This window comes from Ovis canadensis, chromosome 24 (assembly GCF_042477335.2).
Source record: "Ovis canadensis isolate MfBH-ARS-UI-01 breed Bighorn chromosome 24, ARS-UI_OviCan_v2, whole genome shotgun sequence".
Classification (NCBI taxonomy): Eukaryota; Metazoa; Chordata; class Mammalia; order Artiodactyla; family Bovidae; genus Ovis; species Ovis canadensis.
In genome coordinates, this window is record NC_091268.1 from 16127861 (window position 1) to 16196397 (window position 68537).

Here is a 68537-nt window from a genome sequence, read left to right on the forward strand (position 1 = left end):
CCCATCAAACGGGTATCAAATGAGTATGCCCAATACCCAGGTGACTGGGCACCAGCTGGCCCCCGTGCAGGATGGTGGTCCCCCTGCGGAAGGGGCCACTGCCTGGCCATTGACCAGTGGACTCAGGCCCTCAGGCAGGTCCCCGAGGAGTGGGGAGAGGTGCGCCCCCTCCCCTGTTCTGTCCGGGCCACCACACAGCCCTGAGGCCTCTGACACTAATCCCTGAGAGAAGGGCACCCCATGGAGGGCTGTCCCCAGGGAGAAGAGCTCGGGGAAACACTGGGGAGGGGTCACCCAACCGAGGGGCCCCAAGGACCCCAGTCCAGGCTCAGGGAAGGGGCAGGGCTCTCCTGGAAACTTCCAGAGGAGGGGACCAGAGGCGCAGTAATTATGATCCCGGGTTTTTGAGGAGGATGCTGAGGCTCAGAGAGGTTGGGTGACCAGCTGTGGCCACATGGTGACCTGGTAGGAACCTGGCCCGGCCATAGGTGGCACTGGGGACCGTAGGCAGACTCTGGTCACCTGTTGCTCGACTCGCTCCAGAAGCCCCGCGGCGCCTCTGCCCCGCCCGCAGTGACCGCAGCGCCCAGGCAGTGGCGCCAGAGACCGATGGATGCGCGGAGGCCCCGTCAGCTTGCGACCTTCCCCGCAGCACGTGTCTGGGTAGGGTCCCGCCGCGGAGCGACAAGGGGTCAGTGCAGCCCCTGCCTGGGGACCGCCTGGCGCACGGAGGGTCGAGTGGGGGGCTACCTCCTCCCAGGGAAGGAGACGGGGGCCCCGGCATCCGGGCGCCTTCCCTCTGCTCCTGCCTCTACAAGCTGCCTCCCACCCCGGAGAAAGGGGAGAGCTGGGTGGGCCCCGACAGGCAGAGGGAACACAGCAGGGGGCTTGGGGGGTCCCAGGGAGAGGGCAGAGCAGAGGGCAGTGGGAAGCAGTTGAGGGTTGGGGGGAGGCGAGGTGGGGGCCCTTGACCTGGGTCTGTGCTCCCCCCCACCCCCACCCCCCGCTGAGCCACTCCGGCTCAGACCAGGCCCCACCCCCGGCTATTTTCTCCCAGACCCGTTGAGAGCCTCTAATTTGCCCTAATGCTTTTTATTTGTCTTTTCAGCTGGTTATCACTGTGTTGGTTTGATGTTGAGAGAGTCCACGTGAGCACACAGGCAGGGCCAGGTCTTTGAACATTTTCTGCTTGAGGCCCAAAGCCCCTGACCAAGAGGGGGTCCCAGTCGGGGGCTCTGGCATTTGGGGGGCGCTGCTGGGCTGGGGCCTTTACGATCGCGTCTCACGCCAGAGGCACAATGTGGGCGCCGGGCAGCAGGCTCTGGGGGCCCCGGCTGTGCCTTTCCCAGCCCCCCTGTGTCAGGTCAGCGCCTTCACGCTACACGCGTGGCCCGGCCTGAATCTTCAGTGGAAAACCCAGTTTCTGCACCCCATCCCGCTGTGGGATGGGGCGGGCAGGGGGCCAGGGGGACACGGCCAGTTGCCTGGGTGATTCCTCAGGCCCACCTCCACACGCGAATTGCTGTGCAGACCCTCCAGGAGGGTTTTGCTCCTCTAACCGCACTTCTCATTCGGAAGGTTCCATCTGGTTGTTTTCCGAATCCCCTGCCTCTTTCCCTGCTGTTGGTTTTCACTTCCGCTGTTGTCAGTTGAATCACTATGCTGATTGCCTGATCTCTTCTGACTCATTTCGCTGTTTCATTTCTCGTCCTCAGAGTGCTAGTGTGCCTGCTGCCACCCCCGTGTGTGCGCTGATCCTCAACAGGAGCTGCTTCGTGCATGGGGGGCACCCCCCTGCAGTGGACACGTGCCTTTGCTGGGCCCTGGGTGGTCTCTGCAGAGGCCCACAGTCTCTTCTTCCCAGCCACCCAGAGGAGCCTTCCCAGGGCCCCGCTGCGGCCTGGCGTGGACACCTGATCACTCTCAGCCACAGGCCCAGGGCCTGGCTCTTATGGAGTGGATAGCAAAGCCAGCCCGGTGCTTGGGAGAGTGTCTCGGGCTGCCCCTTGCTCTGGGGCAGGTGGAGCTGGGTGGGCTCTGCCCACACCAGGGTCAGCTGTCCTGCCCCACTGATGCTCCAGGTGGTCCCTCACGAAGGTACCGGGGGGACCAGCCCCAAGCCCGGGGAGGCATTGCTCATAAGCAGTGCTGACCGGTGATCACCACAGCCGGAGGCCTGGGGCTGAATCCAGCACTGGTTCTAGAAGCGGGTGGTGCGGGAGGACCGTGGACCTGTGTCTCCCCAGAGGTGTGTCTAAGTCTCCCTCCCAGTAACTGCTGGCGGGACGCTATGTGGAAATAGAGGCTTGCAGTTGTGACCGAGTCGAGGCTGTGAGGGCAGCTCCTGGCCAATGACTAGTGTCCTTGTGAGCAGAGGGAACTTGGACACGCAGAGAGGCGGCCGTGGACGGAGCAGAGGCAGACAGGGGTGAGGGAGCGTCAGGAAGGAGGCGGGAGGGTCCCCAGCCTGAGGAATGGGTGCGGCCTGCCCAGACCTGCTCCCACCTCTGGCCTGCAGACCCCGGGGAGCCAGGCTCCTGTTTCAGCCCCGGCACCCTGCTCGGTCCTGCAGCTGCAGTGACCACGGCCGGGCTCTGCCCGCAGGGCCTCCCTGTGCCCCCAGCCCTTGGCCGTAGGCATGACTGAGGTCTGCGAACAGCGCTTGAAGCCGGGTCCTTCCAGGCACCTGGTGAGCCCAGCTTCAGCCCCGGGGGCCTGGCCCACCCCAGCCCCCACCCCAGTCCCCAGGTGTCATGAGAGTTGCATGCTCTGCTCCTGCCGCTGGGGCCCGGCCACCGCGCTGGCTCTGTCGGAGTTGGGTCAGATCGCACCACCATCTAAAGGGCGGTGGCCTCGGTGTGTGGAGCCCAGTGGCGGTTCAGGCCTCTGGGCACAGAGCTGGTCCCACAGCTGCCAAGATCGCAGGCCGCTGGGCAGGACCATCAGCTTGGGCGCGTCCTGTGGCCCACAGGCGGTGGGGCCAGGCGCCAGATCACCCACAGGGAATCGGGGCAGGCGTGACCGTGGTCCCTGTGGGGTCCCCGGGATCCTGGGACGTGACTCAGCGCGCAGGCAGCGTCCCCCGGGGTGTGGCCTTTGACCCCGCAGCGATCCCTTCCCGGGAGGCCCCAGTCTTGCTCCTGAGGCCTCCAGGTGGATGAGGCCCACGTGAGCGTGAGCGACGGCGTCTCCCTCAAGCCACCTGACGCAGGTATAAGCACAGGCGCCAGGCCCACACCTGCGCCCGCGGTGGCTGAGCAGCCGCGTGAGCGCGAACCTGCCCGCCACAGCCGGCACTGTGGTGGCTCGTTTTCCGTGTTTTCACTGTTTCCCTTTACAGACGAGGAGGCAGCGCTCAGAGGAGACCACTGGCCTGGGTCCGCGGCTGGCCAGGGCAGAGGCAGGGCTCCCCAGCCGCACCCCTGCCTGGGCCGCCGCGAGGAGTCTGGGCTGTGGTCTGGGGTCGGGACGGCTCTGCAGCCCGCACTGCCCCGTGGGCCAGGTGGTTTGCTTGAAGGGAAGGTGGCCAGCACCCTGGTGTTGGGGCAGCCACGGGGCCAAGACAAGGCCCTGGGTGTGCCGGGAGGCATGGTGGAAGTCGTGGGTGGAGTTTGCTGATGGCCCGTGTGGATCCGGGCAATGAGTGCAACAATTTTCCTCTTGAAAAAAAATCAGAAGTTCTGGGACTTCCCTGGTGGTCCAGTGGCTGGAACTCTGAGCTCCCAATGCAGGGGCCCAGGTTCAGTCCCTGGTCAGGGAGCTAGATCCTGCTTGCTGCAACCTGCACCCAGCACAGCCAAATAAACAACTATTTAATTTAAAAAATCAGACTTTCTGGTGATGCTGGCCCTGTGTTCTCGAGGGCGGGAGCTGGGAGGGACTGTTGCTTAGCCAGCGGATGGCAGGGCAGTGGCCGAGCCTCACCTCACCGTGACTCAGAAGCGCTGCTGCTCCTCTGCTCCCCCTAGCTGAGGACGAGGCGTCCGGGAGCCTGGCAGCGGCTCATGGCTGGGGGCTCAGATGCTGAGACAGGGTGAGGGGGCTCCATCCCGAGTCCCAGCCCTGCGACTCGCTGCTGGGATGGTGCAGTGGGGACTTCACGCTTTTGTGCCAACTTACTGATGACTTTTCGTCTGGTGGGGAATTCTGCCTCCAAACGCCATTTGACTGTCAGATGTAAATGAAATGAAGTAAACTGACGAATCACTAAATTCTAACACATTAGAAAAGAGCGCTCTTGTGGCATCTGGTGACTTTTTAATTGATGCAAACGTTGGTTGCTATGAACAAATCGAGACAAATGTGCTCCTTCTGACTTGCCTCCGAGTGGGAAATTAAGCAACTCTAATGGACTCTGAACACACCGTCACCAGAGCACAGTAAATGTGGAAATGCAACACAGAGCCCTGCGGAGCTCTCCGTCTCAGGGAAGAAAGGGGAGGCAGCCGCTCCCTGCCCCAGGGACACAGCCCGCCCTCCCCTGGGGAAGCTGGGCCACAGAGGACCCGGCAGGCTGTCTGGACATCCGGCCACAGCCAGTGGGGTGTCCAAGCAGAGACCAGAGCATTAAGCCCCGGGGTGAAGCCTCTGCACCCCACGTCCCACCCTGACGTCTGGGAAATTGCATCTTAACAAAGCACGCACTGAAGCCTGAGACCACGGCCGAAGGCAGCGCGCACAGCGGCACCTGCAGCCGCTCACTCACCAGCACTCACACCTCAGTCAGGACAGACGCTGCCAAGGGGTTGCGGTCTGGGAGCTGCTGGAAGCCGAGGGACAAACAGGCAGCGTGGAGCACTCAGGGGCCTCCTGAAGGAGGGGGCGTGGGGAGGGGGATGTGGGCCGGCCCGGGGAAAGGCTCCGTGGTGGGAAGAAGCATGGTGCGGGGAGGAGGGCCTCCTGGCCCCCAGGACCCACCCAGCTGCGGGGTGGCTCCAGGTGAACTGGAGTCAGCCTCCTATGCTTCTGAATAGTCATGGGGCGCCTCAGCCCTGGTGCCCGAGCAGGGGCGGGGGCAGGGTGGCTGGAGGGGGATGTCGTGTCCAGCAGCCACTGGCCTCAGACTCTGCAGAGGGAGACGGCAGCGCAGAGCGGAGCTCCAGTGCGGGTGGGCCCCACGAGAGGGGTCGAGATCATCTGTGGGGGGTGCCTCCGGGCACTGTCCCGTTGCCATGGCTCCTGGCTGGGGCCGGTGTGACCTCTGCAGGGTGTCCCCAGGCTTCACCTCAGCTGACCTCCTGGGGCTCAGAGGCCAGGGGACACCTGCCAGGAGCAGGGCACAGGGAAGGGACACATTGCCTCTCTGGGCGTCTCCTCCTTCTGAGAGCCCAGGTGACGCCCTCCTGGGTGTTAAGGTGTGTGGGCATCGCAGCCTGCTAGGCGTAACTGACCAAGCACCCGCCCACCCACAGTGCCCGTCCCTGCCATGTGCCGGGCCCCGCCCTCATGCACGCCCCTGCACACAGGACAGTGAGCCTCAGAGAGGCTCTCCCTGGCCTTCCTGTCCCCACTGCCCTTTCCCGTCACCCTGATCCTCTCCACTGATGACAGTCTAAACGTACCTCTATTAAGTCACTTTTGGTTTGCTGCCCGTCTCCCTGCTGGCCTTCGCGCTCAGAGTATGGTCTCGTCTGTTTCGTGCTAAGTGGCGTCCGCACCAGCCCGTGCAGCCGTGGCCCCTGGGGACGCAGGAACTCCGTGTCTCCCACCTGAACACGTCCAGAGTGGGTGTGTGAATCTGCTGAGTGTGCAACAGGCCACGTGAGAGTGCCAGCCAAGCAGGAGATGCTGTCCAGCCCTGCCTTGCCACCTGGCTCCATCCGGAAGGCCTTATGCACTAAGACACAGGGACGTTGGCGAGGGGACAGCTATGCTCTGATGCCTGGGTTCAGGTGGCTCTGACGCCTGCTAAGGGGAGACCCCGGAGTGGACCTCCCCGCCAGCCGTCCTGACACCCATCGCTGGGACGCGGCCCCACTCCATCCCTCAGAGTCAGCCTCCTGCCTGTCTCCATCCTCCTCAGACTTTCAGAAGGGCACTCTGAGCCCCGTCCGACCCTCAAGCTCCGGTCTGCGGCCCCAGCGGACCTAAGAGAACGAGGTGGAGACGCCACCGTCATCAGAGTCACCGCCACCGACGGGACTAGGGTTGTGGGAGAGCTGCAGAGACCTCAGGGAGAAAAGGGGTCAGAGGACCGGCTGGCGCGGGGCCCGCGGGGAGCCGAGTGCCCGCCCCCACCCCGCCCCAGCCCCGCCCCGGCACCCCCACCTCCCTCCAACGCTCGCCCCGCCCCGCCTCCCCGCCCGCGCCCCGAGCCCCAGAGCGCAGCTCGGAGTCTGGAGCCAGCGCAGCGGGTGCGCGTCTCCCCGAGGGCCGAGGGCTGCAGGCAGCGCAGTCCCCCGGTGAGTGCCGCGCCCCTGCCCCGCACCCCTGCCCCAGCCCCCAGAGCCCCGACACACTCTCCGCGGGTCTAACCGCCTGAGCGCAGCCTGCACCCTGGCCCTGGGTCGCTCCACGCGCACCGCCCGCAGCCGCCCTGCCCCTCCACACCCCTCCCTCCCGTGCACTCCTGGAGTTCGCCGCCCGCTGCCCGGGGTCTCTCCCCACCCCTCTCATCGGCTCCTCCCTCGGTCTTCCCGGCCCCCCACCTGCCCTCGCTGGCCACCCTCGACCTGGAGTCAGGGCCGGCGCCCTCTGCCCTGAGTGGGGACCTCCCAGCCTCCCCGCGGTGGGCGCCGCAGTGGGGCCGCCCAGGCTGGTCTGTGCAGCTGGAGGCTGTGGCTGGAGTAGGTGGTGGGGAATAGGGGTAGAAGCGAGAATGGGAGGGGGCAGCTGGGCTGGGACTTCTGCGTGGGGAGACAGAGGGGAGAGGGCGGTGGTGCTGGGCCTGGGCACAGAGGGCCTGGTCGGGGGCTCACCCTGTAGTGGGAGGGAGCGGGATGCAGCCCTGGGAGCTGGAGCTGGGGACACAACCCCAGCATCTCCAGGGCTCCGGTGCTCTGGGCCCACACACCCCCTCCTCAGAAGGGAGTACACCGCCTAGAAGTTCGCCTGTGGGCCATCTCCCCGCCCAGGGTCTAGGTGGGGCCTGGACTGCTGGCCCTGGCCTCCCGCGAGCCTGGGGCCCCAGAGAAGGCGAAGGCAGGGAGACCCTGCTGCCCAAAGTATGAGGCGATCGCTGGTGCTGCTGAGCGCCTCACCCCCCCCACCCCCCCGCCCGCGGCAGACGCAGTCGATGCGCCAGTGATGGTAAAGGCACCACTGGTTCCCAGGGACAGTGGCTGGGAGTTCTGGGGGTGGGAGGTGGCCCTGGAGACTTCCCGAAGGGTGCGGAGGCCCCACGGAGATCCTGTTGTCACCTCCTGTGTCACGCGCACCTGAGGTCCCCTCCTGGGGGAGGGTGCCCCACGCCAAGGCTGCCTTAAGGACAGATGGAGCGAGTTTAGGGGTGAGGACAGGGGTGGCCATCAGCTGCCCCCCTGAGCCAAGCCCTCCGTGGGGAGGCAGGCCTGGGTGGGGCTCTTGGGTGGTGCTGGGGACTGTCCCTGCCCCGCACAGGGGAGGACCCAGGAGCACTGAGCTGCCATCTCAGTGGGTTCCACAACTGCCCCTGGGTGGCGGGGCCGGCTCCCTCTTGCTGACCAAGCATCATCTTAGCCTGTGAGGGGCTGGGCCCAGCGCTGGTCCTCCCTGGGGCACGGAGCACCAAGGTCCCCTCCCTGTCCCCAGGTCCCCGCGGAGGCTCTGGCCCCTCTGCGGAGCCCAGGGCTGCTGGTGCTGGGCAGGAGATGTGGGCTGTTTGGGGCAGGCAGGTGGGAGCAGCTATTGAGCGCCCATTGTATGCGGGGCATCACAGTAGCAGCCTGTGCCTGGATAGTTTCCTCTGCTCAGTGGCTTTGTACAAGTCTCTGTTATGGGAGCCTGGGACCAGAGAAGTGATATGACTTACCCAAGACCCCTTGGCCAGCATGTGGGGCGGGGGGCTTGGGCAGGGGGGTGGGCTCTATTCCCTAAGCCACAACAGCAGTCCCTTCCTGGTGGGGGTCTGGGTCAGAAAGCCCCAGTGACGGCTTGTGGTCCTTCCACCACTGCCCTCCCCATCCCTTATCCAAGAGGAAGGGGCCGGAGGGATGAGTCCCCATGAGGGTGTGATTCCTGTGACCAGGATTGCTGTCCCTGAATAGTGACTCTTGCAGAATTGGGCTTCAAGTGGCAGGCACAGCAAGATCGACCTAATTTTGTTCTTTGCTGCTCTGAAGTTTAACTCAGGCCTTGGGGTGCCTGGGGGAGGGGGGCCTGGCAATTTGTTCGGGTTACCTTGGGTCCTGGGTGTCAGGAGCACCCGGCAGTCTCCTGAAGGCGCTCATCTGATTCAGAATCAGACTCACATTCAGGCGCATTGAGCTCCTGCCCCACTCAGCCTCCTGAGAGCCCTTCCTTGGGTAATTTTTGGGGGAGGGTGTAGTCCCCAGGACTCTCTCCCCAGATGCCGACACAGTCCACCCCACCATCTCCACACCAGAGTCTAGCATTCACTCCCCAGCAGCACCTCGATGGAACTTTAAACATTATTTTACATTTAATTTCTTTTTGTAATGTGAGGGAGCCTTCTGTGCCCAGCCCTGGGGCACAGAGATCAGCAGGCCGACCCCCTGCCCACCAGAGCACCACTGCCTTGGGTCCACTCTCGGGGTGTTGGAGTGGCCCTCTTGCCAGCCGGGTGCCAGTCCCGCCCACCCCTGTCCCCAACTTGGAGCGCAGCCCAAGAGACCCCCAGCTTCGTCTTGAAATGCATCGACCCCAGGAGCCTGTGTGCATGCGTGCCAAGTCCCTTCTATCGTGTCCAACTCTTTGTGACCCCATGGACCATAGCCCACCAGTCTCCTCTGTCCATGGGATTCTCCAAGTAAGAATACTGCAGTGGGTTGCCGTGCCCTCCTCCAGGGGATCTTCCCGACCCAGGGATCGAACCCGCATCTCCTGTGTTGCAGGCAGATTCTTTTCTGCTGAGCTACTGGGGAAACCCCCTCTTCACCAGGAGCCTGCCTTAGCCTTTTTTAAACAGAGGTTTTGTCATATATCTCACATCTGGTCACAATACACAGCAGGAGTGCTGGCGACCCAGACCAGCAAATCCTGCAAGACTCATAGAAAGGTCTTTTTCTGCTTCCAGCCAGCCGGGGCCCTCCTCCAGGTGGGAGCTTCAGAGGGGACAGCGTTCGTCTCTCCTTGGCTCCTGGGACCCTCGCGGGTGGGGCCTGCCATCCTAACCCCCTGCGCTGCTCCAGGGTTTCTGTCCAGCCTCCCTGCCCACATTCTCCAGAGTTCTCGCTTCCTCCTCGATGCCCTGTAGGTCACTCAGACGCTGTTTCATCTTTACTTTATCTGCTCGGGACAGAGTTCGTCCCAGGTCAGTTTCTGCAGGCGCCCCTGCGCCCCGACCTCTGCACCTGCTCTGAGGGGGTGTCCCTCAGCCCCTCTTCCAATTCTGATTCTCTCTTCATCTGTGTCCAGACTTTTCTGGATTTTTTTTTTTTTTTGGTCCAAATGTTGATGTTTTTCACATCCAAGAGTTGTAATTTTCAAAAACAGACGCTTGTTCATTTTACTTCTCAGATAGAAGCCAAATTCATTTCAGAGTATTTATATCCAGGCCTGGAGGATCCTAAACATTTCTAAACATATCTCAAGCACACTTGCTCATTTACTTTTATGTCACCTGAGCGAATCCACTGACCACCTTCGCGCTGCTGATTTTCCGGGTTGAGTTTCCCGGTGGCCGTGGGGGCAGAGAGTCTCCCTGTCCTTGCCGGTGTTGCTTATGCTACGCCCCCTTGTCCACCAGGTGTCAGTCGCCCACCCCCAACCCTGGGCCCCCGGCCCAGGCCCGTCAGCCGCTGGGGATGCCCTTGGCGCTGAGGTGGCTTCGGGGGTACCGAGGGTCAGCTGACCCCGGCTGGTCATCACGGCGCTTTCCAGGCCCCTCGAGGCCTTGTCTGGGCCCCCCGAGGGCGCCTAGACCCCCATCCCGGCTGAGGTGTCAGCCCCCATCTTCCCTTCCTCCTCTCCTTCTCGTCAGCGGAGGCGGTTCCTTCCGCGTGAGGATCACCGTTTTTATGAACCACTTCAATGTACAGAAAAGTACCAGAGGGATACGGTGGGTACACGCGTGCCCGTCACTGTGGACTTCAGGTGCCACCTCCCCAGCCCTGCCCTGGCTCTGTCTCTACAAACCCCGTCACCCCGGAAGCCTCCCCTGAATCCGCCTGCCCCACACTGTCCCCCCGACCACACACACACACACACACACACACACACACACGGACACACAGACACATACACACATAGACACACACAGACATACACACACACAGACACATAGACACAGACACACACAGACACAGACACACACAGACACATACACACAGACACACACACAGACACATACACACAGACACATACACACATAGACACACAGACACACACACAGACACACACAGGCACACACACACAGACACACACACACAGACACACACATGGACACACACACAGACACACACAGGCATACACACACACAGACACATAGACACAGACACACACAGACACAGACACACACACAGACACATACACACAGACACGCACACAGACACATACACACAGACACAGACACACATAGACACACAGACACACACAGAGACACACACAGGCACACACACACAGACACACACACAGACACACACACAGACACACACATGGACACACACAGACACACACAGGCATACACACACACAGACACATAGACAGACACACACAGAGACACACACACAGACATACACACACAGACACATAGACACACAGACACACACACATACACACACGGACACATACAGACACAGACACACAGACACAGACACATACACACAGACACATACACACATAGACACACACATACAGATAGACACAGACACATAGACACACACACACAGACATACACACACACAGACACATAGACACAGACACACACACAGACACACACACACAGACATACACACACACAGACACATAGACACACAGACACACACACACATACACACACGGACACGGACACACAGACACAGACACACAGGCATACACACACAGACAGACACACACAGACACAGACATACACAGATAGACACAGACACACACACAGAGACACACACAGACATATACACACACAGACACATAGACACCGACACACATAGACACACACACACAGACACAGACATACACACACACAGACACATACACGCATAGACACACAGACACACACACACATATACACACACGGACACACACAGATACAGACACACAGACACAGACACACAGGCATACACACACAGACAGACACAGACACACACACACACAGACAGACACAGACACACACACAGACACGTACACACACAGACACACAGACGTACACACATAGAGACACACACAGACAGACACAGACACACACAGATACACACACGCAGACAAATACACACACAGACACACAGACACACATACACAGAGACACATAGACACAGACACACACACAGAGACACACAAAGGCACACACGGACACACACAGACACACACACAGAGACACGCAGACACATACACAGACACACACACAGACACACAGACACATTCACGGACATAGACACACACAGACACACACACACGGACACACACACACACAAAGAGAGACAAAGACACACACACACACGGACACACAGACACAGACACCACCGACACACACACACAGACGTACACACACACAGACACACAGACACACACACACACACGGAACAGACACAGAGACACACACACCACCGACACACACACCACAGACAGACAGACACACACACACAGATACAAACACACAGAGACACACAGACACAGACGCACACACAGACAAACACACAGACACACACACCACAGACACAGACACAGACACAGACACACACACACTGCCAACACACACAGACACACAAACACACAGACACACACAGACACAGACACACGGACACGCACACAGACACACGGACATACACACACACAGACACACAGAGACACATGCACAGACACAAACACAGACACACACACACAGAGACACACATACCACAGACACACAGACACACACACACACACACGGACACACAGACACACACAGAGATACAAACACACAAATACATGGACACACACACAGACACACAGAGACACACACACCACCGACACACACCACAGACAAAGACACACGCACAGACATACACACACACAGACACACAGACACAGACACACACACACACACATGGAACGGACACACAGAGACACACACACCACTGGCACACAAACAGACACAGACACACAGACACACACATGGACATACACACACAGACACACAGAGACACAGAGACACACACACGGACACACACAGACACACACACACAGATACAAACACACAGACACACACAGACATAGACACACAGACATACACAGAGACACACAGACACAAACACACACACGGACACACACAGACACAAACACAGAGACACACACACCACAGACACACACAGAGACACACACACACACAGACATGCACACACAGACACATAGAGACACCTGCACAGACACACACAGACACACACGTGCGCTTCTTTCTGGCCCGCAGCTCGGGCTGGAATGTCCCTCTGCCTGTTGTGTGTTACCTGTTCACGGGGTGGGATCCTCTCCGACCCACTCCCGCTCAGGGTCCTTTGCCTGGGGCTACAGTCTGCTGTCCTGTGACTGGGGGTGCGGCCCCACCCCAGAGCACGTGCAGCCCCATCTCCGGTCATCTCCTTGGCCCAGGGATGTCCCTGCTGTGGCAGACAGCTGCTGGGGGCAGGGAAGCCAGGTCCTCTTGGCCACGCGGCCAGGCTCTGCTGGGTGACGCGGACACAGCTCACAGGTGGGTGCTGGCAGAGCCTCTGCAGCCTGAGGTCTTGCTTTTCAGCCACGTGGAAGGCTGGGAGCCTCTGGATGGTTCCAGGAGGCCACCTGGAGTCCGGCTCTGGGGTCCCCCAGCAGAGTGGGCCTGGCGGCTGTCTCCACACTCTGGCTTGCCTGGGCTGGGGGTGCCCGGCTGCTGTCCCAGCCTCCTTGTCCCTTCCCTCCCACTTGTCCTGCAGGTCCCTGGGGAGGCAATTCTGAGGGTCCTCAGTCTGTTACCTGCGAGGTGAGGTATCGGTGCCCTCCCAGGACTCCATGAGGATGGCCTGGCTGAGCCGGCAAGGGGGCCCTCTGGGCGCAGAGGGCTGAAGGGACAGTCAAGTCTCTGGGGGCCGCTGTGGCATCTCGGCTCCAGGGGCTGCCTGCCCAGTGCCCCCACAGCCACCGACCCGCTGCTCCTTCCTCTCCAGGTTTGTTTTCCAAACAATTTGCTTAATGTGATTCCCAGCCCAGTTGAACATGAGTAATCGTGTTTACCCGCCGCCCTGGGGTAATCCCGTGCGTCCTGGGCAGGTGGGGCGGGCGCAGGGGAGACGCCCTCGGCTCAGTCGCTCCGTGTCCTTCCTTCTCTTGCAGCAGACACCCGGCACTCCCGCTCAGCCTGCCCTGCCTGCAGTGGCCGCGATGGAGCCTCTGTTCCTGGCCTCCCCGCTGACCGTCTGGAACACCTCCTCGGCGGTACCCAGCGGCAGCGGCGATGAGAATGGGACGCTGGCGGGGCCGGGGCCCTCACCAGGCGCCCGGGCGGTGGTGGTACCGGTGCTCTACCTGTTGGTGTGCGCAGTGGGGCTCGGCGGCAATGCGCTGGTCATCTATGTGGTCCTGCGCCACGCCAAGATGAAGACGGTCACCAACATCTACATCCTCAACCTGGCCGTAGCTGACGTGCTGCTCATGCTGGGGCTGCCCTTCGTGGCCACGCAAAACGCCATCTCCTACTGGCCCTTCGGCCCCGTGCTGTGCCGCCTGGTCATGACGCTGGACGGCATCAACCAGTTCACCAGCATCTTCTGCCTGACAGTCATGAGCGTGGATCGCTACCTGGCCGTGGTCCACCCCATCCGCTCCGCCCGCTGGCGCCGCCCCCGGGTGGCCAAGCTGGCCAGTGCTGCAGTCTGGGCCTTCTCGCTGGTCATGTCGCTGCCGCTGGTGGTGTTTGCCGACATCCAGGAGGGCTGGAACACCTGCAACCTCAGCTGGCCGGAGCCCGTGGGGCTGTGGGGGGCCGTGTTCATCATCTACACGTCCGTGCTGGGCTTCTTCGGGCCGCTGCTGGTCATCTGCCTGTGCTACGTGCTCATCGTGGTGAAGCTGAAGGCGTCCGGCGTGCGCGTGGGCTCCACGCGGCGGCGCTCGGAGCGGAAGGTGACCCGCATGGTGGTGGTGGTGGTGCTGGTGTTTGCGGGCTGCTGGCTGCCCTTCTTCATCGTCAACATCGTCAACCTGGCCTTTGCACTGCCCGAGGAGCCCGCCTCTGCCGGCGCCTACTTCTTCGTGGTTGTGCTGTCCTATGCCAACAGCTGTGCCAACCCCCTGCTCTATGGCTTCCTCTCCGACAACTTCCGCCAGAGCTTCCGGAAGGTTCTGTGCCTCCGCAAAGGCTACGGTGCTGGCGCCGAGGATGCGGATGCCACGGAGCCACGGCCGGGCCCGAGCAGCCGGCTGCAGGAGGCCACGATGCCCATGCGCAGCTGCAAGGCCAACGGGCTCATGCAGACCAGCAAACTGTGAGTGCTGAGGCTGCAGGGGCAGAGGGGGCCCGGCAAGGCCGCGGGAACCCACAGCCACCTTTTCTGCCTTTCCTCCCCGAGTTGGGGGGCTGGAGCAGAAGAGGAGACTAGCCAGAGAGCAGCGGGCGGAGGGAGCCGCCTCCCAAGGCAACCAGCAGACTGGAGAGGCCATGGGTGCGTGCAAATGCTGGAGCCTGGAGGAATTCGGCTTTCAGTCTGGTCTGGACGGAATGGTCCTCTCCACCCCAGAAACACCAGCTCATCCCACCCCCTCCACCCCCAGCCCCAGGCCTGAAACAGGTCCTGGAGAAGGTGCCTGGCAGCCTCATGGGGGGAGGACTGGGCTCCTGGATGCCCAGGCCTCACTGTAATCACGGCTGGAAGGAGAAGAAGGACATGGGGGTCACTCGGCCACAGGTCCCGCTGAGACAGCCCTTCCCAGTGTCCCTCCCCCAGCTGGGGTCCACGGCTGGACCAGAGGAGGAAGCAGAAACCAGGGGGCGCAGGGAGCGGGCAGCGCCGTGCTGGGCAGGGGAGAGTCAGGGTCAGCGCTGCCGGGGCCTCGGCACAGACCCCAGACGGAGGCCAAGCCCTGGAAACGAGATCACGTAACAAGGGCGCTTGTGTTTGACAAGCGCTCCCTGAATAAATTAGAGAATAAATGTTTGACTCTTTCCCAGAGCAAATATTGTCCCTGGAGCCGATCGAAACCGGGGCACATCAGAGCGGGAGGATCACAGGCGGCTGGGGTGGGCAGCAGGACAGCCAGATAATACTGAGGGGAGCGTCCACACCCGCGGAAAGGAGCCTCGGGCCGCGCTGGCAGGAGTGGGGTGTGGCCGTGAGGATGTGGGCGGTGGGGCGGGGGCGTCCGATCCTTCCCTGGCTGCCGGGTGTGGGGAGTGGGCAGCTCGCTTGGGGTGAGTGGGGTCCCGGCTGCCTCCTCAGCCCCAGGTTTAGTATCAGCCCCACCTGGGCTCTGCCTAGGTGGTGGAGGCCACAAACCCTGGTGTCAGTCACAAGGAGCTGGTGACCAAAGCCTCCCCGCCCGGGCCTAGGAGAGAGGCCTCCCGTGCAGGGGTTGGTGCCTGGGAGAAACAAGTCCGTTTGATCAGTCACCCCCCTCCGCCGGTCAGGCCGCCTGTGGGCTTGGATGCAAAGTCCATCTGCTCAGAATGACTTTGGCGAGCAAGCAGATGGCAAGGAAATATCTGCTCGGGTCAATTTCTCCCAATTGATTTGACATGGCGAGCTCCCTCCCTGGGCGGTGCCGACGCTAGAGTGCCCTCGCCAGTCCTGCCTGTGAGGATGTTGGTGTGTGGGGACATGCCTGTGTGTTTGTCCATGTGCCTGCTTCTGGGTGTGTGTGCCTGTGTGTGCACGTGTATACACTCATTTGAGTGTGTGTGTGTGTGTGCATGTGCCTGCGTGTGGGTGTCACGCATGTGTGTACATGTGTGCACACATATGTGAATCGAGTGTACCTGTGCGTGTACATTGTGCTGGCATGTACACGCGTGTGCCTGTGTGTACACGCATGTGTGGGTGTGTGTGCATGTGCCCCCTTGTGGGTGCCTGTGTAATGCATGTATAGACATGTGTACCTCTGTGTACATGTATGTGCATGTGTGTGCCTGTGTGTACACATTTGTGAATGTGTGTGCCTGTGTGTGCACATGTGAATGTGTGCCTGTGTGTGCACGTGTGAATGTGTGCCTGTGAACATGTGTGACAGTGTGTGTGTCTGTGAATGTACCTGTGTGTGCGCATGTGAATGTACCTGTGTGTGCGCATGTGAATGTACCTGTGTGTGCGCATGTGAATGTGTGTGCCTGTGTGTGCCCAGGCCTGATGGACTCAACAGGTGGAGGAAGAGATGCCAGGTGGCCCTTGGACCCTGGGTCTGAGTGGGAACTGGTGACTGGGCTTGGCCAGTGTGGACAGTCCCCAAAGCCCTGGGTGGGGGGTACTGAACAGGAGAGAGTGAGCACCTGGGCACCCCCGAGGGCCTGTCGAGGTGCGGGGACAGGAGTGTCCCAGAAGGACGTGAGCCCACGGAGCCGTGGACATGGCACAGCGGGTGTGGGGATGCAGCCTGGCCCGTCCACTGCCCTCCCCGCCCAACACAGCCTGGGGACAGCTGCAGGGGCCAAGAGCACCACACTGCTTGCAGGTCTTGGGGCCCCAGGCCCCGAGCAGGGTGGGGAGGGCAGAACAAACACCCTCAGTGGAGGGGGTGACCTGCTTTACTGTCTCTCTCTCCGCATCAATGGGCTTTATTGGCTATTGGGCTCCAGTGGCTCCCAGAGTGACCTTGCTCAGGAAATCCGGCCCGCAGGGCATGGTGAGGCTGCCTCCGGGATCAGGATGGGCTGAGGCTTGGCTATTTGCCAGGCAGCGGGGGGTGCGGGGGGCCATGGTGCAGCCCCCACGGGCAGAGCCCGTGCTATGGCCCACCCTGAGGGCTCAGGGAGGGCATCCCTGGAGGGGTCAGCGGGGCCCATCCTGGGGTGTCTTGGGACAAGAGGCGGGCAGGCCGCGGGTAAACACCAGGAAGAGCTTCCCACGGAGTCTGGGGACTGAGAGCTGGGATGCCCTTTGGGGGTGTCAGGGAGCTGACCGACTGAGAACAGGGTCTTTGCTTGTCGCCTGTTCCCGCTGTGGAAGCCAGGGCCTCAGGGCTGGGCGGGCTGGGGCCCTGGGGAGGCCGCTGGGGCTGTGGCTCCTCCAGCCCAGCCCGCGGGTCCAGCCCAGCCTGCCGCCTCCTCTCCGTGCTGGCCTGGCTCCTCGGGGCTGGTCCAACCACCATGAGCCACTGTCCAGCTGGAGTCCTGCCCTTGAAGGTCCAGTGACTGTCCGGGAACCTGAGGGGGTCCCCACTGCTGCCCCCCGCCCTGTGCTCAGGCTCACCCCTCCCCACTCCCTGGGCTGCACGCCCGGCCATGGTGGTGACAGCTGTGCACTTGCGGTGTCTGCGCTGACGGGGTTCTGGGGACTCCACCTGGCACCTGCGTGGGTCCTGACCGGTGCCGGGGGGAGGGTCTCCGCCAGAACAAACCTCCTCCCTGGCTCCTGCCTCTGGGGAGGGGGCTTGAGTCCCCTTCTCAGCAAGTCTCTTCTCTGACTTGCGCACACGGCAGACCGTGGCCACGGCCACGGGGGCAGCGATGGGGCGCCAGGCCTGGGTGCAGGGGCAGGGGCACTGCAGGAGGGGAGGGGCAGGGCCATCCACAGGGGCTGGCTGTCCAGGCGAAGGAAACTGACCGCGGGGCAGCGGGGACTGGCCCGATTCCCTTCTGCTCTGCACCCCGAGTGTCTCCTGTGCCCCCATGGGTCCTCCCTCTCCCCATGCCCAGGAAACAGGCAGCCCCTCCATTGGGCAGCTTGAGGAGGGTTTAATGAAAGGACATTTGCAGAGTGGACCCAGGGTCCCCCTACGGCCAAGGGCAGCAGCCAGCCTGGGGGCTGAGGGCCCGTCCTCTCCCCCACCACCCACGTGGCACCTGGAAGGTGACCTGGCCTGTAGGGATCCATATTCTGGTGGTCATCAGGCCTGAGAGGGTGGCCAGAGGAAAGGTCAGCTTCCAGAGCCCCTTGACTTCTCCCCATTTGGAACCCAGGACCCACCCTCCCAGCTGAGGCCCCAGGAGACATGCCGAGGGGTCCCTGGCTCCAGGCAGGGGTCCAGTGGGTGCAGGTGTCACGAGAGGGGCCGAGGCCCCCAGGAGCTGTGCTGTGGCTCCTTGGCCCCCTGGACAGTGGACCTGTCTGCCCGCGCATCCTCTGGAGGCCCTGCCCAGAGGAGGGACACAGATGATGGTGATGACCAGGCAACTTGGAAAGGAGGCTCTCCAGATGGACACCCTTGTACACCCTAAATAATGCTGAGTTGTTCACTTTTGGGGTGTCCCTGCTGGCTCAGTTGGTAAAGAATCCGCTTGCAATGCGGGAGACCTGGGTTCGATCCCCGGGTTGGGAAGATCCCCTGGAGAAGGGAAAGGCTACCCACTCCAGTACTCTGGCCTGGAGAGTTCCATGGACTGTATAGCCCGTGGGGTCGCAAAGAGTCGAACATGAGCGACTTTCACTTTGGTCACTTTAAAATGGTACATTTCATGGTGTATGACTTTCACCCAAATTCTAAAGATGGATGTTTTGTTGGAATTCCACCAAATGGATAAAAACTGAGACAAGAAACGGCTTCCATAGGATTCCGCCTCTGGGCTGCCCCGTGTTCCGGTCGTTTCCAGCTCTCTTCCCCGGGGGCAGGTGCATCCTGGTCCCCCCAACTCCACCCTAGCCCATCGTGCGGTGCTTTGAGGATGCTGTTCACCCTCTCGTCTCCTGAGTGAGCAGCGCAGGCCCGGATTCCTGAGTCTGGAGCTTCTCATCACTTTGTGGACATGACGCCTTCCCCTCACCCCACCCATTCTCAGTCGTGGGTTCTAACTAAGCCGGGGGTGGGGGGGCAAGCACCCACCCGCCGTGTCCCTGGAGTGTCCCAGGCATGGAGGCTCTGACCAGTAGCCTCCACATGGTTCTTGCTCGCACTCAGGGGAGCCCCCACCTGGCCCCTGCTCTCTGAGGGTGGGGGTGGCCTTGACTTTGGAGTTGATCGGACACCGTCTGTTTGGCCTGCTCTGCCCTCTGGGCCAGCAAGGGGAGCAGGGCTGTCCCGGGGGCTCAGTGGAGCCACCCCAGTGCCTCTGGTCCAGGCCCCACGAACGGAGCGAGGTGAGAGGGAAGCCCAGCAGCCAGCGGATCAGCAGATTTCATGGAAACGCCCCCCATCCCTGCACCCTCAGGGCCCAGTGCATCCTGAGGCCAGACGGGGAGCCCGAGAGAGCCGGCTCTGCCCGGGCTGCTGGGCCGGGCGGCCCTCCTGCCCCCGCCCAGCCAGGCTGGCCTGCAGCACTCAGCGGGCGGGGTTCCAGTTGGGGGGAGGGAGTCCAGACCTGGGAGGATGGAAGGAGGTCCTTCCACCCCTCACGCTCCTGTGTGGGTGCCTTTATCTCTGCCGTGGGACCCCCCCCTCGGCCCCCGCGGCCCCTCTTAGAGCTCTTGATGCCCTCCTGGTTGCCAGGCACCCTGGGCGCGTCCAGTTATTCCAGCCATAAAAGGGCTCGGGCCAAAGGGCCAAAGTGCAGCCTGAGGTTCCTCGGCCCAAGTCAGCATCACTGGTGGGGGTGGGCAGTACCGAGCGGGTCTCAGGAGGGGCTGGGGAGGTGTCCAGGGCCGCCCTCTGGCTCCCCGCGGGCTCTTCCACACCCTCTACTCTCAGTGGGGCCAGGCTCACCAGTCCAGGGTGCCCCACTCAGCTCCCAACCCCTCGGCTATGGCAAGCCCCCCAGAGTCCTGTGGCCCCCTGCCTTGCACCACAGCCAGGCCCAGCTGGGCCTTGGGGCTCCTGGGGGTGGGCATCACTGTGAACCTTGTCCCCCATGCTCTGCATCTTGGGGTACAGACCCTGCTTGTGCTGGGGGTTTGGGGTCCCAGCCCCGCCCAGGCCTGAGCTCAGGGACTCAGGCCTCTGAGTCCCAGCTTCCTCCTGGGGTGTTCTCTCATACCTGGGCCTCATACCTGCGACCCCAGGAGCCCCCAACCCTGGTCCAGAGCTGGCCTGAGAGCCAGCCTCAGAGGTGGGACTGTCACAGCCCTTGAGTCCCTGCAGAAGGCTGCTGGCTGAAAGCCCCCTCTCCCTGCAGACTCGGAGTCCCAGTAGTCCCTCAGTGGGGGCCTCCCCTCCCCCCATCCCAGGCCACACTACAGAGTCAGCCCTGTTTGAGGGGGATCCAGCTCCTGGAATCACACGCACTTGGGGGTCTACACATCCTCGCTGGACCTCAAAATCTCCACCTTTCCAGGGCGCCCCGGTCTGGGAATTTGGGAGGGTGGGCCCTGCTGCCCACGGGTGTGTGTGGACGCTCCCGATCCAGCCTCACTCAGGGCAGATGTTCCTGAGGGTCACGGGGTTCCGTGCGGCGGAGGAGCAGCACCGTGCTCCCAGCTGTGTCTCCTCCCCCAGCACGGGGACGAGGGGCCCCCACCCCCTCCCCAGCCCCCCAGCAGATGACCATGGTCTGGGGAGGTCTGCCAGAGACCATCTCAGGATGGACTGAGCTCCTGGGGCGGGGCGGGGGGACCGTGAGGAGACAGGACCCGACATGCAGTGTTCTGTGGGCTCAGGGCTCCAGGGTGGAGGCCCCGGCGTGTTCATCACCTGGCAGCCCCAGCAGGCTTGGTCTGGCCAGCCTGCAGCTCCAGCCACATCCGCCTGGCCCAGGACCTCAGCCAGCATGCCAGGCTCTGGTGACTCCAGACGCTGCTCCCGCCAGGGCCCCGGCTGCCTCGCCAGCTCAGCATCCTCACCAGCTCGGCATCCTCACTTGGGCGGAGCGGCCACGGGAAGGGAGGCTGGGGAGGGCCCAGAGAGGAGGCGGTGGGCGGTGGGGCCACAGGGGCAGGACAGAAGGTCCCAGAATGGCGGGAGGACACGTGGCAGGAAAGGAACAGGCTCGGAGCGGAACGGAGGGCGGGCGGCCTGGTGGCTCCTACTGCTGGGCGGCCGGAGGCCTCCAGTGGAGAAAGCTTGGCCAGGGCTAGCTTCAGCATATGGAAGTGGGAGGTGATACCCCAGGGGTCTGGGGCTCCCCGGGCTCAGGCGCGAATGCTCGTCCCAGCCCACTGAAGACAGACCCGGGGATGCCGCAAGCCCCAGAAAATCGACCCACCGGGGATGTCAGTGTGCTCACCCAGGCCTGTTCTGGCCTGGTCGGCTGCCCACCTACTCCATGTCGTTGGTCCTGTGGCCTCTGCTGCCCTGAGCACCCTGGAATTCAGCATGCTCCACTCCTCCCGCGGAGCCTCCCCAGCGTCCAGCCCAGCACCCAGTAGGTGCTTTGTAATTCTCTCATAGCGCGGGGCCTGGCACAGCCTTTATAAGAGGAAAGGGAACTCGACCAGGGGGCCAAGCTCCTTAGCGGGTGGAGGTGCCCCGCCCCAACCCCGCCCACCGCGCGCCCGAACGCGGGTCTGCTCCGGAATTTCTTGCTGGGACCCCTCGGTTGGGGTCCGTGTCTAGCAGGGCTGGTGGGTCTGTCTTGCTCCTGCCGGCCCCTCCACTTCAGCGTGTGCACGCGAGCGGCGCTTAATCACAGCTGGCCCCAATCCTGGGCGGGGCGGGGGGGTGCTCAGGAGGCTGGACCCTGGGAGCTGGCGTGGCGCCGGGGCCATCAGAGCTCGGCGTCCGGCTTGACCAGGTGGCCGCTGAAGGTGATGTAGAGGTCGCCGTGCTCGCCGAAGATGGCGTTGTCGCGGTCGCGCTGGAACATGCGCACCCAGACGGCGTCGCCCGCGGCCAGCGGCAGCAGCAGGCTCTGCGCCTGCATCACGCTGCGCTCGCTGGGCTGCGCGTACAGCACGGCGGCCGCGTGCGCGTTGCGCATGATGTGCAGATAGGTCTCCTTGTAGTTCCAGGTGTGCACGTTGAGGCTCAGGAAATAGACGCCGGGCTCGGTGCAGAGGAAGCGGCCGGAGGCCAGGTCGAAGGCGCCGTCCAAGTTGACCAGCTCCGTGTCGAAGGTCACCGCCTGGAGGGCGTTGGCGCTGTGCAGCCCCTCGCTCCGGCCCACCGAGAAGGCCGCGTAGGTGCGCGGGCACTGCGCGCCCGGCAGCCCCGCCTGCCCCTTCTGGCCCTTGCGGCCCTGGAGGCCCCGAGAGCCGGGCGGGCCCTCCTTCCCGCTCCTGCCAGAGCGACCTCTGACCCCCACCTCGCCCTTCTCACCTGCCGGGGAGGGGTGGGGTGTGAGGAGAAGCCCCTGGTCAGGGCCCGCAGGGTCGGGTTCTCTGGCCACGTGGCCCTGCACGTGGCCTGGCCTCGCCTCTGTGGGCCTCAGTCTCCTCTCTCAGAGCGGGGCTAACTCACCCTCCAAGGAGCAAAGAGAGAGAAGCCACACCCCGAGGGCCTGGCTGTTCGGGGGTCTGTGCTGAGCATCATGCGGGGGTAGGGGGGTCAGGCAGCCGCCAGAGGAAGGGTCTGAACTGGTCTTTGAAGGAGAGCACTGGGGTTCAAGCTCAGTGCAGCCGGCAGTCCAGGCGCCAGGGTGAGGCCCTCCCAGAGCCCTGCCTCTCTCACCCCCAGAGGGGACCCAGGACCCTTCCCCTCCCCTAGGGGCAGGGCTGAGGGCAGCCTCAGGCCCCCTGTCCACAGCCCCTTCCCCAGGACACCCTCTGCCCACCTGGGGGGGTGGCCATGGAGAGCAGGGAGCAGGCACCCATCCATTGCCCCCTTGGGGCCCCCTGTCCCCTCCCCTCAGCATAGGTGTCCCTGTAGGGCCAGGGGCAGAGGAGGCCGCCCCTCCGGGTACACTCACCTTTGAGAATCGAGATGTCAATAGTGGGCCGCAGGCGGGGCAGCCCCGCCCACGTGTCCCCGTCGCTCACATGGGCACCTGGGCCGGGGGCGGCGGGGGGCCAGGCTGGACGGCAGCACTGCACACACGGCCGGCGAGGCAGCCCCAGGCCACGCCAGGCCCCAGCAGGCAGCGCCAGCAGCAGCAGGAGGGCAGGGGCCACCATCCAGGCCAGGGCCTGGGGCCGGGCAGGAGGGGAGGAAAAAGGTGTGAGAGGAAGGCAGGGAGTGGAGGGCTTGCCCTGCTGAGCCCCCCGTGCCCCCACGGCAGCCTGGCAGCTCCCCTGTGTGGGGGAGACGATGGGGGGCCCAGGGAGCCGCCTGGGTGGGGAGGAACAGCTGGGACCCCTTGAGCGGGCTGCGATGGGGTCGGCCAGAGCCTTGTCCCGCACAGAGAGCCCTGTCAGCCCCTCCTGGACTCTCATCCCACCCTGACACCGCTGATGGGTCCTTCCCCGGATCTGAGACTCCTCCTTGACACAGCCTGGGGGCCACCACTGCTGAGAGGGCCCTGCACCACCCTCCCAGAGCCCCAGCAAGCGCCGAGGCGGCCGCCTGTGGGAGCTGACGCTTCCTGGGCACTGCTCCCTGCTCGTGCCCCTCCCTCCCTGAGACCTTAGTTCTGGGTGGCAGTGGGCACCCTCAGTGCCTGCAGTTGGGGAGTCTGGGTCCCCAAAGCCCCCATGGCCAGAGACCCCACACCCGGCAGATGCAGGGGGTGCTGAGTGGGGATGGGGGCTCTGAAACAGACCCCCAAGCCCCCCTCACCGGGACTGGCCAGAGCCCTCCAGGAGGGGCTACTTCAGGGAAGGGTATGCTCCCCACCCCACACCCCACACTCAGGGCAGCCGGGACCTGGGCCCCGTGCCCATGTTGGATGGGGCCCGACATGAGGCAGTTTCTACCGGGCTGCCTTGCTGGGCAGCGGGGACATGTACATCCTGACCCCCTAGGAGGAGGGAGGGTAACCAGGGAGGCTACCCCGGCCCCCACCCAGCTGTACAGAAGCTGATCTTTAATCCCTGCCAGTCCTGAGCCTCCGGTCTCCATGTCCCCTCCCCCGGGAGACCCTGCCTAACCCCGGGCCCATCAGTGCCAGGTGGAGCCACACTTTCCAGCTGCTGGGGGCCCTGGGTGAGCTCCATATGGGCCCGGGCCTCAGTTTTCCTGGCAAATGGACTCTGCCTGCCCTGTTCTCCCAAGGGCTGCATCCGAGAGGCTCAGGCGGGGTTGGTCTCCTGCAAGGGCAGGTGTGTGAGATCGGGGTCCTCACTCTTCCCTGTATCCTGGCCATCCTGAGCAAGTACCCAGGCCCCTTCTTCAGGAAGCCCTCAGGACTGCAGCCCAAGATGCAGGCCTTCCTCTCATGTAGTCTGAGACCCACTCCCAGGCTGAGCTTTCCTGGCAGATGGGACCCCTTGTCTCTACCACCTCCTTCTCAAACCTCGCAGACCCTCACCCACCCCCTGAGCCACACTGGACCCTGCAGGACTCTCCTGGACCCCTCCCATGGAGGAAATGGACCGGCATGGGTGTCTCCTGGGCAGCCACCCCGGCAGGCAGGCCTGTGCTGCTGGGGCCCTAACCCCAGGCCCTGCTCAAGGTTGCTGTGAAGACCACCACCCACCCCCACTGCCCATTACCATTTCACGACTGGGTGTTGCTGCCTGCCTGGCGGTCTCCGGCGTCTCTGTGCAGCGGCCGGTGAAAGAGCCCTTTCATGCCTGCCCCAGGCACCCGTGGCTTCCCTCTGGGCCATCCAAGACCAACAGGCCTCGGGCCAGCTTCCGAGCTCCCGGCAGGAGGCTCACGGGGCCCTGTTGCCTGCCGCCCGGCCTGCCACCTGCCACAGCCCCGCCTCGGGGGCTCCAGGGTCCTCCCCAGCCCTGTCGTGGCGGGGCTTGGGGGCCGGGGGAGGCTGGGACTGTAAGGCTGGCTGCCATCTGGGGTGCGATGACTTAGAGTCGGGGAGGCTGGAGCAGTGGCTGAGTGGAGACTGGCAATGAGACCGGAAGCCAAAGTTGGAGACAGACCACTCGCCGGTGCCGAGCCCACTGGGTGACAGTGGCACCCTCCCATCTCTGGCTGGGCCGTGAGGGCTGGGCCTGGCGGGTGGCGCTGAGGGGTGGGGGGCAGCGTCTGGCCAGGCTGTGGTGTCTGCCCCCGCCTCCCGCCACACCGTAGCAGGGCTGTGGCGCCCAGCGGAGAGGCTGTGATACCCTGTCGGGGGCCCTTGGCAGTAGCCGAGCCTTTCAGGGGATGAGGGCTATGTCCCTGTGATGCCAGCCCCCTCCGGCAGGAATGACTCACAGGGTGCCCCGGGCAGTGGCAGGCGGGGGCTGTGACTACACCAGGGCCTGGCCTCATGCTTGCTTGGGCCTGGGCAGCGCCTGGTGCCTCGGCCTCTGAACACGAGGCCATGTGACTCCCTGAGAAGCATCCCCCGCCGCTCGACCACACCAAGCCAGGCTGCCTGGCGGCGGGGCACCGACGTGGCCTAGGGAGCTGGGGCCACCTTCTGGGAGGCAGGCTGCAGGCATCTGGGGCTGGCTTGCTCGCCCCTGTGGATCTGGGCACAGCCCAGGGTCCGGCACTCCCCACAGGCACCCCGTGCCCTCCTCGCTGCTGACCATGGAGGAGGCAGGCTGGAGGTAGAGGGGGAGACAGGGGACCCCGCCTGTGGGGGGTTCTCATGCCAGCCTGGGGAGAGCAGAGCGGGTGAGGGCTGTGGTCAGGGGAGCCCGCCAGCTGGAGCTGGGTCCGAGATGCCCCCAGCCCCTGGAGGTGAGGGTTCACGCAGCAGTGCTCAGCCGCCCCCACGCCTTGTGCTTGTCTGGAGCAAGGACACGTTCTTGTGGAATCCGGATCGGATGGCCTGGACGGGAGGCCTCTCTGCAGACGCCCCTCCCCCCCACCCCGCCAGGGCTGGGCTAACCCAGGCTCCGGCCAGAGGTGCTGGGCCCAGGGGTGGGCTGGGGGCTCCTCTCTGCCTGCTCCACTTTCGTCTCAGGGGCTTCTGGGGCACCCAGAGAGAGGTAGACGTGCGAGCTCCACTGCTCCCTGCGTCCGACCTCGTTTCCCCATCTGTAAAATGGGCACCAGGGACTCAGCAGTGGCCAGAGTGTGCACGGGCTTCAGCTACCCTCAGGGCCCTGGTGTGCCCTGTGCCTCCAGCTCCCCACTCCTGCAGGGCCTGAATCCCTGGGGGTGGGCGCAGCTGTCTGCCTCCTCCCCAGGGCTGCTGACTCCCCAGAGAGATGCAGCAACCGCCTCGGGAACCTGCCGAGCAGCCCAGGGCCATCCCTCAGCTCCACGGCCTGGTCATTTGTCTCTACAAGAGGACAAGATTTCCGGCCTCACGGGTGGTCATGAGACAACTGCGAACAATGAGTGCCCAGCCCCCGGGCCGTGGAGATAATGAGCTTTGCACAGCACCTCCACTTGGCTCCCCGTCAGCGGCCCCGGTGGGGGGTGGGGGCTGGGACACGGAGGCCCTGGGCGCTGATGGGGGCTCCGCACAGCGCGGCCTCGGCTGATAATGGGGTCTGAGAGCTGCGAGTGTGCGGCTGGGTTATTATCTCCTGACCTCTTAATGCAGGCTGCCCGAGTCCTGCTGATGAGCTGCTGTTGGGGAGGGAAGCGGCCCCCTTGAGCTCGTCAGCGGGGGGCAAAGGGAGAGAGCCTCAGCGGAGGGGGAGAGAGAAGGCCTGGTGCTGCTTGGGGGGTGCCCCAGAGGCAGCGCCCACTTCTGTCCAGAGCCGTGGACACCCCCACCCCCAGCTCAGGTGTGCCCTCTGGTGCCCAGAGCCCATGCCAGGTGGGGGTGGCAGGGAGCGGTCCCACAGTTCCCTGGGTGGTCACTGCCCCAGGCCTGCAGTGTGCAGCCCAGGGGCCAAGTCCCTTGGGGGTAGCCGGGCCAGCATCACGTTCTGACGCCCCCGCTAATGAGAGGGGAGTGCCAGCCGGCCTTGGGTGACCGTCCAGGGCACGGTGAAGAAGAATAGAGCTTCAGCCGCCACTCCAAGGCCCAGAGGCCATGACCAGTGGTGATGGGAGGTGACGCTCCCCCGGAAGCATCTGGCAGGTGGCCCAGGTGGTCAGTGGAGGGCAATGAGGGGGACCTCGACTGACCCCTGTCCCCAGGGGACAGGTAGGAGACCCTTGGCCTCCCACGGCGGGAATGATGGGGTCCACAGGCAAAGCCCACCTGCCCAGGTGCGCACCCTGAGTAGAAAGCTAACATGCTCTTTATTCGAGGAGGGGTGGGCCCTGCGCCTGGCGGTCACTGGTAGCCGGCCAGCTGCAGCACGGTGGGGTAGTGGGCACGGTGGGCCATGCACTTGTGGCGGTCGATGAAGAGGCTGTTGGTCTTGACCGCGATGTCCTTCTCCAGGCTCATGCGCGTGTCCTCCAGGTTGCGCAGAGACTGCTCCGCTTCCAGAAGCTTCTCCTTCAGCGCTGCCAGGGACAGGTTCAGCTCCTCCACCTCGCTCATCAGCCTGTGGGCAGAGGTGGGCTGAGCGGGGCCAGCCTGGACGCCGGGCCTGCTGAGGGCGCCAAGGGGGCAGCCCCGGGTTCAAAGGCTGGGGACCTGGGCGGGGCGTCCTGCTCAATACACTCGGCCATAGAAGGACCCCTCAAAGCCCCAGGGGAGACCCAGGCTGGGAGGAGTAGGTGCATCCACCCTGACGTCAGAGGTGTGGAGGGCCAGGACAGGTGGTCGGGGCGGCCATGTGGCTTGGGGAGCTCTGCCTCCCAGACCCCGAGATTCCAGACCAGGGTGAAGTGGGGAGTGTGGCCGGCCCTGACACTCAGAGACCCACACAGTGTCCCCCCAAAGGACATGCAGTGTCCAGTGGGGCTGGGGCAGGAGAGGGAATGTGGGAGCCCAATGTGTGGGGTGGGGGTGAGGTGGGGGCCGGCGTCTTTCCTCTTTACATCTGCAGGGCTGTGTGTCGGAGGGTGTTCAAGGGGGCCCCAGAGGCTGAGGAGGCCTGGGGGCGGGTGGACGGCACCCATGTGGTGGAGGGTGACGGCCCAGCCCAGGGAGGCCCCTGCGGCCGCAGCACCTGAACTGGGCAGCGTCTCTGCACAGCTCCACGTTGGGCCGGTGGGAGCGCTGGTACAGGCGAGTCTGGGCCACCTTCAGAGGTGCCTCCTTGTCCTTGATGGCCTGCTTCAACGCCGCGATGTTGTGCTCCTGGTCCGTGATCTCCCGCAGCGTCTGCACACAGGACAGCCTGTGGGTCACCCTCTGGGTCTTACCCACACAGGATGGCCCCGTGGGTGACCCCGCACCCCAAGCCCTAACCCCTGCTTCTAAGGGCAGTGTGGGAGCAGGGAGGCTGTGCACGGCCACCTCAGCCCTGCCATGGGCACCCAGAGGCCTAGGGTGAGGCTGGGGGAGGACAGCAAAGCTCAGCGCACAGTGTTTTGTCCTAAGAGCCCCAGCCCTGAGGTCACCAGACCCCGACCCTGGTCAGGTGCTGTGGAGACAAAGGCAGCAAAGGTCACCCAGAGAGCCTGGGGTCAGGGCCCTGCTGAGCCAGGGCCAGCATCAGGGACACCCCCTAGATAGCCGAGCCTGCCACCTCCTTCCACCTTCCCTGCTCTGGCCTGCAGCCCTCCCCTGTAACAGTTACGCCGCTGGCAATGCCACCATCCTCAAATGTCATTCGGCCTCCTCATCAGCTTAATGAGGGCCCTGGGGGAGGAGGGGGGGCCTTGACCAGGGTTCCCTCAGGATGGACAGGGCCAAGGTGGGCAAGGGCCAGGCCAGGCTGTAACCAGGGCATAGTGGGCAGTGGGAGTGTGATGGTCTGGGCTACCCATTCTGAGCCTGGTCTTTGCCAGTCTCAGGGGCTGCCCTGGCGGGGCCAGGTCATAGGCTGGGTGTGGCCTGGCTGCGCGGTGGGCGTGTCCAGGGTGTGGCCTGGCTGCGCGGTGGGCGTGGCCTGGCCGCGGGCTGAGCTCAGTCGCGAGGCCTCACCTTGCGCAGGTGGTGCTCTAGCTTGTGGCGCGCGTCCTCCAGCTCCTCGCACCGCCGCCCGAAGGCCAGGTTCACGGCGTCGCACTGCAGCCGCAGGTCCTCGGACGTGTCCTGCAGGATGCAGTCGATGAGGTTCCGCAGGTTGACCGAGGCCAGGCGCTCGCGCTCAGCGCGGTACAGGTGTTCCTGGGTGAACTTGGCCCACGTCTCGGGCGTGGAGGCACTACGGGTGGGGGAGTGGGCTGACACCGCGGTCGGTGGGGGCACCTACCAGGACCTCCCCGCGCCTGCCTCACCCCGAGTCCCCAGGGCCTTGGCACGGACGACCACTCGCAGTCCTAGAGCCACACCGCGGCCCCGCGCCCCGGTGCCCCGCCCCTGACGGCGCCCGTAGGGTCTCTGCGCGAGCTCCCAGCGCCTCCTGAGCCGCCCGGGGGTCCCCGCGCCCGTGCCCCGACGGCCGCGGCTGCGCCGGGTGGTGGCCGCGCGCCCCCTGCCGGCCGCACGCGGAGCTGCAGCCCGCTCCCCCCTACACACACACACACACACACACTCACACACACACTCTCACACACTCACACACACACTCACTTTCTCACACACTCACATGCACACGCACACACATTCTCTTTCTCACACACACGCACACTCACACACCCTCTCTTACACTCACACACATACACACTCACACACATACACACACACTCACTCTCACACACTCAATCTCACACACTCTCACACATACACACTTACTCTCACACACTCACACACACACACTCTCACTGTTATGCACACACTGCACACTCACTCACTCTCATACTCTCACACTCTCACACACTCACTCTCACAGACTCTCGCTCAAACACATATACACTTTCTCTCACACACTCTTCTCTCTCTCTCTCTCTCACACACACACACCCTGCCCCAGTGCTAGGTCCTGCCTCCTCCTGTGAAGCCCAGCCGGGACAGTCAACCGAGTGTGCGCGGCACTTGGGCGGGGCCCGCCGCGCGCCTGCCCTCCCCAGGAGCGGAAGTGCCGCACAGAGGCCCCCGGCGGAGGGACGGGGAGCCCGGGCGGCGTCTCGCAGCCCCACCTCTCCTCGAACGCGGCCGAGTGCGGGTAGAACTGCACGTCGGTGCTCTGGCTGTTGTAACGGCAGCAGGCCTCGTCGATGTTGTAGGCCTCCACCTTGTCAGACCAGTCCATCTCGCAGGTTTCCTTGTGCTCCCGGTTCAGCCTGCGGGCGAACAGCGGGCAGGGCCTGCGTCAGGGCGGGTGGGGAGCTGGGCGCACCCCGACGCCGGGCACGGCCAGCCCCCAGGCGGCAGGGGGGGGGCCTCATCTGCTGACGGTGGGCCCCGGGGTGCTGGTCTGGCTCTGGATGTCCAGGACCCTTGGCCACCCCCATCTGCCCAGTGCCCCCTCCCCGCCCTGTGCTCCTGGCTGTGGCCGGGGACAGTCCGTCACCTCTCGGAGCCTCAGGGCCGGGTCACCCGACCTCCTGCCTACAGTGGCCTGAGGGGTAAGAGGACGGGGTCACCCCGAGGGCAGCTCTGGAGGCCGCCCAGACCCACCGAATCTGGCTCACAGCCTGCATGATGGTCCTTTTCAGGAGCTCCTGAATGTTCCGGATGAGCTCGGCCTCCTAGGGGAGAAGACCCCCACTCCTGGTGAGAGTCTGAGGACCTCCAGGCTCTTAAACCCCGAGGAAGAGCAGAGTTTCGGGTGATGCCCAGTGGAACTGGGCCCTGCTTGTGGCCCCAGTCTCTTTGGTGGAAGTGGGGGCGAGCCTGGTTCTCTTAGAGGATCTATTCTGGGCTTGGAGCACCCTGTCTGGGGCACTGCAGTGGGCTCTTTGGGGGTCTTCTATGGGCTGTGGGGAACATCAGCCAATGGTGGTTCCCACTTGCTGGGCACGCAGCACCCCCGGGCTCTGAGCCATCACTGGCCCCTGCCCACGGACCCCAGAGAGCCCGGCCATAGCCTCTGAGGACCCTGTCAACTAAGTCCCCACCCAGGACTGCCCTCACACACCCAGGACACATGAGAACCCTGTGTTTCCTCCTGCCTCCCTGACGGGTTCATTTCCTGGGGAGGAAAAGCCCTCCCTGGATCTGAATCTTCCCCTCCACTGGGCTCTAAGCCCTTGTGTCCAGTTCTGACCCATGGGCCCGCTTTCCTGTCCTGACTCGGTTGTCCATGTACTGCTGGGCGAGGGGCCTGGCTCAGAACAGAGCCATCCCTCCTGGAGCCTTGGGAGGTTCTTGAGTGAATGAGTGTGAAGGTGGGGCCGTGGGGGGATGGCAGAGGAAGGGCCTGGGCTTAGGGGAGGCACCCAGGTTTGAGGGGGTCCCCGGGTGCCTGACTGTGTGTGTGTGTCTCCCCACGTCTCATGAGTGACTGTGGCTGCACCCTGCTCACAGCTGAGGCCCTTCCCCACCAGCATGGGTGACCCCCAGTCCTTCAGGGCTGCCCCAAGAACAGGTCCTGCCGGGTCTCTGTGGGATGCACGAGGCCTCCACCCCACCTTCACTGTCCACACCTGCACGCCGGCCTGAGGCTGGATTTCCAACACAGACATTGGCAGGGTGGGGGTGTGGCAGGGCTCCGCCTCTGTGAACTCACGGTCGGGCTTCATCTGCATGACCCAGGGTGACCAGAGGGGCAGGTCAACAGGTGCCGGGCAGGAGGCACCGGCGCCACCACGACCTGACCAGGAGGGTCTCCCTTGGCCTGCACGCATTCCAACCCCAGCCAGCCGCCCCTGGGGCCCAGCTCAGGCCCTTCCTGGTTTCCTGGGGGCCGAGCCCTGTCCTGCCTCAGGCCAACATCATCCCGGCACACATTCCGGGATGAATGCCACCATGGCCTGGGCCCTGCCTCTCCCCGAGTGAGAGCAGGGGTGGAGCAGGCGAGTGGACAAGCACCAGGCTCCAGCCCTGCCCCCGTGCAGGGGGGCACCCAGGCCACGATGCCCCTCACCCAGCAGGGCCTGACTGGCCCAACTTGCAGGGAGCTCAGCCTTGCCCAGCACCCACTGTGGGAACCAGGCCGAGGGAAGGCCAGACCTGGCACCCTCCCCCCTCCCTCCAGGGAGCCCGAGTTCTGCCCCTGCCCCCAGCTGGGGAGGCCCCAGGACCAGCTGGTTCTGGCACCCCACCCCTCTGTGCCTGGGCGTGTGCTCGAGTGTCCCCACGTGGGCAGAGTGCAGGCTCCCAGGGGTGCCCAGGCACCAGGCTCTGCACAGCCAAGTCGAGGGGGGAACACTGGGAAGGTCGTGCTCCCTGGAGAGAGGTGGGAGGCCGGTCTGCGGCTCCATGGACTGGGCAGCCGAACCTTCAGCAGCTCGATCTCCACACAGTCGCGCACAAGGTCGGGTTGCTGGCGGCGATCGCGGCACTGCAGGTTGTCGGTGACGATGGAGAAGGGCCCGGCCGTGGCGTCCAGGGCACGCTCCAGCCGCTGCTTCTGGGCCAGCAGCTGCTCGGTCTCGGAGACCAGCTCCTCCACCTGGCGCTGCAGCTCCGACTTCCAGCCGTGCGTGTCTTGCAGGCGCCCGCCCACCTTCCTCGTGGAGTCTTGCTGTGTGCGCTGCGCCAGCGCCTCGGTCTCCGCCGCCAGTTGCTGGCTCTCGTGGCGCTGCCGCTCCGACTGGTCTCGGTCGGCGAAGGCCTGGTGGTAGCGGGCATAGCAGTTCTGGAACCACTCGTCCAGTAGGTACTTGGCCGTGCGGAAGCCGGAGGTGGCCAGGCCCGAGGATGTGTGGGCGCCCGTGTTTCGGGCCACATCGTACAGCTTGCGGGGCAGCTGGCATGCTGGCACCGTCTGTGGGGCGGGCTCCTTGGTCAGGAGTATGTCCGTCTGTGCCATGGCGCCACCCAGGCACAGGCGGGAGTGGGGAGAGAGGGAGGGGGGCCGCTCAGCTCGCTCAGCAGGGCAGCTCTGGCCACTGGGTCCCCAAGCAGGATGTGGCTTCTGGTCTCCCGGAGACAGTACACACCAAGCCCTCCTGTTGCTAGGCAACTGGAATTCTCCCACCTCCCACCACCTGGTGGCCCTCTTAAAGGGCCAGGCAGGCCCCAGCCCCACCTGTCCTGGCCACGCCTGGTACCTGCCAGAGGAGCTGCATGAGGGACAGGCCCTCGTCTCCTGCGTCAGACTTGTTCCCGGGCAGTGCTCTCCTGGGCACCCGCGTGTCCCTGATGGGGGCTGACTCAGCCTCCAGTGGGGGCCTTGAATCAGATCCGCAGATCTGCCCCATAGGAAGGAGGCAGGTCCTGTCACGGGGACAGTGTCCCCGCGACCACCCAGGGCCTTGCCTGTGTCTCCTGGTCCCTGGGCTGCCTGTTGTCCTTCAGCTGCTCAGTCGTGTCCCACTCTTTGGGACCCCCTGGACTGCAGCACGCCACGCTTCCCTGTCCATCACCATCTCCCAGAGTTTCCTCAAGCTCATGCGGCTTCAGTCGATGATGCCGTCCACCCATCTCGTCCTCTGTCTCCCCTTATCCTCCGGCCTTCAGTCTTTCCCAGCATCAGGGTCTTTTCCAATGAGCCAGTTCTTTGAATCTGGTGGCCAAAGTATTGGAGCTTCAACTGCAGCATCAGTTCTTCTAATGAACATTCAGGGTTGATATCCTTCAGGATTTTCTGGTTTGATCTCATTGCCGTCCAGGTTACTCTCAAGAGTCTTCTCCACCACCACGGTCCTAAAGCATCAATTTTTCGGCACTCAGTCGTCTTTATCATTCAACTCTCACACCTGTACACGACACTGGAAAAACAATAGCTTTGACTATATGGACCTTTGTTGGCAAAGTCATGACTCTGCTTGTTAATACACTGTCTAGGTTGGTCATGGCTTTTCTTCCGAGGAGCAAGTGTCTTTTAATTCCACGGCTCCAGTCACTGTCCTCAGTGATCTTGGAGCCCAAGAAAAGAAAGTCTGTCACTGTTTCCACTGTTCCCCATCTATTCGCCGTGAAGTATGAAGTGGATGCCGTGATCTTTGTTTTTTTAATGTTGAGCTTTAAGCCAGCGTTTTCACTCTCTTTTTCACGTTCATCAAGAGGGTCTTTAATTCCTCATCACTTTCTGTCATTAGGGTGGTGTCATCTGCGTATCTGAGGTTACTGATATTTCTCCCAGTAATCTCACGTCCAGCTTGTGCTTCATCCAGCCCAGCATTTCACATGATGTACTCTGCATATAAATTAATTAAGCAGGGTGACAATATACAGCCTTGATGTTCTCCTTTCCCAATTTTGAACCAGTCCGTTGTTCCATGTCCGATTCTAACTTGCCTCTTGACCTTCGCTTGGTACCTGGGGAGGGTGACATCTCCAAGTGCCCCCTCCTGGGCGGGGAGTCCAAGAGCCCTGTCGATTCCCAACATGACCGGCAGAGGGAGACATTGGCCATGAAATGCGGGAAGAAGGCAGGAAAGGCGGTCTGGTTTTCCCATCTCTTGAAGAATTTTCCACTTTTTGTTGTGATCCACAGGGTCAGAGGCTTTAATGTGGTCCAGGAAGCAGAGGTGGATATTTTTTCTGGAATCCCCTCGCTTTTTTAGGATCCAGAGGATATTGGCAATTTGATCTCTGGTTCCTTCTTCTTTTCTAAATCCAGTTTGAACATCTGGAAGTTCTCAGCTCATGTACTGTTGAAGCCTAGCTTGAAGGATTTTGCTTTGCTAGCATGTGAAATGAGCACAATTGTGTAGTAGTTTGAGCATTCTTTGGCATTGCCCTTCTTTGGGATTGGAATGAAAACTGACCTTTTCCAGTTCTGTGGCCACTGGTGAGTTTTCCAAATTTGCTGGCATATTGAGTGCAGCACTTTCACAGCATCATCTTTGAGGATTTGAAACAGCTCAACTGGAATTCCATCACCTCCACTAGCCTAGTAATGTTTCATAAGGCCCACTTGACTTCATAGTGATGTTTCATAAGGCCCATTACTTCCAACTTGGGGCTTCCCCTTCTGTCCAGGGACTTCCACTCCCAACAAGGGCCTTAAGACTCCCACCCCAGGCTTCCCCCTCCCCAGGTGCTGGGACCACACCCTCTCTGATGCGCTCCACCGGCTAGATCCTGCGCCTAGCCTGCCTGCTGCCTCCCGCTGTGCCGGCCCGCCCGTGGCTCGGGGTCCGCTCTGCTCTCGGTGGAGCTGGTGTGGGCGGTGCGGGCTCCTGCTTAAGCATGTCATCATCTCACCTTCCTCTCCCCCCACCTGCCTCCCCCTACCTCAGTTTAAAGGGCTCGTGAGAGGGGCCGACCTGCAGGAGGAGCAATCTGGGGGGCGCCCTCCCAGGTTAATGTAATGTTTCATAAGGCCCACTAGACTTCACAGGCCAAGATGTCTGCCTCTAGGTGAGTGACCACCGCACCATCTGGGTTGTACAGGTCATTAAGACCTTTATTGTACAGTCCTACTGTGTATTTTTGCCATCTCTTCTTAATCTCTTCTGCTTCTTTTAGGTCCTTACGTTTCCCGTCCTTTATTTTGCCCATTTTTGCATGAAATATTGCCTTAGCGCCTCTAGTTTTCTTGAAGAGATCTGCAGTCTTTCTCAGTCTATCGTTTTCCTCTGCTTCGCATTGTTCCCTAGAGAAGGCTTTCTTATCTCTCCTTACTATTCTCTGGAATTCTGAATTCTTGGGTATATCTTTCCCTTTCTCGTTTGCTTTTCGCTTGTCTTCTTTTCTCAGCTATTTGTAAGGCCTCGTCAGACACTGTTTCGCCTTCTTACATTTCTTTCTCTCGCAGATGGTTTTGGTCACCACTTTCCGTACAAAGTTACAAACCTCCATCCTTAGAGCTTCAGACATTCTGTCTGTCAGAGCTAATCCCCTGAATCAATTTGTCACCTCCACTGTATAATCATAAGGAATTTGATTTAGGCCGTGCTTGAATGGCCTGGTTGTTTCCCCTACTTTCCTCAATTTGAGCCTGAATTTTGCAATATAGAGCTGTTGATCTGAGTCACAGTCAGCTCCAGGCGTTGTTTCTGCTGACTGTTTAGAGCTTCTCCTGGAGGAGGAAATGGAAACCCAATCCAGTATTCTTGCCTTGGAAGTTCCACAGACAGAGGAGACTTGGAAGCTACAATCCATGGGGTGGCAGGGACCGACATGGCAGAGCGACCTGAGAACCACGTGGAGCTCCTCCAGCTTCAGCTGCAAGAATATCATCAGATTTCATTGCTTGATGCCCAATGTGGCCAGCAGAGGGCGACAGTGACCGTGAAATGCTAGAGCAGGGGCCGGTGTATGTACGGATTTATCAAATGTATTGGTTTCCAAACCTCAACTGCGTCAGAAAAATTGAGCTTCGGACCTACGGGACTGCCCTGCTCCCTTCTCAGCAGTGTTCATTCGGACAGCGATCTGAGGCTGCGCTGGGGTCAGCAGAGCTCTGAGCCCCCAAGGACAGGCTGCTTGCACACCCAGGACAGGACACTGTCCTCCCCACAGGGGGGCTCTGGAGGGCGCCCCCCTAGATCGCTCCTCCTGTAGGTCGGCCCCTCTCACGAGCCCTTCCCTGTCTAATACTTTAGGACAAACTGAGGTAGGAGGAGGCAGGTGGGGGGAGAGGAAGGTGAGATGATGCTTAAGCAGGAGCCGGCACCGCCCACACCAGCTCCACCGAGAGCAAAGCAGACCCCGAGCCACAGGCGGGCCGGCGCAGCGGGAGGCAGCAGGCAGGCTAGGCACAGCATCTAGCTGGTGGAGCGCATCAGAGAGGGTGTGGTCCCAGCACTTGGGGAGCTAACTGACAGGGAGGGGAAGCCTGGGGTGGGAGTCTTAAGGCCCTTGTTGGGAGTGGAAGTCCCTGGACAGGAGGGAGAAGCTCCTGGGTGTTGTTCTTGTTGTTCAGTTGCTCAGTCCTGTCTGACACTTAGGGACCCCATGGGCTGCAGCACGCCAGGCTTCCCTGTCCTTCCCCATCTCCTAGAGTTTGGTCAAATTCATGTTGATTGAGTCGGTGATGCCATCCCACCATCTCATCCTCTGTCGTCCCCTCTCCCCCTGCCTTCAGTCTTTCCCAGCATCAAGCTGTTTTCCAATGAGCTGGCCCTTCAAATCTGGGCAAAGTATTGGAGCTTCAGCTTTAGCGTCAGTCCCTCCAGTGAATATTCATGGTTGATTTCCTTCAGGATTTTCTGGTTTGATCTCATTGCCGTCCAGGTTACTCTCGAGAGTCTTGTCCACCACCACAGTCCTAAAGCATCAATTTTTTTGGCACTCAGCCTTGTTTATCATCCAACTCTCACATTCATACAGGACACTGGAAAAACCGTAGCTTTGACTACATGGACCTTTGTTGGCAAAATGATGTTTCTGCTTTTTAGCACACTGTCTAGGTTTGCCATGGCCTTTCTTCCGAGGGGTAAGTGTCTTTTCACTTCATGGATGCAGCTCCTGTTCTCAGTGATCTTGGAGTGAAGAAAATTAAGTCTGTCAGTGTTTTCATTTTTTCCCCATTCGCCATGAAGTGATGTGGTGGGACAGGATGCCATGATCTTTGTTTCTTCAACGAAGTTGAGTTTTAAGCCAGCTTTTTTACTCTCTTTCACCTTCATCTAGAGGGTCTTTAGTTCCTCATCACTTTCTGCCATTAGGGTGGTGTCATCTGTATATTTGCAGTTATTAATATTTCTTGATTCCAGCTTGCAGTTATTAATATTTTTCCTGGCAATCTTGATTCCAGCTTGTGGTTCATCCAGCCCGGCATTTCACATGATGTACTCTGCATACTGGTGGCTCAGCGGGGAAAGAATCTGCCTGCAGTGCGGGAGACCTGGGTTCGATCCCTGGGTTGGGAAGATTCCCTGGAGAAGGGAATAGCTACCCACTCCAGTATTCTAGCCTGGAGAATTCCACGGCATATATAACATGGGGTCACAAAGAGTCAGACACAACAGAGCAATTTTCACATACTGACTTAATCTCTGCATATAAGTTAGTTAAGAAGGGTGACAATATACAGCCTTGACGTACTCCTTTCCCAAGTTGGAACCAGTCCGTTGTTCCATGTCCGGTTCTCATTGTTACTTTCACTTCCTACCTGAGGAGGGTGACATCTCCCACTGCCCTCTCCTGAGCTGGGAGTCTAAGAGCCGCAGCGATTCCCAACACGACCGGCAGAGGGAGACATTGGCCATGAAATGAGGTAAGGAGGCAGGCAAGGGGGTCTGGTTTTCCCATCTCTTGAAGAATTTTCCACTTTTTGTTGTGATCCATAGAGTCAAAGGCTTTAATGCAGTCCAGGAAGCAGAGTTGTATATTTTTTCTGGAATTCCCTTGCTTTTTTAGGATCCAGCGGATATTGGCAATTTGATCTCTGGTTCCTTCTTCTTTTCTAAATCCAGCTTGAACATCTGGAAGTTCTCAGTTCACGTTTGAAGCCTAGCTTGAAGGATTTTGAACATTACTTTGCTAGCATGTGAAATGAGCACACCTGTATGGTAGTTTGAGCGTTCTCTGGCATTGCCCTTCTTTGGGACTGGAATGAAAACTGACCCTTTCCAGTCCTGTGGCCACTGGTGAGTTTTCCAAATTTGCTGGCATATGAACTGCATCACTTTCACAGAATCATCTTTTAGGACTTGAAATAGCTCAGCTGGAATTCCGTCACCTCCACTAGCTTTGTTGGTAGTGATGCTTCCTAAGGCCCACTTGACTTCACATTCCAGGATGTCTGGCTCTAGGTGAGTGATCACAGCATCACGGTTATCAGGGTCGTGAAGATCTTTTTTGCGCCGTTCTTCTGTGTTCTCCCCACCTCTTCTTAATCTCTTCTGCTGCTGTGAGGTCCACATCGTTTCTGCCCTTTCTTGTGCTCTTCTTCGCCAAAAATGTTCCCTTGGTATCTCTGATTTTCTAAAGAGATCTCTAGTCTTTTTCATTTTATCGTTTTTCTCTATTTCTGTGCATTGTTTCTTTTAGAAGGCTTTCTCACCTCTTCCTATTCTTTGGAACTCTGCATTCAGATGGATATATCTTTCCCTTTCTCCTTTGCTTTTTGCTTCTCTTCTTTTCTCAGCTATTTGTAAGGCCTTCTCAGAAACTGTTTTGCCTTGTTGCACTTCTTTTTCTTGGGTATGGTTTTGGTCTCTACCTCCTGTTCAAAGTTACAAACCTCCATCCAGAGATCTTCAGACACTCTATCAGAGCTAATCCCCTGAATCTATTTGTCACCCTCACTGTGTAATCATAAGGAATTTGATTTAGGCCATACTTGAATGGCCTGGTGGTTTTCCCTACTTTCTTCAATTTGACCCCAAATTTTGCAATTAGGAGCTGATGAACTGAGTCACAGTCAGCTCCAGGTCTTGTTTTTCCTGACTGTGTAGAGCTCCTCCTGGGGGAGGAAGTGGCAACCTGCCCCGCACCCCACCCCCGCCCCCAGTATTCTTGCTTGGAAGTTAGATGGACGGGGAAGACTTGGGGGCTACAATCCATGGGGTGGCAGAGTCGGACAGGTCGGAGCTCTGAGGACCGCCGGAGAGTTTCCGTCTTCGGCTACAAAGCATGTATTAGATATATTGATGATTTATTAACTTTATTTGTTTCCAAACTGAATTTGTGTCGGAGAAATTCAACTTCAGCCGTGCTGGGACTGCCCAGCTCCCTTTTCCGCAGCAGCGTTCAGACAGCGATCTGAGACTGTGCTGGGGTCAGCAAAGCTCTGAGGCCCCAAGGCACCCGGACGGACCTTGCACACCCAGAATAAACTCCTTCCACACCCAGGGACAGGACGCTCCTTTCCCCCAGGGGAGATCTGCAGGGCAACACAGACTGATCCTTCCTGAGTCAGCCCCTGCCTGGACCCTTCCCTGCCTGGGCCTGATCTCGGGGAAGCTGAGGTGAGAGCAGGCAGAGATGGAGGAGGAGGAGGGCCAGGTGATGACCCTCTAGCAGGAGCTTGGAAAGCACCTGCCCCTGCTCTCCGGGCTCAGTGACTGCTGTCCCTGGTGCAGGGGGGCCCTGGGCCACAGGCAGGGCAGCCCTGCCAGGAGGCAGACTGGCCTGGGCTGGGACACGGGCTGCGGCTCAGCATCGGGGCGCAGACCTGGCAGCTGGAGCGGCTCTTCAGAGATACGGTCCCAGTGCCTGTGGGCGCTCCTGGAAGCGAGGTGAAGCCCCTGGGAGGGAGTGAAGTGGCTGGCAGGAACGGGGAAGCCCCTGGTAGGAAGGGGGGCCCTGGCAGGAAGGGGGAGCCCCTGGTAGGAAGGGGGGCCCTGGTAGGAAGGGGGAGCCCATGGTAGGAAGGCGAGCCCCTGGTAGGAACAGGGAGCCCAAGGTAAGAGGGGGAGCCCAACGTAGGAAGGGGGAGCCCCTGGTAGGAAGGGGAGCCCAAGGTAGGAAAGGGGAGCCCCTAGCAGGAAAGGGAAGCTCCTGGTACAAAGCAGGGAGCCTCTGGTAGGACACTAAGAATCCCTGGAAGAAAGATAGAAGGCCCTGCTCAGGAGAAGGAAGCCCCTGGTAGGAAGGGGAAGGTTCTGGTAGGTAGAAGGAATCCCTTGGTCAGAAGCAGGAAGCCCCTGGGCAGGAGGAGGAAGCCCTTGGTAGGATGGGCAAACCTCTGGTAGGAAGGGGGAAGTCCCTGGTACTAAGTGGGAAACCCCTGTGAGGGAAGGGGAAGGCCCTGGTAGCAAAGGAGAAGGCCCTGGAAGAAAGGGGGAATTCCATGCTAAAAAGGGGGAAGCCGCCAGTCGGAAGGATGAAGCCCCTAGAAGGAAGGGGGATGTCCCTGATACAAAGGCGGAAGACCCTGGTAGGGTGCTAAACTCCCTGGAGAAAAGATGAAAGCCACTGGGAGAAGGGGGAAACCCCTGGAAGGAAGGGGGAAGCCCCAGTTGGGTTTGGGGTTGCAAAACTACACAGAAGAGCTATACCAAAGAGACTGATGATCCAGACAACCATGATTGTATGGTCACTCATCTACAGCCAGACACCCTGGAATGTGACGTCACCTGGGCCTTAGGAGCATCACTAGGGACAAAGCTAGTGGAGGTACTGGAATTCCAGCTGAGCTTTTTCAGATCCTAAATGATGATGCTGTTAAAGTGCTGCGCCCAAGATACCAGCAGATTTGGAAAACTCAGCAGTGGCAACAGGAATGGAAAAAATCAGCTTTTCATTCCATTCCCAAAGAAGGCCAATACCAAAGAATACTCAAACTAGCGCACAGTTGCACTCATTTCCAATGCTAGCAAAGTAATGATCAAAATTCTTCAAGCCAGGCTTCAGCAGTACGTGAACCGAGAACTTCCAGATGTTCAAGCAGGATTCAGAAAAGGCAGAGGAACCAGAGATCAAACTGCAACATAGAGAAAGATAATTCCAGAAACGCATCTACTTTTGCTTCCTTGATTATCTAAAGCCTTTTACTGTATGAATCACAACAAACTGTTGAACATTTTCAAAGAGATGGGAATACCAGACCGCCTTACCTGCCTCCTGAGAAATCTGTATGCAGGTCAAGAATCAACAGTTAGAACTGGACATGGAACAACGGACTGGTTCCGAATTGGGAAAGGGATATATGAAGGCTATATACTGTCTCCCTGATTATTTAACTTATATCTAGAGAAAACGACGTGCCGTGCTGGGCGCATGAAGCACAAGATGGAAATAAAGATTTCTGGGGGGAATATCAATCACCTCAGATATGCAGATGACACCACCCTATGGCAGAAAGTGAAGAGGAGCTAAAGAGCCTCTTGATGAAGGTGCAAGAGGAGAGTGGAAAAGCTGGCTTAAAACTCAACATTCAAAAAACGAAGATCATAGCATCTGTTCCCATCTCTTCATGGCAGATAGATGGGGAAACAGTGAGAGACTTTCATTTTCTTGGGCTCCAAGATCACTGCAGATGGTGACTGCAGCCATGAAATGAAAAGACGCTTGCTCCTCGGAAGAAAAGCCATGACCAACCTAGACACTTATTAAATTGCAGCGATAATACTTTGCCTGGGTGGCAGGGGAACCCCCTGAGATGGACGGGCAGCCCCTAGTTGGGAGGCAGATGGTAAGAATACACAGGAGAACCATGCAAAAAACCTGGATAACCACGATGGTGTGATCACTCACCTAGAGCCAGACATCCTGGAGTGCGAAGTCAAGCGGGCCTTAGGAAGCATCACTAGGAACAAAGCTAGTGGAGGTGATGGAATTCCTGCTGAGCTATTTCAAATCCTTAAAGATGATGCTGTTAAAGTGCTGCACTCAAGATGCCAGCAAAATTGGAAAACTGAGCAGTGGTCACAGGACTGGAAAAGGGTCAGTTTTCATTCCAGCCCCAAAGAAGGGCAACACCAGTTTGGACTATAAAGAAAGCTGAACGCTGAAGAATTGATGCTTTTGAACTGTGGTGCTGGAGAAGACTCTTGAGAGTTCCTTGGACTGCCAGGAGATCCAACCAGTCCATCCTAAAGGAGATCAGTTCTGAGTGTTCATTGGAAGGACTAATACTGAAGCTGAAGCTCCAATACTTTGGCCACCTGAGGTGAAGAACTGACTCATTTGAAAAGACTCTGATGCTGGGAAAGATTGAGGACAGGAGGAGAAGAGGATGACAGAGGATAAGCTGGTTGGATGGCATGACTGACTCAATGGACATGAGTTTGAGCGAACTCTGGGAGAAAGTGAAGGACAGGAAAGCCATGGGGTCGCAAAGGGTCAGACACGACTGAGCGGTTGAACAACAAGCCCCCAGTTGGGAGGGGGAAGGCCCTGGGAGGGAGGGGGCGTCCCTGCAGGAATGCTTGGACCCTCTGTGCCCTGTGTCCCGTTTATGCACTTGGGGTCCGATGGGTCAGTTGAACCCCTGAGCTGTGTCGGCTAGGTTTCCAGACCACAGGGGCCTTGGAGGGCGTGCTGCCTGAACTCAGCCCCCTGGTTAGATACCCAAACATGGGAGGGCAGGGCCAGGTTCACCTCGGCCACAGCTGGAGGTCTGGGTCACGTGTGGGGGCTTGGATGCAGCCATCAGCCGTGTCCCTGTGCGGGCGACGATTAGGATGGCTGCCCCGCAGGACCCTGGGAAGGGTGCTCTGTCCACGCCTCGCCCTGAGCTCCCAGAGGACGCCCGGCCTGGAGGGGCCTCAGAGCACGGAACCTAGGTCCTCACGGACGCCCAGGAGAGGCACCCTGCCCCCTCCATCCACTTGCCGAGGGCCTGGCCCCAGCCTGGCCCATAGAGCTGGGGGCTGCAGCCCCGTCCCCGCACTGGGCTGACGCAGAGCCCGTCCCTCTGGAGCGGCGTGCCTTGTCGCCATCTCCAGACAGAGGCTCCTGCTGGGTCCAGCCCGGGTCACCTCTGCCCAAGGCCCCACCAGCTCTGTCCCTGCCGGAAGTTCCCAGATGGGGAGCTGGGGGCCTGCGTCTCCTCGAGAGGCCCAGGTGGCCATGAAGGACCCAAGGTTGCGCTACTGCCAGAGGCAGAGACGCACCATCTGGTCTCCTTGGCTCCCCCTCGCCCTCCTACGGTGCCACCTGGAATGTCAGCTCAAGGAGCTGCTGGCCTCCAGGCAGAACACTGGCCAGGCGCGGGGGACAGGCCCCCCCTCCTCGCCTGGCTCTCCCGGGGCCAGAGGAACGTTTTCATAACGAGAGGATTTGAAGTGGCTCAGACAGCCCTGAGCCTGGCCTTGGCATAGTCAGTGGATGTGGGGATCTGGGAGCAGGGAGGGGCCCGCGTGCAGGAGGAAGACCAGGCCCCGCCCCCGGGGAGGAGCTCAGGAGGGCTTCCTGGAGGGAGCATCCCCCTCGGCGAGGCTTGGTGGGCACCCAGCCCAGGTGGCGGCAGGCGCCCCCAAGGCTGTGGTCTGACCCCCGAGGAGGCAGTGGAGCCTCTTCCCTCAGGGATGTGAGGCCCAGGATCGAAAGAGAGACAGGAGACGTGAGCCTGGGCAGGCGGGCTGGCCAGGAGCAAGGCTGCAGCAAGAAGCTGGCCCCGGCCGAGCTGGGCTCTGAGCCACGTCTGCCAGCCAGGCGGCTGGGTGGACGAGAGGGAGGCTGACGGGCTGAGAATGGGCCCCGGGCAGTGGGGTAGGCAGGGGCTGAGGGCCGCGGGCACTGCCCTATCCATGCCTCACCAGGGAGGGCATCACACACAGGACCCAGTTCACCTGCCTGAAGGCGGGGGCTGCGTGTGGCTGCTGCAGGCGTCACAGCCAGGTCACCCCGGAGGCTGTGTGGCCGGGAGCCATCCTGTGACCCTGCCTCCATTTCCCCATCTGTGAAATGGGGATGCAGGCGGTCTCCCAACCTGGTGAGTGAGGATGGAGGGAGGTGTGTGTGTGCAGCTCCTGGGTGGAGCTCATCTGGGCGGCCTGAAGCCCCAGCCTGGTTCCCACCCTCAGGTCTTTCCCAAGCGGGGTCTCTGCTGTCTGAATGGAGAGGTGGTCACGGGTGGGCTCGAAGGCTGGGAGGGCCTGAAACCAGCAATCCTGCAACAGAAGGCACGTGGGTGCCTCACTCTTGGTGGAGGAGGAGGAATCACTGGACGCAGCATAAACGGTGCTTATTAAGGCAGCTTCACAGAGAAGCTCCTGCCCGAGGACTTGGAGCCAGACAGAGCTCAGGACGCGGGGAACGAGACAGCGCCTGCAAAGCAGGGGCCATGCCTCCTCTGGCCGGCTAGCCAGCCGGGAGGCCACCCGCAGGCCTTGTCCCCATCTGTAGTCACAGTTATGAGCCCCCCTGGGAGGTGAGAGCCGCGCCCGCCGGGCACAGAGCAAAGGCCGCCCGAGCATGTTACCAGTGGCGCTGCTTCTTTACCGTGACCCTGATCCTGGGAAAGACTGAGGGCAGGAGGAGGGGGGCGACAGGATGAGACGATTGGGTGGCGTCACCGACTCAATGGACACGAGTTAGAGCAAGCTCTGGGAGTTGCTGAACGACAGGGAGGCCCGGCGTGCTGCAGTCCGTGGGGCCACAGAGTCAGACACGACTGAGCGACTGAACAACACAGAGCATTCACCGTGTTCATCGTTTTAGAGTCCAAGCTGGCTATTCCATTCATCCAGTTCCAGAACTTTCTCGTCACCCCATCCCCGCTGGCGCTCACTCCCAGCCCTCCTCCCCCAGCCCCTGGCGTCCCCCGACCTGCATTCTGTCTGTGGGCCTCCAGGTTCTGGGGGTTTCATGAGAGTGGAAACGCGGGTATCTGCCCTGTGGCTTCTGGCTCCTTTCGCTGCACATGCCGGTTTCGAGGTTTATCCGGGCTGTAGCCCGTGTCAGCGTGTCACTCCTTTTCATGGCTGAGTAATATTCCACCACATGGATTATCCTCATTGCTGGTGGGCATCTGGGTTGTTTCCACCTTCCAGCTGTTGTGAACATGGGCATCAGGCTTTTAGTTGAACACTACTTTCAATTCTTTAGGGTATGTTATTATTACCCAGATGCCACCTGAAAGTAATAAAAATCTGACGGGCTGCCCACCACCATCACACCCCCATGGGTTTGAAACCCAGCACAGGTGGGGTTGTCCCGTGGGCCCAGCCAGTTGGGTCGGCTTTTCTGGAAGTGGTTGGGCAGTTGACATGAAGAGATGCTCCTGCGCTCAACATGGCACTTCCAGCCCCTGAAATCCAGCCCTAGGAAAGATTGCAACTAAGAGGGAAGCTTTAAACACAAGCAAAAAGTCACCTGTACCAAGCCGCACCGCAGTGGAGTTTATAATGAGAACAAAGCGGAAAAAGGAGTGTACCCAACAGTCAGATCAGCACAGCAACGAGGAAGACACAAGCATGTCCTTGAAGGACACAAGCATCTGGGATCTGGACGCAGACGAGCGAGGCCTGAGACGTGTCCACGAAACAGAGAATGCTGAGATGCAGGCGCTTTAATCTCAGCCCGGGGCAGCACAGCTGTGCTTCTCACAGGGAGGGAGCTCCCCGTCCATGGAGGAGTTCAAGCAGTCAGGTGTGGGGATGCGGGGTTGAAGCCTGCAACCAGAATGGACAGGCCCTCTGTGACGCCTGAGGACGCTCTGACTGCCTACTGCAAGGACGCCAGCGCGGAGCAGGCACAGGAGCGGGACCTGGATTCTGCCTCCAGGGGCTGGACAGAGGCGGCATCACCAAGGGAGGGCCTGTCCTGGCCTCTGGGGGCCCCTGTGAAAGATGAGTCCCCTGGGGCTGCCACCCATGGTCTAGCCATGGTCCAGTGCACCTGGACTCCGTCTGCCTGTCCCTCAGAACAGCAGAGGGAAGGGGGCGGCTGGGGGACGCAGCTTCTCAGGGGGGCACCTGCTGTCTCTGAGGTCGAGGTGGGCCCAGTGCACAGGGAGCCTGGACAACAGAGGTCTTCTCCTCATGGCCGGAGCCAGACCCCAAGTCCCACGTCTGCACAGGGTAGCTCAGGAGAGGCCCCAGCGGCCCCTGGAAGCTGGGTGAAGCCCCGTGCCCTGCTCGGGTCTATAACACAGGAGCAGAAGTGACCCAAGTCACTCAGTCACTCGCAGGCAGAGATCAAAGAGCTGGCACCGGTTCTCCTTCTCCCCTGACCCTGCTGGGTGGCCACTGACATGTCCCTCAGTGAGGATGGTGTGGGGCAGGCCCTGGACAGCTCACCAGGGACCGAATGCCTTTGCTGTGGAAAGTCACTGCGATGACCAGCCCTGTCACTATAGCAAAGCCAGGACCTGGGTCACCCCAGGCTTCAGCACCCATCCTGGGGTGCTCTCCACCCTGCTTCCTGCAGACTCACCCTTCCTCCAGGAAGTCTGCCCTGATTGCCTCCTGCAGTCTGAATTGGCTCAGGAGCTCCTCCGTCCTCTGCCTTCAGCAGTCCAGAGTCAGGGGCACACCCAGTATTCACAAACTTTTGCTTGAGTGAAAGGAACTCAGACTCGGCTAAGGAAACATAAGAAACCAGCTTGAGGTGTGTGCAAGGAGAGAGGAGACACTCCAGAGGCAAAGAGGATACAAAGGGGTCCAATGGGCAACTCACAACACTCTTGGGTTTGAGCCACCTCCTGCCCACTGGCTAAACATCAGTTCAGTTGAGTTTAGTCGCTCAGTTGTGTCCGACTCTTTGCAATCCCATGGACTGCTGCACGCCAGGCCTCCCTGTCCATCACCAACTCCTGGAGCTTATTCAAACTCATGTCCATTGCGTCGGTGATGCCATCCAACCATCTCATCCTCTGTCATCCCCTTCTCCTCTCGCCTTCAATCTTTCCCAGCATCAGGGTCTTTTCTAATGAGTCAGTTCTTCACATCAGGTGCCCAAATTATTGGAGCTTCAGCTTCAACATCACTAGCATTAACATCACTTGCATTAAAGAGACAAATCCAACAGTAATGAGCAGACCAGACCAAAATCGCCTTACCACTAGGATTTCCAAGGGCCCTGGTGGACATCCGCCAGTAGGTTTCAAGGCTGACAAACCAAATGTCACCTGGGGTCACATTAAAAGGTGTATATGTTCCCAAATGAGGGAGGCTCCCATTCTACTTCCCCGCTCAGCTCTGGCCACACGTGTGGGAGATTGGAAGAGACTATTCCAGGGCTGAGGGTGTTGGCTAAGTCCAGGGCAGAGCAGCCAGCGAGGGCAGGATTGACACCCCTTCTCCCAGGGGAAGGGTCTCTGGAAGCACAACTTTGAGAAGAGAATTCAAAGGATGGCTGAGCATCAACAACTGCCCCCCGCCCGGCCGCATGTAATTCAGCCCCTCAAGTCTTGCTGTGCATGGACCCACCTTCTAACACCGCCTTGAAGGTGTTCCTTAGGGTCTGACCCCCATGTGTGTCCTTCATGCCCCTCACCCTGGGGAACCTGCTGACCCAGCTGTAGACTCTTCAGGGCCGCTGGCGGGGGCGAGGGGGCATTGCTGTGTGTGCTCTGAGTGGGCTCCTAAGCTGACTCAGTCATCCTGGACCCACCTGCCCCCTCCCAGTCCAAGAGTTTCTTCAAGAACAGCCAAATCCCTGACTTATCAGCTCAGCTTTATCTCCAAAACCTCCTACAATTTCCCAGAGAACAAAATTAAATACAGGATTTAGGGGAGATTTTGCGTCTGCATGAGCAGGGCCAGAAACAGGCTGACATGGCGAGGCTGCTGATGCCGGAGGCCAAGGGCAGGTGGGCAGGCAAGGCTGCCCAGCTCAGTCCCCACCTGGCTGCACTCAGCGGCCACGTGCGGGGTCACAGGCCCCTGCACCCGTGTTCCTCTTCTACACCGTCCCCAACTCATCACCCTGGAGAGCCTTCCAGAACCACACAGAGGCTCCATCAACTGGGCCTTGACGTCCAACATGGATGTTAGGAGCAGACACACGCATGGTCCAGGCCAGGATTCAACCTACCTCCCACCCAGACCTTTCCCGGGCGAGGAAGCTGGGGCTGGGGGAGGTGAGGGCATCTCTGGATCACAGAGCCCAGTCAGCAGTGCAGCTGGAAGCGGCCTCAGGGAGGCTCCCACGGGCCTCCTGCCCACCTGCACCTGGGAGTCCCTGAGCTCGTAGCATCCCCAGGGACACCCCAGCACACGGCTTGGAGCACTGCCCATGTGCCCTCACAGACATGCTAGGGGTGTGTTGGGGGGTGACAGGGGATCTGGGGTGTGGACCCTGGCCCGCCACTGCTCTGTCCCAGTGATAAGCTGTGCCCCTGAGCATCATGGGACTGTGAGTCCTGAAGATTCTCGGAAGCTTGGGGTGGTCTTGGGAACCCAGGCTTGCAGCAGGGTCAGGAGTGAGGGCCTTAGGGTGGTCCCTAACTTGGCAGTCTCCTACAGGCTGACAGGTGGAAGCCGATGGGCCTGGCAGGGAGCCTGGGGAGGGGGGCACCCACCCGGCCTGCCCGCCCACCGCCTGTCCAGACTCCTTATCCCCAGGCTGGCAACCACCACCACAGGCTCCGCTGGCCTCAGAAGGGCTGCGGGCTCTGGCGCCTTCACCCTGTCAGCTCTTAGCCACACTGGGCCTGGCCGAGCCCTGTGGAAGTGACTGGACTGACTGGCGACAGTCTTCCATGTCCTGGAGGCCCTGGTCCCTGGGGGTCAGGTGTGGGGTCACAGTGGAGGCCATGGGGTGCAGGGCATTGAGCCGTGAGAGGGTCTGGGGCCTGCCCAGCCCCCACCAGCTGGGTGACTTCGCCTCTCTAATGGGAATAACGGGACTCAGGGGCCTTTGCAGGGAGCAAGGGTGGATGGGTGACGATGAGCAGCTGGGCTGAGGCGTCCAGGGGTGTAGGTGCGGTTGGGCCCCAGCCAGGGGACAGAGGAGCTGTCTGGATGCTGTTAGTACTGGGGCCTGAGCCCCGGCCAAGCTCTGGGTCTTGGGCTCTGGGGCTGGCTGTCCTGGACACCCTAACCTTTGATAGGTCTCAGGGCTGCTCACACCCCACCCCACCTTATGCCTCTGCAACCCCAGGAAAAAAAAATGAGTGGGGGCCCTGAGGCGGCCGGGGGGCACACCGCATCCCTGGCTGACCCTGAGTGTAGACTGTGAGGTCCCTGGGGACAGGGCCTGGAGGGGCCTTGAGTGGGGTCCCCTCTCCCCCTCTGCACAGGGTGCCTCCCCCAACCCCTATCTAAGCTGGCCTGTCCCCAAGGGGGGCACCACGCTTCCCACCCCTGTTCTCGACACCCCCTGCAGGCGTGGTCCCAGCGACCTTGGACTGTCCGGCAGAAAGTCAGCGGGGGGAGCCGCCTCTGATGTTAAGAGGCTCCAGTGACATCAGCTGCAAGTGCTTCTGTGGGCAATCGAGCCGATTAGGGGTGTGCAGGCTCCAGATAAGAGCCCAGGTCACTCGGAGGGCAAGCATGGAGGAGGACCAGTGCAAACGCATACTCTCCACCCAATCCCTGCCTCCTACCCGCCCACCCCCCCTTGCCCAGCCCCTCTGGAGGCTCCCGTCAAGGGCATGGAGCTGCCCTGAAGTCAGTCCTCCCAGACGAGCCCTCATCTGGCCTGAGCGCTGTGTGACCGCTGGCAAACCCTTAACCTCTCCGGGCCTTGTCTGCAAACTGGAGGCACAGTCTGCTGTCAGTGACTATGAAAGGGTGTCCAGCTCTCTGCCTGGCAGGCTACAGGCCACAGTGGGCCCGGGGCGCCCGCCGTCTCGTGCGGGGGACTCTGGGACTCGTCAGGGAGAAGGGTGAAGTCTGGCGCTCCTCCGGTGGCCCCCGGGGGGCCAGCAGCGGGCTCTGGGCTACACTATGGCCCCCGTCAGACAACACGGGTCAGGGTCCCACATGCAGTGCGACTGGGGGTCCCCAGCCCCAAACATCCCCCCACAGGAGTCCCCAGAAGACCTTCACATCACCTTTCTGTGGGACCCCCTCGCGCCCCCCACCGCCACCGCAGCAGTTCTCAGCGCAGGGACTCTGCCCAGGGGACACTTTGCAACGTCTGGAAGCATTCGTGGTGATCACGATGGCTGGGGAAGGGGTCTGATGGCATCCTGTGGGTAGCAGCCAGTGGCTCTGGTTACCTCCTCAGCACCCGCCCCCACCATTGGCTGCATCAAGCGGATGGGTTGGGGGGGGGTAGATCCTGACCTGGAAGGGGCCTGGCTCTTCCTGCTGGCCATCCTGAGCACAACCCTTCCTCTCTCTCCAGACCACAGTTTTCCAGCAGGAAAGAGGAGCTGGCGCCACCCCCAACCCCCAGCATCCTTGGCCAAGGGCATCCCAAGAACATCTGAAGGGACGTCCGGCCCCCGGAGGCGCCAGGAGCCGGAGGCCCCAAAGAGGACACAAATAGCCCCAGTGCAGCCCCCCGGGGCCGCGGTGGGAGGCCGGGCTCCACCCAGCACTCAGCCCAAAGAGCCCTGAAAATAGACAGAGGACGGTGGCTAGACGCACACCGAGCCCCAAAGGCCCTCATGGCAGCGGCGTGGAGCCACTTAGCTGAGAACCAGGACCACTCAGAGTCTCCGAGAGGGAGCAAGCGGCCTGTTAAGTGCTTGGAGGAGGCGGGCAAGGTCACCAGCGGGCCTGGCCAAGGGGGCAGCTGCAGGCCTGCCTGCCAGCCCTCCTCTGTCTGCCTGCCACTCTCATGCCAGCACCCTCAGCCTTCCCACAAAGCCCCCCACACCTGCACCCACTGCCCTGCCCCGGACTATGTGAGCTCTCTGCCGAAGGCCCCCACCCAGCTGGGTTTCCCAAGCTCGGGGGCCAGGGTGAGGGTCCCCAGGTAATGTTTGCATTCCTGTTTCATCTCCTCGATTCCTCTGGTCTCTGGGGCTGTGGAAGCGACCTCAGGAGTAAATTCAGCTCCTGGGTGTTGTCCCTCCTTAGGCAGGTAGGCCCAGGCAAGCTCAGTCACTTGTGTACTGGCCTGGGACCCCCGGGGGGCGGTGGGCTCCAGAGGTCAGTGCAGACAGAGTCCGACAGGGACGGGGCCCCAGGAGGAGGGAGCTCGGTCGCTGCCCTCTGAACTCCAGGTGCTCCCCAAGCTGGGGGACCGTCCAGGGGACTGTCAAGACTGTCCTGGAAGACCAAGGTTCAGGGGCCACGCAGGCATGAGGAGGACCCCGACCCAGGCCCTGAGCCCAGGGGAGGCCCCGAGGTGGGCCTGCGAAGACCAGAGCCTTTTGTCTCCGGTCTCGGCTCTGCCAGGCACTTCTGGAAGCCAACGGTCCCAAGGCCAGGAGGGATGGTGGGCAATGAAGCCCAAGTGGGACTCCCCCCGCCCGACCCGGCGACCCGCACCTGCCCACGGCAGCAAGTCACCCTGAGAGCACCCAGTGTGTGCCCAGAACTCCAGGAGTTAGCCGGGGCTGGGATGGGCCCTGAGTCCACCAGCCCATCAGAGACCGGATCTCCAGCTGCCGTGTGCCTCAGTGCCTGGTCTAGCTAACCACAGTCCCAGCTAGTGTCCACCCTCTGGGTCCCCTAAGAAGGGCAAGGAGGCTCCTGGGAATCGGGGTCTTCCTTGCAGGGAAGGTAAGTGCAGACAGGGCCTACTGGAGAGAGGGGTAGACCCGGCACGGGGCGGGGGTAGGGGGTGCAGGGGGGCGGGGAACAGCCTCTGCCAGCCCCCAGCGCCCGTGAGAGCGCCCCGCCCGCGCAGCTCTGGCCAGCTCTAAACAGCTGTCAGCCAAGGCATCACCGCCTGACATGAAGCCCATGAGGAAGGCCGCCGCCCGCGGGGGGCCCAGGCCCCCGCCCCCGCCGCCCGCCTGCTAATGCACTCTGCTTTATCGGGCATCTCACTTCCCTGAGAAGAGCGGAAGGTGCTCTGGGGACCCTGCCTCTGCAAGAAGCTGGCGCCTCGTGCGCACAAACACCATTTACTCCTGATCTGCGGAAAGTTTCCTCCCCGCGGGTCCTGTGAGCCCGCCCCCTGGCCCGCCGCCACGGCCCCTGCCAGCCCCCCGCCCGGCCACTCTGCCGGCCAGGCCAGCCTCGTGGGACCTCAGAGCGCAGGCTATCCTGCTCCCGGGTCTCCCCCAGGCTGCTCGCCCTCCCGTCTCTCTCCACCCTCAGGACTGGCCCCAGGACCCCTCCTTCAGGAAGCTCCCAGGCATCCCCAGACTCTCCTGGGCCTCCAGCTGGGCCTCCGAGTCGCCCACACTTCGGCCTCCAGTGGCAAGTGGCCACAGAGTGCCCAGGCTGACCACGTGGGGGGGACCCCACCAAGCTGAGCCTGCGTCCCTCCTCCAGGCAGCAGTGTGACCACTGCCTGAGGGGCCCCCCACTCAGCCTGGAAGGGCCACCAGCCCAGCCGGCCGCTCGGCCACTGCACGGCCAGCTGGCTGGCAGGAACACCTCACGGACAGAGTGAGACCCAGCCAGAGGCACCTGAGCCTCACTGCTTCCCTGAAAGCTGGCATCGCGGGCCTTGGGGGCGGGGGCTGCCTTGAGTGCACGCTTCCTTTGTATGCTACACACCAAGAAAAGCACCAGAAGATGTGAAGGGGCACAACCCGTGCTTACAGGAGCCCTTGACCGTATCAGAGACGAGCCCTTGACCGTACCAGAGACTATCAGGACGACCATGATTTAAGGTAGATGTTAGCTTCCAGCGTTAGTCGCTCAGTTGTACCTGACTCTGTGCAATGACCCCATGGGCTGTCGCCCGCCAGGGTCCTCTGTCCATGGAATTCTCCAGGCAAGAATACCGGAGTGGGTTGCCACGCCCTTCTCCAGGGGAACTTCTCAACCCAGGACTCGAACCTGGGTCTCCTGCATTGCAGGCGGATTCTTTACCTTCTGAGCCACCAGGAAAGCCCAGCGTTAGCACCACAACCGGGGACTTAACCCAAAGCTCATCCTCTCGCAGTCTGGAGACTGAAAGTTCCAAAGCGAGGTGTCTCAGCACCCCGCTCCCTCCGCAGCTCCTGGGAGGATCCTGTCAGCCAGCCTCTCCCAGCTTCTGGGGCCGCTGTGTTCCTTGGCTTGTAACTAATTGAGTTCTGAGGCCAGAATGGGCTTCGGCTCAGCGTGTTGCTGGCCAGCAGGGGCTGGCGCCAGCATGGCGCCTTAGGGGGACCAGAGAGATTTGGTCGGGGGGGAGGATTTGATTTCTGCGTGACAGGAAGCTGGCCCAGGTTGGTGGTGTACAAGCGGGGCCTTGACCCCGTTCGTCTCATTAACAGATGCGGGGAGGAGAGGCCGCCTGTCCCCACTCACTCCCGGCCCTGGCCAGAGAGGGACACAGATGGCCATGGTTTACTCTGGGAATGTGGTCTGTTTCTATGGCGACTGGGTCTCCTGGTCTTGGTGGAGAATTGCCCACCAGGCCTTGGGAGGTGAGGGGATAGGGGTCAAGCCAGGCCCCCGACCTTTGAGCAAGGAGCACATCCTGCTTCTTGGGCATCTGGGTGCCCAGGGTCCATGAGGTGGGGCTTGGGATTGGCCAGAGCAAAGCTGCATGGGTCTCTGAGCAGACCTGAGCTCCCCAGTGGAGGGTCTGCCTCTCCCCGACCACCAGGCGGGGGGACAAGTGCCCCCACTGGGAGCCTAGATTCACCATATCCCTGCCCCGAGTCCAGAGCGGGGTGCTCACGGCCAGGTGCACAGCACCCCGCCCTGAGCTCCAGCCTCGGCATCTGTGGTGAACTTATTCTCACAGTCTTTAGTGGTGCGTGAGGAACAATGGGGTTTGCCATCAGGGGATTGTGCTGGATCGATAGGGACAGTCTGGGTTTCGCGGCCCCATCCTCGGCCTGCCATCTGTCCCCCGAGCTCAGCCTGGAAGACCCCGGAAGCTTCCAGAGACTGGAAGGGTAGTTATGGGGCTGGGAGCGGGAGGGCTTGGCTATGTCCTGTGAACGCTATGGCCTGCAGCCCTCCCCCAGCCCACAGCCCGTCTGCAAGCCGCACCCATGGGAGGCATCAAAGGCCTCAGAGAGGCACCCTCATCAGGAGGTCCCTGTGGCCGGCGGGGGCCCCAGGGTCTGCGTGGAGCTGAGGGGGGTTCCATGGCCCGTGTCTGAGAGTCCTCACTGTAGAGTCACCACTGCCGTGTCAAAGAGACACTAAAAGAAACTGCTTCCAGGGCAACACGCGAACACACACAGGCGGGCCTGGGCAGGGGTGACGGAACAGACCACGCATCCGAGAGAAGGAGGGGCTCCCCAGGCCAGGCAGCTTTCGCAGACCAGCCGCCATAGGGGTGGCCCGAGGCTGGGGCTGCGTCACCCTGGGCTCCTTTGCCATCCAGGACAGGCTCGTCGGAGCACTCAGCCCAGATGGAAACCTGGAGTCCTCTGCCCTGGGGGCAAGGGCTGGCCCCCCTCTCAGGCCAGGGGTCTTGCCAGGGCTCCCCAGAGGGACCGTGTGGGCAGCCCACCTGGATGCTGGGGGCTGGGGGCGCACCGCTTGGCCCCACCTCCCTCCAAAGGCCCCCTCGCACTTGGGTCTCAGTCCCGGGGTTCCCTTGCCAGCTCTTCCAGGGTTCCCCAGGGTCTGGGCCCTGGTCCCCAGGCTGCTCCTGGGGCCTTGGACAAGCCCGGCTAGTGCTCAGTCAGCGTTATTCCAACGACCATAAATCCAGGGCAGCAGGGCCTTACCCAGAAGGACAGTGGGGGCTGGGAGCCTCCTGTGTCCAGAGGCTGGAGAGAGGACTGCCCCTCTTACAGGATGCAAGAGAGTGGACCCCGGCCCCGCCACGGGCTCAGAGGGACCAGGCACATGGGGAGGCCTGGTCGTAGGGCAGGTGGCTGGCTGGGACCCCCAGGTCCAGGCCCCGGGCGGGGGGCTGGCTGGGACCCCCAGATCCAGGCCCCAAGGTTGGGGGCTGACTGGCAGCCCCTCTGTAAACACCCCCCAGGTCTGCAGGACATCTGCTGGTTGCCAGCACTTGGCACCAGGCTCAGCGTACATTTGCACGTGGAAATCTTGGGTGTGCGTTTTACACTCAACAAAGAGAAAGACTCGAGTCTGTCTGGCTCACGTGTGTGAATGTGTACATGTGTGGCGGCCCCCCTCTTGAGCCCACATCCATCTGCTGGTTTGGGCTGCGACTTCACGGGCTGGGGAGGGCCCTGCCTCCCGGGAGATGTGAGTCCTCGAGCATCAGGAAAGCTGGGCCCCCTCGGGGAAGCTCAGCTGAGGCTGCTGGCCTCCGGGAGACCACGGCCTGGGGTATCCAGGTGCCCTTGAGCCGACGGGGTGGCTCGTGCCTCCAGGGCCCTCGGGGGAGCTCATCCACTCAGCTGTCTGCCCCCGCTGCAGGACACCCCTTAGTGCGTGGATAGTCCTTGAGAACTGAGAGTCCCCACAATGTAGAGACCCCGACGTGGACCACAGAGTCCTGTCATGAGGGCATGGAAACCCCCTACTCCCCAAGGGGTCATCACGTCATTTCCCCTTCAAAGCCAGCGCTCCCCACCCCTCTACATCACACCCTCTGACAGGGGGCCTGGGGGTCGTGTGGCCTGGACCAGGTCCCCCATGGGTGGAAAGCTGGGATGCCAGGAGGGGGAGCCTGCATCCTGGCCCCGCTTGCCTCACTCCTCAGCTGGGGTGGCTGTGTACTCAGCGCTGGCTGGCCGGGGTGGGAGGCACACTCAGATCAGGGACACCCCGGTCTGTGTGAGGGTGTGGAAGTGGAAGGAGCCGGTGACCCGGGCCTGCAGTCAAGCACACACAGCCCAGGACCTGGGCGCTTTCCCAGGGGCAGGTCAGCAGGTGGCGCCCAGGACAGCAGAGAGCCCGAGGCCGTGCTGCCGGCAGGTGGGAGACTGCCCTGCATGCTGGTGCCCACAGAAGGCCAGGGTCCCAGCCAGTGTGACCCTCCTGCGAGACCAGCCTTCTCCCTCATCCAGCCCCAGTGCTTCCCAGCGGGTCAGCTGGGACCAGTCCCGCCTACCTCACCCCGCCCCACCCTGGTTGGCAGGAGGACCAGGGCAGGATGGAGCAAGCCCACAGTGGGGCTTGGGGCTGGGGTTTTGCCCACGACTAGGGTTTGGCCCACGAGGAGTGGACCAGGGTGGACCAGACTAGAAGCTTAGTGAGCAGTATCCCCAAGCCTGGATGGGGGCCCCCACTGTCCTCAGCCCTCCCCCCTGAGGAAGCCTGGCTCACAGTCAGTGCTGCGGGCAGTTCTGGGCTTCGATCTTGCCTCCCCCACGGCCAGCACCTTCTTTCCTGGAGTCTGTGGGGTCCCTGTCCTCTGGCCAGTAGAGCCCTGGGCCACGGGTCACGCCGGATCCTCATGGAGCAGACAGGCCCCCCAGGGCCCTAGAGCACCTTCGGGAAACCCGGGGTTTCGGATGTCTGGGGGCCGCAGCCCAGTCCCCCACCAGCTGTGGAGCTTCACTCAGAGCAGCAGCGGGGGAGGCTCTGCGGGCATGCCACGTGCCACTGAGGACCACCAGGAGCGGCTGGCCCCAGGCTGGGTCTGACCCTCACTTTCAGCCAGGCTGAGGGGACAGGCGGCCCTCGGTGTCCACCTGGGCCCAGCAGGAAGGCCCCAGACCTGAGCTGCACCATCACAGCCTGTGGGCCTACAGCTCCAAGCCGCTTGGAGGACTCCGGGGCCCCTCCCCTGACGGCAGGACAGGGGAGACAGCGTTCTCCTCTCTGGGGACCCCGGGGCGTCCGGGACACGCTCCCCTCCTGCTGCCTTAGCAAGCGGCCAGCCCGACTCCTGGCACTGGGGCTCCTCCACTCCCGGAGCCCAGACACAGGCGATGCACGTGGTGGTTGCCTGGCAACCCCGCTGCAGCGCCGCGCCCCACGCCCACGCAGGCCGGTCCCGCCTCCCCCGGCACCTCCGGCTTGGCCAGCCTGAGGGAAGGGCCGCAGGCGGGGCTGGCCTCTCTGCAGACAAGCGGCGCAGCTTCTCCCCTGCTCCCTGGGCTGCAGGCCCCGGGGGGACAGGTCCTGGTCAATGGTGGCATCTGCTGGTCCAGCCTCTGTCCTCAGCATCCGATGTCCAGTCCCTGCAAGAGGAAGAGAAAGCAGGGCCCCAACTGCCAGGAGCCCCTGCTGTCTTAAGCCTCCGAGCGTCCCCTGGCACGCAGGCCTCTGGGCAGGCCTCAGACCAGGAGACGGGCGTCCAACGCCTGTGCTGGGTCAAGGTCTCTGGCTGCATGGCCCTGATTGAGGTCACACTGCTTTTTTGAGAAGTGGAAGTCCGATTTTAGGCCGGCGAGTGACAGCCCCCCCCAGGTGTGAAGTGTGATCTGCGCTCACCTGGTGGGGGCAATGCTCCCAGTTAGAGCAGAGACGTCTTCAGAGCGAGGGTGAGGCCCCCACCCCATGACACCTGGAGAGGGAGCCCACGTGCCCCTCATCACGTGGGGTCACACGCTGGACCAGAGCTGGCACTGGGTCTCACCGTTCCGGCTCCCACCTGGGAACACACCCTGGGGCAGGGGCTGCATTCGTGCCGTCTGATCTCTGCAGGGTCCCCAGTTCAGCCTTCGGGTGGCCCTCCAGCCACCCGCACCCCCAGGGCCGAGGGCACCCCACCCTGCAGTCCCCACTCTGACAGGGGGCTGGGGCCTTGCTGCCCTCCACTCGGAGGCAGGCTGACCACAGACACCCGCTCTTCCCTCCTGGAACAGGGCCTCCAGCCTCCTGGCCGAACCGTATCCCCTGGGCAAGGAGGTGCCGGCTGGTCCTCCCCTCCAGGACACACAGGCTGTTCTGGGTGGGGGGCCGGGGGCAGGACTGGGCCCGGGCTTCCCCGACCCCCGCAGCCCCACTGACCCACCCTGGGGCGGACATGCACCACCCTGCAGTGTCTCTGTTATTGTTTATTTTTGGCTGAGCTGGGTCTTCGTTGCTGTTTTCGGGCTTTCTCCAGTGTGGTGGGTGGGGGCTACCCTGGAGTTGCAGGGCACAGACTTCGCACTGCGGAGGGGAGAAGCGGCCCCTCTTGCAGAGCACAAGCTCTAGGCGCACGTGTTTCAGTGGCTGCGGCCCACGGGCTCGGTGGCTCCGAGGCGTGTGGGATCGTCCCAGACCAGGGGTCGAACCTGCGCTCCCACACTGGCAGATTCTCACCCACTGCGCCTCCAGGGCCACCCCCTACCAAGGCTCCTACCTCCCCTCTGACCTCCACTCTGGATGAGGTCAAGGTGCTGGTGAGGCCTAGCTCTGCAGACACCTCGGGTCCTGCGGGGCTGTGGGGGGCACCTGAATGGGCCTGGCATCCCCCCGGGCAGCGAGGGGGGCTGGCCTGGAGTCCTCTGCCCCTCCCTGCCGGGCCCTTCCAGAGGCACCTCAGAAGGTGCTCCAGGTGAGGGCAGGGCCCACGTGGCTGCCTTGAAGGTTCCTGGAGCTCAGCAGAAGGCCCAGAGGCTGGGATTTCCAGGAGTCCCCACTCCTCACAGTCTGGAGAAGGTGCGTGCCCCCCCACCTGCCCTCGTCCATCGGGGCTCTCAGCAGGGCTGGAGTGGCCGAGCCCAGCAGTTCCGTGACTCTGAGATGAGTCCTTATCCACAAAACCAGTGGGGGCGGGGTGTGGGGGGTTGTTGGGGGGTCCTGCCCCATTCCAGGATGTTGGGGGCAGAGGGGACGCTCCTGCCTGGCTCTCAGCAGGGGTGGTCGACGCCGGTTATCTCGGCCAGTAGGTAGCCAGCTCAGGGCTCCGAGAGCCCGTGTGTGACTGTTTGTTGGAAACAGAGAAGCAATATTTGCATTTCAAGGCCATCAGCCCTGGAAACCAAATATTTTGTTTGGGAATCAGGCCTGGCGCACTGTGACGAGCAGATGCCCAGTGCCCGTTGGGAAGAAGACAAGGCCGGAGTCTGGGAGCCCCTGGCACCTCCGAGCGCCCACCCCAAGGTGAGGGTGACACCCACACCCTCACTGGCAGGTGGTGCCCTGCCACCTGCCCCTGGCCCCACCCTGCCCCCTCAAGTGATGCTCTAGACATCGGGGGACAGCGCTTAAGGGCCCCTGACCAGGCTCTGGGTGTGACCTCAGCCATCTGCAGGCTCCTGAGGGCCTCCAGAGGCCTTTGCACCCGGCGGGCTCCCCCACAGTTCTGGAAGCCTTCGCCTGAGCCCTCCTCTCAGGGAACAAGGGGCTCTGCACCTCCCTGACCCCCTGCCTCTGCTCCTTCGACTGCTCACAGAGCCCCCAAGGCTCAGCCTGAGCCAACACGTCCCCTGGGTGTCATCTTGCTTAACCCTCGGGGTGCAGTCGCCGCGAGATTGTTTAAGGAGTGTCCCGGCAGGGATGGGTAACCTCTAACCCTGAAGTCTGCCCCTCCCAGCCAGTTCTTCCTGTTGACGGGACTGGGGGTCCAGCCTTCTCGACTCTCCCCTGGCAGCCGAGCGGCGTCTGCACACACGGTGCCCCTTAGGCACGTTAGGAATGAGCAGTGAGTCGGGCAGCTCCAGGGCTGCTCAGCGAGAGCCGCCTCCTCCTCCTCCTGCCCCGCCCCTTCCTGCTCGCCTGAGTCGCTCAGTCGTGTCCTCCTCTTTGTGACCCCGTGGACTGTAGCCCGCCAGGCTCCTCTGTCCGTGGGATTCTCCAGGCAAAAATACTGGAGTGGGTTGCCATTTCCTTCTCCGGGAGATCTTCTCCATCTGGGGATCGAACCTGGGTCTCCTGCGTTGCAGGCAGATGCTTTACCATCTGAGCCCCCAAGGAAGCCCCCTCACTACTTTCGCCAGACTCCTAGCTGAGCCCAGTCCAGCCCTCCTCCTCAGAGGCCAGCTTTGCCCTCTCCCTGGAGCACTGGACAGTCTGGTCTGCAGACCAGAGGCTTCGCTTGTGTGTGTGAGCTGTGTGGGCAGGGGCTAACCATGCACCCTCCTGGGGAGACCCTCGGGTTGGGGCCGGGGTCAGGTCACCAGGAAGCTCTACTGTAGGCTCTGAGATATCGGACAAGACCGTGGCCTTTGATGGCCTCGGTTTCCCCTCTGGGAGGAGGAAGGGCCCCACATCTCCATGGGGTCCATTCACCCAGGGGAGGCCCCCACCAGCTCCCGCAGACCTCCGGGATGCTCTGGGGCCATCTCTTCTCCAACTTTCGCTACCCCGTGGATGGGCCCAGGGAGGGGACAATGCCCTCCCCCCACCACGCCCGGGCCTCCTGACCCCATCAGGCGTCTGGCGGAGCGGCCGAGGAGTCAGAGGTGGGGTCCCCGCTCTGTCACCAGGTGAGGGACACTTAAGTGGGGCAAATGGAGGGGCTCGGGGGTCCCGGGGCTCTGTTACCCTCTGAGTGCGGGGCTAGGGCCCCTGGAGCCCACAGTGGGGGCTGTGGGTCTCCTGGCTCCACACACACTTCCGAGAGCCTCCACCGGCCCAGCCCCGGGTCCGGAGGGGTAGGATCTGGGGCAGCCTGGGTGCTGGCTGTCAGAAGCTCTGTGGTGTCCGCACGCACAGCCAGGTTGAGCACATGATCGGGACCTCCCCAGGCTCAGCAGGTGAGCAGCCCCTCCCCAGGCGGGCCTGACGACATCACTGTGGCCCCCAGGAGCCGCCTGGGCACCACGGGCTCCACAGGCAGACATGGGGCCAAGGGGCTGTGTTAGGAGGGAGCCAAGCTCTGCCTGGCCATCCAACCCCCAGCCCAGGCCTCTCCCACCTGCCCTGGACGCCCCAACTCCAGCACCATGTTCCCACCCGGCCTCTCTGGAGGGCATCAGGAGGCCTTCCACAGCTGCCCACGACTGGTCGCCATGGCTGTTTCCGTGGAGACCACCCCCACCTGGCCACTCCAGCTCTGCCCCCAGGATGGCTGTGGAGGCAGAGATGGACAAGTGAGGGGAGAGGGGGCTGGAGCTGCGCCAAAGCCAGGCTGGAGTCCCCGAGGTTCCTCAGGACATAGGCAGAACTCGGACGTGGCCCAGGACCCTGGGAGCAGCCGTCCAACGGGAAAGCAGGACCCCTCCAGCTCCCCTTGGTGGGGACAACACACCCCCCAGCCACCTCTCTCAGGGAAGGAGTGGCGGCTCACATCAACCCAAAAGGTCTCTTCCAGGAACCCACACTGTCCACACTCTCCCACTCAGCCTCGACTCCCAGAGACGGAAATAGAAAGCACTTCTGGCTTCACTATTTTTTCCAAGATCTTCACCTCTATAGAGGAATAATTGCATGTAGTGAAAAGCTCAGATTTCAAGCGTACAGATCTCATGGGGTTTTGAAGAGTGAATAGGAGTTTGTTCTGATGGGCAGAATAAGGAAAGACATTCTTGCTAGAGAGACCGACCAGCAGCAGGTCAGTTTTTTTGTTGAGGTGGGGGGATCTTAGTTCCTCCACCAGGGATGTAGCCTATACCCCTGCAGTGGAAGCCTGGAGCCCTAACCACTGGCCCACCAGGGAAATCCCAGCAGGTCAGTTTGCTGGTATGAACCCTGAGGGGCAGTGATGCTGTGAGCTGTGTCTACGGTGGCCCATTTATCAGAGCTACAAGAAAGATTCAGGGAAACGAAGAGCACCCCCCACCCAGGTTAATTATGGGATGTCGGTGGTGTGACTAGGTCACACAGCCTGTCTAGGAGATCCAGCGGAAGTGTGGATTCCCTTCTGGTTGCCCTTGAATCCGTGTCCAGGGAACTGTGTCCCAGCCGAGGCTGCTGGTTAACCCCCTCGCTCTCAGCCCATCTGCGTGTCTGCTACTCTTAGTCACTGCCAAGGAGCCAGGAGCTTCGGGTGTGAAGCTTGGAGGCCTTTCCTGGGAAAGTTAAAAGGCCCCGGGCCCCCGCACCTGAGCTGTCCCCATAGCCCTCCCACTGCGCCCGCCCAGGAGCAAAGTCAGCACCTGGCTTCCAGCTCCAGCCTGCTCCCCACTTCGCGCTGTCTGTCTGTCCCCTGGACTCTGAGGCTCCCGGGGCACAGAGGGGTCTCCTTCACCCAAGGGATGAGAGGCAGGCAGTGTCTCCTCTTCCCAAGAAAGCCCCCCCACATACCCCCTCCTGCAGCCCCCCTGGCCTCTCCCCACTTAAGGTCTGTGAAAGGGCCACCCCCAGGTCCCTCTCAATGAACCCTGACCCCTGACCTCCGACCTCCCTGCCATCCCACGAGTGTGGCCCCGCTGACACTGACACTCCGGGCTGGGGGCCTGCAGAGCAGGTCAGAGACCAGAAGGAGGGTCGGAGGCAGGGGCCCAGGGTACGGGGCGGCCCGGGGGCAGGAGGAGCGTCTGAGCTTCCTGCCTGAGACCAGCAAAGGGGAATCTGGGTCACGGGCCTCCAGGCCGGGCCGCCGCTTCCCAGCAGCTGGCGGTGGAGGCAGCGGCTACAGAGGGGCCTCACCCTAGGCCTCTGCTCCTCCCAGGCTCTGGCCTGCCTCCCCCGTCCGTGTGTCTGTCTCCCTCCAGCAGGAGACCCTGATAGGTGGACAGTCAGGGCCCAGTCTCAGGGCTCGTTTGTCGCAGCCCGTGACCGCCCCGCCGCAGGCACGGTGGTCCAGCCCATCTTACAGGTGAGGGAATTGGGGCGAGTCGTGCAGCCGTGAGGTGGAGTGCCCAGTCCTTGGCCTGAGCCCACGCCTGCTCCAGGGTGCCCTAGCAGGCTGCTCCCAAGTGCCCCCTATCCCCTGTGAGGATTTGGGCCCCTCTGGGCCTCCCCCACCGTGCCCTGCTGCTCCTTCAGCCCTGCTCACGCCCTTGGGTCCAGCCCCAGAGCTGGACAGCCTCAGGAAGCTCCGGGTCTACCTGGAACACAGCCGTCATCCTGGCCCAGGGCATGGGCTGTCTCTCCCAGTTCCCAGGTTCTGCAAGACATCACGAGGGGCCGGCCGCCTTGCTCACTTCCTCCGAGAGGCCCTGACATTCCGCAGACGCGGCTCGGCCTGGCCACGTGGGTGCTGCGTGTGGGAAGCCACCCACCAGGGCAGGAGCCGAGCCGGACACCTGGCGCCCCTCCAGCCCCGTTCTGGCTGCACGATGGCCTCCTGGCTGCAGCCGCCCACAGACCCGCGGCGCAGAGGGTGCCAGGTGAGGGCTCCCGTGGCCCCCCTGGGAGTTGCTGAGTTCTTGTGGGGACCCTGGGCCCGGGACTGGACGTCTGCCTCCTGCCAGCCGTGCAGAGACAGTGGGGCGGGCTTGCAGACCGAAGGCCAAGAGGCTGCACCCCAGCTGTCCCACCCCCTCGGTGCTAAGCTCGCCGCACCTTCTGGAGGAGTCGGGGGGCGGTCAGACTGGGAGAGGACAGTGCAGCCTGGAAACTCCAGAACAGCCCCTTGGCAGCACCAGCACTTTCTTAGGGGACAAAGACCAAACCTTCCAGTTCAGAAGGAAGGTTGAAGGGAAGGGGAAATTCGGAGATGGGTCGTTCTCAGCCTCAGGGGGCACAGACCGTCGTCTCTGGTCACTGAAGGTCCCAGCTGTCCCCAGCACAGTCCCCACATACCCTGCCTGGTCTCCCTCCGCTCTTGAACTCCAAGTCAGGAACCGGGAACCACAGGCTTGGACTCGCCTGCCTGTCCATCAAGGGACCAGACTTGGGCTACACACGGTTACACACGGTTGGCCCTCAGCTCAGTACAAGTGACACAGGCTGGTAGATTGAATTTTTTCCCCCAGGAGATAAGTTGGAGTCCCAACCCCCAGCAGATAAGTCTGGGTCCTGACCCCCAGGAGATAAGTTGGAGTCCCAACCCCCAGCAGATAAGGCTGGGTCCTGACCTCCAGGAGATAAGTTGCGATCCTGACTCCAGTACCTGGGAATGGACCTTATTTGGAAATTGCTCTTTGCAGATGAATCACTGGGGACCCTGGTCCCTTGGGTATTGTCCTTATGAGAGAGGAGACTTGGCACTCAGACACACAGGGGAGGCCCAGTGATGACCGAGGCAGGGGCTGGAGGGAGCTGGGTGGAGCAGGAAAAGCCCTGAGGCCTCCTAGCTCCTGGACTCCGGCCTCCAGAGCGTGGGAGGATGAGCTCCGCGCAGGCTCCGGCTGCCCGCAGCCCCAGGGGAAACACACGCCCCACATCCTCACCCCGCCCCCCATGACAGTGCCCCCAGCCCCGTGTCCTCGCCCCATTCCCCGCGACGGTGCCCCCAGTTGCCCGCCCCCAGGCAGCCTCCCTGCTGGGCAGCGCTGGACGTGAGCCAGTCTGGCCCCACTGCACCCCCTACCCCTCACCACCCCGCCCCCCACCACACGTCAGACTCGGGTGGGTCCCCAGGACTCCAGACGGGAAGCCTTAACTGGCGCTGCCCGAAGGGAGCTGGTGCCGGAGGAGCTGCTCAGCCAAGGGCGGTGCTGAGCCCTGGCAGCACGCAGGGCATTGCCGATGACACCAAGCCTGCAGCACTTAGAATCCTCGTGAATGGCATGGGGCGGGGGAGGGGGGGACAGTGTGTGTAACAAGGAGCCGGCCCAGTGCTGGCGGGCTTCCTGGAGGAGGCAGTGCCTCATAGTCACAGGAGCACTTGCAATGCAGTCTCAACCCCCAGGCCTGCTCGGCACAGTTGGCACTCAGTAAACAGGGTCCCACGGAAGGGGCTGGAGGCGCTGTGTCAGCACCCACCAGTGGTCAGCCCTGAGAGTGAGGAGACGCCTTGAGCTTCTGTTGTTTCGCTGGCCAAATGAGGCTGGCCCTGTCTTCAGGACCGGTCCCCACATCTCCTTGGGCCACCGTGCTCCCTGTCAACTCATCCTGTTTAAATATTTAATCCTGTTAAATATTAAACCTCTTCCAAGCCCCAGTTATGATCAGATCGATTCTGGGCTGCGGTTGTGCTGTCTGCTGGCGTTCTGCCTCCTGGCGCCCGGGTTGGCCCAGGGTGCGTGTCGGGGAAGAGGGCCCACAGGTGCCGCCCAACGCATGGCTGGGGGCAGGAGGCGGATGGGGCCCAGGACCCTGGAGGAGACCCCTCTGCAGCCCGAGGCAGGCGTCAGCCTGGAGCCCAGGGGCTGGCAGCCCCGAGCCCTCATGTCTCTCCTGCTTTCGCGGCCACGGCTGCAAGTGGGCAGAAGCAGGGTCTGGCATTTGTCTTCTGGCTGTTCTGTGAACCAGCAAACCCTCCTCTCCACTCTCACCGGGGCCCTGTCTCTGCCTGGGTCCTGCGGCCGCGCCGGGTCCAGCCTCAGCAGGAATTTACTCCCAGTTATCATAGCCACCCAATGCATGTTTGGGCTCCATGTGTCTCTGGAATCTGACGTGTCTTGGCTCTCACTAGTTCTGGAGGATTCTCGGCTGTGACGGTCCTGCTCCCGCATCTACTTCCTTTCTTCTCTGGCGCTCCTTCCAGGGCAGGCGTCACAAGTATCCCAGGCTGCGTGGGCCTGAGTGTCTTCATCAATGATGCGACTACAGCTTCAGGCTCAAAGAGGTCACAGACTACGTGTGAGCTCCTGGGCGAGGCTCTGATCACCCACCCCTGATCTCCTGACCTCTCTTTCATTTATTCCCTTTTTGGCTCCACTCGGGGTGGTCCCCAGACCTTTATCTTCCAATTCTCTCCTCAGCTTCACACAACGTGATGTCCACCACACAAAACTCAAAGGTCATCCTCACGTCTCCGAGCTCCACTGCTCTCCCCAGGACATCTCATCTTTCCCTGGGGTCTTCGGCTCCTTCTTGTGTGTTTTGAGCACTCTTCCACACCCTCTTCCTATTCCTTGCCTCTAACGTGTGTTATGGTGTGTGTGTGTGTGTGAGTCGCTCAGTTGTGTCTGACTCTTTGTGACCCCATGGACTGTAGCCCGCCAGGCTCCTCTGTCCATGGAGTTCTCCAGGCAAGGATACCACAGTGGGTTGCCATTCCCGCCTCCGGGGATCTTCCCGACCCAGGGATTGAACTTGAGTCAGCTCTTTCAAAACCTTTATTTTTTTGGCTGCACCAAGAGGAATCCTAGCTCCCCGCCCGGGATGGAACGTGCCCCGGGCAGAAGTGTGGAGCCCTACACGCTGGACCACCAGAGAATACCCCAGCTCCCGTTTCGGAGCTTACGGAGCTGATCTCCTTGTGAGCTGAAACTGGTTGGAGGGCTGCCCCTTCAGGGGAGTTGGCCGCTTGTGGTCAGGGGACCTGGGCTTGTCGCTGGTCCAGTTTCTCAGTCATGTCTTGGTTGGAGGACTCCTAGGCCTGCAGGGCCTGTGTGAAGCCAGGCTGCTGTCTCAAGTCCCGGGACACACCTCTCCCTCCTGCCCGGGGGCCAGGCAGACACAGACAGCACTGGCGCCTGGACCTCGCCAGTCTCCCGGTCCCCAGTTCTAATCCCCCCGCCCCCCAGCCACCAGATGGAAAGCCTTGCCTCTGCATGGCGGTCAACATCGAATCCCCTGGTTAGGAGACGGGAAGGCAAGCCATCCCGGCCCCTAATCCAGACAGAGGGTGCACATCCCTGGCTCACCGCCTGGTTCCCCGTGGCCCCACCTCCTGTGGTTTGTCTGTGTCCCCCAGATCCACGTGTGCGAACCTGAGCCCCAGGTGACGGTGTCAGGAGGCAGAGCCTTCGGGAGGTCACTGAGCCTCGGCGGGGAGCAGCGTCCTTACGAAGGAGACCCCACGGAACCCCTCTCTCTCCACCCCGGCACAGAGACAGGTTGGCCGCCGGCAGCCCAGCCATGCAGGCACCTGGCCTCGGACATCCGGCCTCTGGACCTCAGGGAGGAAATCCCTCTGGTGGACTAGCCGCGCAGCCGGCTGCGTTCTGCGTCGGCCGCCCCAGCAGCTGCCACTCCCCCGACACTATCGCTCCCTTCCTTCCCGGGTGAGCCGAGCGAGCCCTTGGAGCAGCGTCTGCGGTGGTTTGTTCAGCGTTTGTCCAGTGTCAGCGGGTGGGGTTTTCAGCTCATCCTTTGCTCCTCACTGCTGCTGCCCTGGGCACCCCCCCCCAACCCTCTCCATCCTGAAAGTCCCTGTGGGGCCACGAGCCCCTCGGCCAGGAGCCGGCTCCCACTGGAGACCCAGGGGGAGCGGAGGCCACAGAGTCCAGAGGGGAAGCAGTGGTCAGCGTGGGCTCTGGGGACGCAGGGCAGGCTTTGTCCTCTTCCCGGCGGGGCTGTTACACCTGGGCTGTCCTCGCTCCAGCCGAGGAGGGATGGAAGAGAGGGTGCAGGTCTGGCGCCGCGGGGGAGTGACTGGCCGGGTGGCCGAGGCGATGCTCTGTGGAGCTGCAGGAAGCGGGGGCAATGGGACCATGTGGCGGCGGAGGGCACCTCCCGGGGGGCCTGGGGCACCCCGGCCCCTGAGGCCACAACAGGGCATGAGCATGGGCCACAACGGGGCCAGGCCTCCAAGGACGGCCAGGGAAAGGAGGGCTGAATGCCGAGGGGAGTCGGGAGCGAACGCTTGGGTGGTGGTCAGGCGATGGGGGTCATGCGGGGGCAGTGGCCTCAGAGAGAGCCCCACGAGAGTTCCCCCACCTGGCTGTGTCGTGGGACATACACTGCCCCCAAAGACACGCCCCCCTCTCGATGCCGGTACCTGCAGGCGGGACCTCACCTGGAAGAAGCATCTCTGCAGATGGAGTGAAGGATGTTGATCATCCAGACGGGCCCTGAGTCCAGGCCCTTGTGAGGCAAGAGCAGGAGGTGAGACATGGCCACACAGGAGTCGGCCGTGACCGAGGGGCAGGGGTGGAGGCAGACGGGCCTCCCCTGGCAGCTCTGAGGGGGGACGGCCCCACAACCCCTGGGTGCTGGACTCTAACCCAGGCTGAGAGGGTAGATCCTGCTGTTTGAAGCCCCCTGATGTGTCGCTGTGGACCCCAGACACCACGCAGGGCTCCTCTAGAGCAGACACCCCTTGGGAAGCATGAGTGCCAGTACTGTTTACAGTGCTGACGAGGCGCGGCCGTGTAGGGACTGAGCATCCCGTGTAGGGACTGAGCATCCTGTGTGGGGACAGAGCATCCCGTGTGGGGACAGAGCATCCTGTGTAGGGAACAAGCATCCCGTGTAGGGACGGAGCATCCCATGTAGGGACCGAGCTTCCCGTGTAGGGACGGATCATCCCGTGTAGGGACGGAGCTTCCCTTGTAAGGACCAAGGATCCTGGGTAGGGACGGAGCATCCCGTGTAGGCACCAAGGATCCTGTGTAGGGACC

The 68537-nt window shown here is 61.7% G+C and overlaps 4 protein-coding genes and 1 non-coding gene across 5 annotated transcripts; 2 read left to right on the forward strand and 3 right to left on the reverse strand.

Annotated features, from left to right (window-relative positions):
- Positions 1–13566: 13566 nt before the first annotated feature.
- SSTR5 (somatostatin receptor 5) lies at positions 13567–15418 on the forward strand. The gene has a single exon (XM_069571509.1). The coding sequence runs from the start codon at positions 13639–13641 to the stop codon at positions 14743–14745; it is 1107 nt and encodes a 368-aa protein (XP_069427610.1). The 5' UTR covers positions 13567–13638; the 3' UTR covers positions 14746–15418.
- Positions 15419–17190: 1772 nt separating this feature from the next.
- LOC138429732 (proline-rich protein 2-like) lies at positions 17191–18075 on the reverse strand. Its single transcript, XM_069571458.1, has one exon. The coding sequence runs from the start codon at positions 18073–18075 to the stop codon at positions 17191–17193; it is 885 nt and encodes a 294-aa protein (XP_069427559.1).
- A 576-nt stretch (positions 18076–18651) lies between these two features.
- On the forward strand, positions 18652–18723 carry TRNAC-GCA (transfer RNA cysteine (anticodon GCA)). Its single transcript has one exon. It is a non-coding gene; the product is annotated as a tRNA-Cys (tRNA).
- Positions 18724–21976: 3253 nt separating this feature from the next.
- On the reverse strand, positions 21977–23321 carry C1QTNF8 (C1q and TNF related 8). Its single transcript, XM_069571496.1, has 2 exons — positions 23117–23321; positions 21977–22527 (listed from the first exon to the last, which is right to left on the reverse strand). The coding sequence occupies exons 1-2, from the start codon at positions 23319–23321 to the stop codon at positions 21977–21979; spliced, it is 756 nt and encodes a 251-aa protein (XP_069427597.1).
- Positions 23322–27383: 4062 nt separating this feature from the next.
- On the reverse strand, positions 27384–33118 carry TEKT4 (tektin 4). The gene is made up of 6 exons (XM_069571508.1): positions 32484–33118; positions 30722–30792; positions 30241–30384; positions 29144–29366; positions 28224–28378; positions 27384–27653 (listed from the first exon to the last, which is right to left on the reverse strand). The coding sequence occupies exons 1-6, from the start codon at positions 33015–33017 to the stop codon at positions 27437–27439; spliced, it is 1344 nt and encodes a 447-aa protein (XP_069427609.1). The 5' UTR covers positions 33018–33118; the 3' UTR covers positions 27384–27436.
- Positions 33119–68537: the final 35419 nt, after the last annotated feature.

Bases quoted from the DNA above. Each gene is read 5' to 3' on its own strand.
- SSTR5 (XM_069571509.1), top strand. From the start codon at position 13,639: ATGGAGCCTCTGTTCCTGGCCTCCCCGCTGACCGTCTGGAACACCTCC.
- LOC138429732 (XM_069571458.1), bottom strand. From the start codon at position 18,075: ATGGGGGCACAGGAGACACTCGGGGTGCAGAGCAGAAGGGAATCGGGC.
- C1QTNF8 (XM_069571496.1), bottom strand. From the start codon at position 23,321: ATGGTGGCCCCTGCCCTCCTGCTGCTGCTGGCGCTGCCTGCTGGGGCC. The intron at 22,528-23,116 runs GTGAGTGTACCC...CCTCCCCGGCAG, and splicing joins TGACATCTCGATTCTCAAAG to GTGAGAAGGGCGAGGTGGGG.
- TEKT4 (XM_069571508.1), bottom strand. From the start codon at position 33,017: ATGGCACAGACGGACATACTCCTGACCAAGGAGCCCGCCCCACAGACG. The intron at 30,385-30,721 runs GTGGGTCTGGGC...GTTCGCCCGCAG, and splicing joins CAGGCTGTGAGCCAGATTCG to GCTGAACCGGGAGCACAAGG. The intron at 27,654-28,223 runs GTGCTGCGGCCG...CTCTGCCCACAG, and splicing joins AGAGACGCTGCCCAGTTCAG to GCTGATGAGCGAGGTGGAGG.